General features: G+C 37.3%; 6 protein-coding genes across 19 annotated transcripts in view; 3 read left to right on the top strand and 3 right to left on the bottom strand.

Annotated features, from left to right (window-relative positions):
• The first annotated feature begins 610 nt into the window (after positions 1-610).
• On the top strand, positions 611-11,424 carry LOC113066731 (cyclic nucleotide-gated cation channel beta-1). 4 transcript variants are annotated; one of them, XM_026238724.1, is made up of 22 exons: positions 611-807; positions 1,064-1,338; positions 1,502-1,535; positions 2,212-3,026; positions 3,283-3,448; positions 4,082-4,114; positions 4,307-4,405; positions 4,877-5,031; positions 5,317-5,508; positions 5,984-6,192; positions 6,281-6,331; positions 6,457-6,543; positions 6,637-6,701; positions 6,812-6,934; positions 7,312-7,453; positions 8,139-8,298; positions 8,410-8,507; positions 8,817-8,900; positions 9,095-9,213; positions 9,296-9,442; positions 9,597-9,789; positions 10,014-11,424. In XM_026238724.1, the coding sequence occupies exons 4-22, from the start codon at positions 2,792-2,794 to the stop codon at positions 10,191-10,193; spliced, it is 2,538 nt and encodes an 845-aa protein (XP_026094509.1). In that variant the 5' UTR covers positions 611-807; positions 1,064-1,338; positions 1,502-1,535; positions 2,212-2,791; the 3' UTR covers positions 10,194-11,424. The 4 variants fall into 4 exon arrangements, with proteins under 4 accessions (XP_026094509.1, XP_026094510.1, XP_026094508.1 ...); XM_026238725.1 differs by lacking the exon at positions 1,502-1,535 and having other exon boundaries at positions 10,051-11,424; XM_026238723.1 differs by lacking the exon at positions 1,502-1,535.
• Positions 11,425-14,344: 2,920 nt separating this feature from the next.
• Positions 14,345-19,698, top strand: LOC113066730 (F-box/LRR-repeat protein 3). Its single transcript, XM_026238722.1, has 8 exons — positions 14,345-14,712; positions 15,396-15,497; positions 15,612-15,926; positions 16,953-17,624; positions 18,093-18,311; positions 18,398-18,610; positions 18,729-18,946; positions 19,026-19,698. Exons 1-8 carry the CDS (start codon positions 14,686-14,688, stop codon positions 19,192-19,194), a joined length of 1,935 nt encoding a protein of 644 aa, XP_026094507.1. The 5' UTR covers positions 14,345-14,685; the 3' UTR covers positions 19,195-19,698.
• Positions 19,699-19,770: 72 nt separating this feature from the next.
• elmo3 (engulfment and cell motility 3) lies at positions 19,771-35,024 on the bottom strand. Of its 2 annotated transcripts, XM_026238720.1 has the most exons (21): positions 34,835-35,024; positions 33,055-33,156; positions 31,094-31,134; positions 30,921-30,993; positions 30,135-30,185; positions 29,785-29,954; positions 29,584-29,683; positions 29,284-29,435; positions 28,663-28,741; positions 27,468-27,518; positions 26,966-27,088; positions 26,759-26,881; positions 26,552-26,656; positions 26,337-26,445; positions 25,726-25,862; positions 22,898-23,061; positions 22,340-22,452; positions 22,132-22,236; positions 21,953-22,032; positions 21,469-21,549; positions 19,771-21,312 (listed from the first exon to the last, which is right to left on the bottom strand). In XM_026238720.1, exons 2-21 carry the CDS (start codon positions 33,130-33,132, stop codon positions 21,100-21,102), a joined length of 2,148 nt encoding a protein of 715 aa, XP_026094505.1. In that variant the 5' UTR covers positions 33,133-33,156; positions 34,835-35,024; the 3' UTR covers positions 19,771-21,099. The 2 variants fall into 2 exon arrangements, with proteins under 2 accessions (XP_026094505.1, XP_026094506.1); XM_026238721.1 differs by lacking the exons at positions 25,726-25,862; positions 26,337-26,445; positions 26,552-26,656; ... (10 more) ...; positions 33,055-33,156; positions 34,835-35,024 and adding an exon at positions 24,309-25,241.
• Positions 35,025-35,826: 802 nt separating this feature from the next.
• On the bottom strand, positions 35,827-43,457 carry e2f4 (E2F transcription factor 4). Its single transcript, XM_026238719.1, has 10 exons — positions 42,960-43,457; positions 41,798-41,907; positions 40,957-41,118; positions 40,742-40,785; positions 40,538-40,602; positions 40,141-40,441; positions 39,024-39,176; positions 38,767-38,811; positions 38,012-38,056; positions 35,827-37,752 (listed from the first exon to the last, which is right to left on the bottom strand). The coding sequence occupies exons 1-10, from the start codon at positions 43,113-43,115 to the stop codon at positions 37,637-37,639; spliced, it is 1,197 nt and encodes a 398-aa protein (XP_026094504.1). The 5' UTR covers positions 43,116-43,457; the 3' UTR covers positions 35,827-37,636.
• Positions 43,458-44,012: 555 nt separating this feature from the next.
• On the top strand, positions 44,013-52,855 carry LOC113066727 (cytochrome P450 2F2-like). The gene is made up of 10 exons (XM_026238718.1): positions 44,013-44,260; positions 44,427-44,589; positions 44,759-44,911; positions 45,019-45,179; positions 45,386-45,559; positions 46,152-46,290; positions 46,371-46,558; positions 46,632-46,773; positions 46,860-47,023; positions 52,507-52,855. The coding sequence occupies exons 1-10, from the start codon at positions 44,099-44,101 to the stop codon at positions 52,534-52,536; spliced, it is 1,476 nt and encodes a 491-aa protein (XP_026094503.1). The 5' UTR covers positions 44,013-44,098; the 3' UTR covers positions 52,537-52,855.
• A 1,521-nt stretch (positions 52,856-54,376) lies between these two features.
• LOC113066724 (CCR4-NOT transcription complex subunit 1) overlaps positions 54,377-60,948 on the bottom strand; it is a 17,428-nt gene continuing 10,856 nt past the window's right edge. For 5 of the 10 annotated variants that reach the window (XM_026238706.1, XM_026238709.1, XM_026238712.1 and 2 more), the window contains exons 31-49: positions 60,648-60,944; positions 60,425-60,565; positions 60,192-60,296; positions 59,958-60,077; positions 59,678-59,872; positions 59,328-59,470; positions 59,131-59,239; positions 58,887-59,056; positions 58,559-58,799; positions 58,200-58,463; positions 57,914-58,077; positions 57,505-57,622; positions 57,167-57,268; positions 56,906-57,079; positions 56,661-56,810; positions 56,298-56,478; positions 56,088-56,220; positions 55,325-55,459; positions 54,377-55,241 (exon numbers count right to left, since the gene is read on the bottom strand). In XM_026238706.1, the coding sequence (XP_026094491.1) occupies positions 55,163-55,241; positions 55,325-55,459; positions 56,088-56,220; positions 56,298-56,478; positions 56,661-56,810; positions 56,906-57,079; positions 57,167-57,268; positions 57,505-57,622; positions 57,914-58,077; positions 58,200-58,463; positions 58,559-58,799; positions 58,887-59,056; positions 59,131-59,239; positions 59,328-59,470; positions 59,678-59,872; positions 59,958-60,077; positions 60,192-60,296; positions 60,425-60,565; positions 60,648-60,944 (3,021 nt within the window). In that variant the 3' untranslated portion in view covers positions 54,377-55,162. The remainder of the gene's footprint in view (positions 55,242-55,324; positions 55,460-56,087; positions 56,221-56,297; positions 56,479-56,660; positions 56,811-56,905; positions 57,080-57,166; positions 57,269-57,504; positions 57,623-57,913; positions 58,078-58,199; positions 58,464-58,558; positions 58,800-58,886; positions 59,057-59,130; positions 59,240-59,327; positions 59,471-59,677; positions 59,873-59,957; positions 60,078-60,191; positions 60,297-60,424; positions 60,566-60,647; positions 60,945-60,948) is intronic. The other 5 variants (XM_026238713.1, XM_026238714.1, XM_026238715.1 and 2 more) reach the window with 3 other exon arrangements.

The raw sequence follows: 60,948 nt of genomic DNA, 5'->3' as shown, positions 1-60,948 counted from the left end.
CAATACCAAAACCTTAATAACTTTAATATTTCTGTGTGACAGATTACAAGTGCTGCAGGAAGAGGAAAGTGATGTAGAAGTCATATGGAATCAAATTGCAGAGTAAGACATATGAAGAATTATAATAAACATGATAGTTGATGAACAAGTAAATCAGGAATAACAAGCATATTTGTTAGTTCATGCTGGGAAGACTAACATCATAATTTCTTTAAAAAAAAAGAAAAAAGAAAAAGAAAAAAAGAAAATAAATATATATATATATATATATATATATATATATATATATATATATATATATATATATATATATATTATTATTATTATTATTATTATTATTATTATTATTATTTTATTTCTTTTAATGATTTCCTTTTAGAAAACATGTTTTAGTGCTTTAGTCTTTGTTTGCAAAACAAAATGAATTTAAGTAGGGTTTCTGTATTTTTAGATCTGTGTTTTTTAAAATAATTCCACGCATAATTACAGCTCATGCATTTCCGGCGCACTGCTTAAAGATTATGTCGTGTCCTAGCAACCGCATCGCATCCCATAGAGGCACGCGATGACCCATCTGCTGTTGCTATAGTTACTGATCGCGCCTCTGATGCTTGTATTCTGCGTCGTCTCAAGTAAAGAATGGCGCAGTTTCTCCACTTCCAAAATGAACATATTTATCTTTCTAGTTAATCGCGTCAACATATCATAAAACTTCTATCGCGTTAATGTATAAACAAACGGCACAAAAATATATGGATATGGACACTGCATCACCTGATGCGCTCAGAAACCGCGTCTGATTTCAGAGTATGTTCGTTATAATAACAGGATTATGACGCATTTACGTATATATAAAACGTATTGTTTTATAATATTTTGGAAATGTTTAAACTTAACAAGAAAATTGAGATTTTTGGAAATCAATACAGGCACATCTCAGTCTAAACTGAGGTTATGTAGGTTTATACATAGCAGAGACAGATGTGTTAGTTGCTTATTAATGTGATTAGCCTGTTGTTTATATAATAGCGGATGTCTGCCATCATGTCTTGTGTTTCCACAGGTGTCAAGCACATTTAGTTAAGGAGTTTGTTCCAGAAAGACAAGGCAGAGGCTATAGACACTGCGGTGACTGTTGAAACCCCAGTGGAGGAGTTTAAGTCCTCTTCACCTCTACAGAAAGAACCAGAGCCTAAATCTGAATCTGAACCTGAGCCTGAGGAGCTTCATGAGGAGGAGGATCCCAGGAACTCCAGTGAAGCTGAAGAAGAATCTGAGCCGATCACCCAGCAACCTCAGTCCATTACCAGCACCTCTGTTTCACGAACTGATTCACCGGTAATTCATGTCTACACTCTGGAGTTAGACTGAATAAAGTACACTGTACTCACAAGCACCCTGCTGCAGTGACCATCTTTTTCTTGGTACTAGTGCAGATTTTTGCCTCTCTGTGTTACCATGTTTAAAATAAAAATCTCCTACTTCTTTTATTTTGCTTTAGGTGGAGAGTACAGCTCCTGAAGAGGAAAGCAGTGGTGAGTGTTTATCTCAGTCATTCAGAATAGATCATGCAAACACACTGATGCTAACATGATTAAAAAGCCACAGAATGTCATCCCAACTGACATACATTACCTCCATATTTTTGTTTCTCACATACAGCGGCCCTAAAAATGATTTGGACATGTTTAGAAATTTAAGACAAACCTTTATTTATTAATGTCATTGCACTGTAGTTCATGTTAACTATGGACATGTTCCCCCAACTTCTGACAACCAGAAAGTGTAATGTGTATATATATTATAATAAAAAAAAAACAGCCTATAAAATCATAAATTCATACTTTTTAGTCCTGTGTCTGTGAAAATGTTGGCAGGGAAAGTAGAAAACTGAACTGATAGCCCAACTGGGTAAGCAGAAAAAAAATCTGTACCATTGAGTTCTGGCATTTCTATAGATTTATTATTTTGTTAACCCAACAAATTTATTTGTTGAATATTTTTGCTTGAAAAGTGTTCTTGTGTTATATTTCTTTAAAATAACTGTCACATGGTTTGATATTTTATCTAATTCAATACATTTTGGGTCCACTGTAATTGGCATTTCCAGATATTATTCTCAGAATTTTCTGTATAACAGAGCATCAAATATTGGATGCCTTTCATGTAACATAGAATAATATTATTGACAATATGCTGCTGTCCCCACAGTCCCTTCCAGATGTGATGTTCTGAAGAGATGTTTCATGCATGTACCATATGCTCCACAGGCCCTTGACAACTTCAACCAGTTCTTAAAAGACATCGATGTCACTTTGCCCAGAGTGCCTTCCATGCCCAATCCGCCTCCTGCTCTCTCTCAAATCACCCAACAGCTGCCGTCGCTTCCTTCTCAACTGGCACATCTCCCTCAACGAATTTCCCAGCGATTCTCCAAAATCACCCCACAATTCCCAAACCAGACGCTTTTCAGTGCTCCTCATTTTCCCAGCTTCCCCGTGCAGTTATCCAGCCTCCCACAACAGCTGTCCAAAATTCCACAACAAATAATCCAACCTCCCGCAAAAGGTATCCATTTTTCCACAAAGGCTGACCAGCATTCCACGGTTTTCCATCCTTCCACAACAGGTCTCCAACATTCCGCAACAACTCTCCAGCGTTCCACAACAAATATCCAGCATCCCACAAAAGATAGCCAGCATTCCATAGAAGATCTCCAGCATTCCACAGTGTGCCCAGGAGTGATATTCTAACATTAAGAGCCATCTCAACAAACTTAAGCCGGAACAGGATGGCCAAGGAGCAATTGCAGGAGACTAGGGATTTGGAGTTGAACCGTCTTGTTCACCAGTCCCCACTCCATTCCCCTTGTATCCCTTCACCCTCTTCCCCAAGCTCTGTCCTAGACCTGCCCAATGTGCCCTCTTACCCCCGTCTTCCACCCATCACCCCTTCCAAGCAGTTGTCAGGCGTCTCCAACCCTGTCTTCCACATTGAGGATGACCCCACCTCTGCTAGACCCTCAGGTGATCCACATTGTTGCCTTTTTTGTTAGACTAATCTGTGCTATGTTTTGCTTATGCCTTGATGCCAAATGTGAGTTAGGGAAAACTAGGTTGTGTGTGCCTGTAGTGACCAAAGTGACCTCTTTATATTCCAACCACTGACCTCAAGCTCTAAGGTCCATTTTACCTTAAGGTAGGTCAAAAAGAGGATGCTACTGAAGGTGCCAGTGTCAAGGTTTCTTGTATGTTTCTTTATTGAGCATCGTCTAATCTCCAGTGAGCTCCAGACTGAGGGTGCACCCAGCCGTGAATGTGGAAGATGTCGACTCCGACCGAGGGAAAGTAGGAAGAAGATCTCATCCCATAGCACCAATAATAAACCCACAGGACCCCAACCTCAAAACCCTCACTGTCCCTGGTGCCCGTAAAGCTAATCGGACAAGGTAAATCTGCCTTGTTTCATTAAACAATGAATGTAGGAAACCATTGTTACATTAATAAAAAAAGAAAAAAGTAATGTGTGAAGCACAGCTCACACTGAAGTCACTTTCAAATCAAGTAGCTTTCTGTTGATCAATGTGGTGAATTCATATGACCAAATTTCGAACGATGGTAAATGTAACCACACTTGAAGTGTAAATATTTAGGACATTTGTACTGCACTTAACATGTGCTTACATGAAGTCCTTCAGTTCTGAGTTTCTGATGCGAACGCTAGTCTGTGTTACAGAAACTTCCACTTAATGTGTGGTTTTAGTGTCTGAGGGAAACTATTAAAGTCACAAGTGCTTTACTCATTCGATGTTATCAATGTTCCTAAAAATATGCAAATCATAATGTTAATCCAGGGATTGCAAATGTAGAGTGGGAAAATCTGGAAACCTGACTACTCAGCATCATGAAGTGCAGAATTAGCAGAAACATTGAATAAAGAAAGTTAACTGTGAAAAGCCCAACTGGTACACAAATATTGATTTGAGTTTTGTTTCTTTTCTGTTCTGTTGTCTGTACACACAATCTCATGCACTCACGCACATACTTACACATATTGCACATACATTTTGCACTGGATGAAGAGAGAGAAAACCACAGACAGTTTGGACCAAGATGTAAGATGCTTTAAATAAGTCTGTCAAAATAATCCACTCCATATTCTCCACTTCATTTTGTGCATTTGTGTGCAAGACTTTCTCATTACCTTATCATATACAAGATTTTTTTTTTCAGTGCATTTAATGTAACTTGTCCAATTAAACTTGTAGAGCCCCATCATAACTTGTCATCTTGTGCTCTTCTTACAGCAAGAGACTTTACTCACAAGATGATGAGGAAGAGGAGAAGTTAGAAACTGCAGTCCAAGTCTTGCGAAACCAGAGTACCATCTCAAGTGCAGATGATGGGTAATTAATAAATACTAAATACTCTTTTAGAATGTGAAATTAACATGAATGCATGGAATTGAAATATTCTATATTTATACAATGTGGCACAAAACAAATTACAGATAGAGGCAAGTTGGGCACATTATAGATATAAGCTAAATATAGTATAATGTGCTTTTAGAATGCCAAGAGCAAATTATTTTTTTATTTCAATTTAAATTATGCATTTAGCATACACTTTTCTCCAAAGCGACTTACATTGCATTCAGAATAACAATTTTCTCTTAACATGTGTGTGTGTGTGTGTGTGTGTGTATGTGTGTATATATATATATATATATATATATATATATATATATATATATATATATATATATATATATATATATATATATATATATATATATATATTTAATTTATATATATGGGATTTTGTTTTTTTAATTTATTTATTTTGGTGGTAAATGCTGTAATATCTTCTGTCTTCAGGCTAAATCAACGAGCATCCTCTTCAGCCAGCCAAACTGGTACTGTAGTAAATGAGAGGTTACAGGAGCTGGTCAAGCTGTTCAAAGAGAGAACAGAGCGAGTTAAAGAGAAGCTGACTGATCCAGATAACTCTGATGATGAAACACCACCCGACTGTGAGTTACCAAGTGGCATTTAGTTTAAAGAACATCAGCAGATGCACACTTTTCTAGCAAATTGTTTCTCATTATTGAGTTTGTTTACAAAACAGTACATTTAAAGTTCTTAAGACAAAAGTTACAGATTTTAGACAATGGCTGTGAAAAATTACTTGAACTTAGTTCATAGTTAATATGGGACTAGTTGATTGAAAAAAAAATGTTGAGAATTGTTTGACTTTATTGCATCGTGAAAAGCACTATACAAAAGAAAATATGGTTAATGTGGTCTTTTATGAACAGCCCCAGCTAAGCAAGCTCCAGCTCCTCCTCCTGAACCTCCTGCAGAGCAGACAACAGAGCAGGAGGAATCTGAAGCCCCTGGTGAGAAAGAAGAGGAGAAAACAAAGCTCCTGTGGTGTAAAGTGAAACCTCAATCCAGGACTAGTCGGCTTCTGCAGTACCGTTTTCCATCCAGCATCGACCCCTTCACTAGTGAGCACTCCTCCCATCTCCTGCTCGACCTCTATTCTCTTTGTAATCCTGAAGATTTGCCTATCATTTTCTACATTTTAGCTGTCTTGGCATTCCACACTTAAACATTAATGCCATAAATCCCATAAATCTCAAGCCCTTTCTCTCCTGAACTTCAAATCCTTTCTTATTATTAATTTAAGCCTTTGATATCTAGGCATTAGGTTCATAAATTATAAAAGAAAAGAAAAAAACAAATGCTTTTGTATAAAGGGATATATTTGGTGTACATTGGTGATTTAATTAAATTTATTTAATGATCATAATATTTGTTAATTCATTAATAATAATATAAGAAAAAAATTAAAAAACATTGCAACTCCAAAAATTTGTTTGGTTTAAAATAAACATTTTGGTGCACCACAATAATTATTTTCCATAAATCATCTGAGTAACATAAACACTGAAATCTTCCATTGCTCTGTATTCTCTGTAGATCTGATCTACGTACTCTGGCTGTTTTGCGTGTCTTTGGCGTTTAACTGGAACGCGTGGATGATTCCTGTGCGTTGGGCATTTCCATATCAAACACCAGATAACATCCATGTGTGGCTGTTGATTGATTACTTATGTGATGCCATCTATATACTGGACATCCTGACCTTTCAACCCAGACTGCAGTTTGTGCTTCATGGAGACATTGTGGTAAATATAGGCAAGGGCAAAATATTAGAATATGTAAACTGAAATTAATGTTTTGTTTTACCCCGGTGTTTTAAAAATATGTTTTTAGACCAGCAAGAAAGAGATGAGAAATAATTACATTAAAGCTGTACGATTCAAGGTAAGGAGACATTTATGCGATTTACTGTTAAATTAAATACAAAGTTTTGGACTTTTCTAGACTCACTAAATTTGAAGCTGCCGGACACATTCTGTAGTCTAAGGGTCTCATTTCCTGTGTCGCAGCTGGATGTGGTCAGTCTGCTTCCTCTGGAGCTTTTTTACTTCAAAACAGGGATTAATCCACTTCTCCGCTTGCCCAGGATCCTGAAGGCAAGCTTCTACTCTGACCTTAGAACTGGGCTTTATAAAGATCAGTCAGTGATGAATTTTGTTAATTCTTTAATGTCTCCTTTCTTTTTGCAGTTTATGTCTTTCTTTGAGTTTAACAAGCGTCTGGAATCTATACTGACCAACGCTTACGTTTACAGGTTAGCTGTTGGCTTCAATGAACCTGTGTATTGGGTATTTATTTAATATTTGATTTGAAGTGTTTATGCATTTTATATCATTGTTCATTTTCTCTCATTTCATTTATCAGAGTTATTCGAACCACCACCTACCTACTGTATGCGGTCCACTGCAATGCCTGTCTGTACTACTGGGGCTCTTCATTTGAAGGTCTGGGTTTCTCAGAATGGACCTATGATGGGAAAGGCAATAAGTATGTGAATCAGTTCTGTTATTAGCTTTCATTTACATCAAATCCAGGTTTTTACACCAAAACAGTTTACATGTTTTTCCTGCTGTAAGAATTATATATTTAAATGACCTCTGTTATGATTGGCAAAGATTGACACACCAATACAATGTTGTTTATCATAGTTGTGTGCATATGCTAATGTAATTGTTTATGAAATTGATGTCATAATCATGGTGATAAAAAAAGGATAAATACATTTAAATACTATTTCTCCCATGATGTGACCCCTTTTAAATTTAATCTTTAAACATAATATTTTCAAATGTCATTTTTTTTTCAGTTTTTAGTTTGTTTAGATTTTATATCATATTTATCTGATCACTTTGTGTCCGTTTCAGTTATTTTCGCTGCTACTACTTTGCTGTGAAGACTTTGCTTACCATTGGTGGCCTGCCAGAACCCACAACACTTTTTGAGATTGTGTTTCAGCTCATCAATTACTTTATTGGAGTGTTTGTGTTCTCCATCATGATTGGTCAGGTAAGGCCATTATCATGGTGTGAAAGGCATTAACTGATTGGTTTTCTGTACCATTTAAAGAGGTAGTTCACCCAAAAATGAAAATTCTGTCACTATTTGCTTACCCTCGTGACTTCTCAAACCCGTAAGACCTTTAATCATCTTCGTTCATCAAATTCATCCAACAATTCTTCTCTTCCCTGTCAGTGTCCACCGCCATTCGCGAGAGTACCACGACACGTGTGTGGTGCTGCTGATGCAGGAGTCAACATTCTGACGTTGAACCCAGATGTGCTGCTCCTTGTTTACAAGCAGAGGAATGCACTCACATACATCATGATACTCTTGTTAATGGCAGCAGACATTGACAGGAAAGAGAAAAATTGTTGAATAATTGAATAAAGTCTTTATATTTGTCTTCTTTGTGCACAAAAAATATTCCCATAGGTTCATAAAATTAGGATTGAAACACTGGTGTCACATGGACAATTTTAATGATGTCCTTTCTATTCCTTAAACTTTAAGTTACTTAGCTGTCTATGGAGGGTCAGAAAGCTCTCGGATTTCATCAAAAATATCTTAATTTCTGTTCCAAAGATGAATGGCGGTCTTATGGGTTTGAAACAACATGAGTAATTAATGACAGAATTTAGATTTTTGGGGGAACTATCCCTTTAATATCATTGATCGAGGCTTGCGTTGTCAGATGAGAGATGTTGTTGGTGCAGCGACTGCGGCTCAGACAAACTATCGTGCCTGTGTGGATAACACAGTGAAGTACATGGCTTCCTACCGCATCCCTAAAGATGTGCAGAACAGAGTGAAAACCTGGTACAGCTACACCTGGCAGTCCCAAGGCATGCTGGGTAAGACTGTAAAACACACATCACTGCCAAAATGCATTAAAGATATTCATCCATAATGGCCATTCGTTAACTTAAGATAACAATGGACAATGTGTGGTTTAAATAATGCAGATGAACAAGAACTGCTAGATCAACTACCTGACAAGATGAGGCTGGATATAGCAGTGGACGTCAGCTACAACATTATTAGTAAAGTGCCACTCTTCCAGGCAAGTGCTAAGACTTCAAATTCTATATATATATATATATATATATATATATATATATTTTGTGTGTGTGTATTTATGTATGTATGTATGTATAATGTAAATTATATTTTAGAAGAAATATAAAAATTAGAAGAACAAATAAACAATTGGATGGATGAATAGATAGGCCTCTTTTTTTTTTTTTACAATTGAAAGTGTCTTAGGTTAACCACTTTTTTTTCTTTTTTTTCATTATTTAACCTGCCTTGGCTTTTTTGCTGTATTCCTTACCTAAAACTCTTTTTCCCTGCATCATTGTGTCTTTCTCAGGGCTGTGATAGACAGATGATCTTTGACATGCTGAAGAGTCTCAAATCAGTGGTGTACCTTCCAGGAGACTATGTCTGCAAGAAGGCAAGGAGCACAAAGATGTTTAGCCTGCATAACAGACCTTCAGACGTACTTGTGTTTGTGCAGACAAATCAATTATAATTAAACATAACAAATTACTATAGCAGTAATGGTAGAGATATACATTTCTCACGTAAACATATATATATATATATATATATATATATATATATATATATATATATATATATACACAGGATGAAGTGGGCCGTGAGATGTACATCATAAAGGCAGGGGAAGTCCAGGTAGTCGGTGGTCCTGATGGAAAGACAGTTTTTGTGACCCTGAAAGCAGGAGCTGTGTTTGGAGAGGTCAGGTAAGGGCTGCTATTTTTAGTTTTTGTCAAATCTGTCAAATTTGCTCTTATTTGGTCTTAAATATATTTTTCTCCAATAAAGCTTGCTTGCTGTGGGCGGAGGAAACCGGCGGACAGCTAATGTCGTAGCACGTGGTTTTGCTAACCTTCTTATCTTGACCAAAAGGGACCTGAATGAAATCATGGTGCACTATCCACAGTCCCAGAAACTGCTGTGCAAGAAAGCAAAGTGAGTGCAACTGCTGGAAGGAAAATAACAAGCCATGAAGCATTTCCTATTTTTCCTTTCATTTTCCTCTATGATGATTTAATGATATTTCACTAGATAATTTCCAGCCCTAGCTTTTGTTCAAATAGTATGTAACCTGCTGTTTGCCCTTAAGGAAAATGTTGATGAAGGATAAAAAGCCTGCTGAGAAGAAAGAGGAAGAAAAGGAGCCCATCCCGATCATTCCTCCTCCTGCCGAGACGCCCAAACTGTTAAAAGCAGCGCTAGAGCTGACAGAGAAATCCGGAATGAAAGGGACATGGTCCAAACTTAAGGGTAGGACCAACAGATCGAGTGTCTCCTCGCAGGTACATATGAATTTGACCCTCCCAAAAAATTATTTAAATTTAAATAATATAATAATTTAGAAGAAAAAAGTATATGCAATAATTACATGTGTGTTAATACAATATATGTAAAATATATCTTGTATAATTTATATCTACATATATAATTATACATATTAGATTGACAAAAAATATAATAATATATTTAATTTATAATATGTATTTATCACTTCTTTCTTATGTAGCACTCCATCTCTTCTTCTGCAGCACCTGACTCACCAGTCCATGAACCGCACTCAGATCAAGACGCAGATACTCTGTCTCAGATATCAGACAGCTCACTGCAAATCCCCACGACCCCCACCAGCGCTGGAGACGGGAATGTATTTGCTGAAGAGGGTTCGGTGGAGGAGGAAACTAAATAGCAAAGAAGGAATCTAGTGGCAAATAAAGCAGCCATGAAATAACCCAGACATCTGAGACCATCAAAATAATTTGCAGGATACTATTGTGCTCAGTGTTTTGCTTCTGAAACGGGTCATGAGGTCAGGTACAGTCAGTGAACTCAGGAATGCACAAAACTGTCTTCTCGCTTAGTTTTCTCATTCAGAATATATACTAATGATACAATAATAAGCAGAATATAACTTCTGATACATCAATAAGCTAACATACTAGCATAAACCATGAGGTGGACCCAGGATGTCCGGTTGCTTTTAGCTTTGGTCTTTGGTTTGATAAGTGCCTTAATAAACCCTAAACTTTGCACTGTACACACCCTCAGTGCTCACTGCTATATGACCTCATATATTTTTAGCATTATGTAGCATTTATTGCCAGTTTTATGCCAGTGTCCTGAGGATTCACTTAATAACACAATGATTTTCAGCTGTCTGGCCTGTTTGAAGCAGAGTAGGTCTAAACTTAAGATGTTATATTAATATGATATGCACAAATACTTTGTAACATTTTCTGTGAATAAACTGCATCTTTTGGAATTATTGTTATTCCTTCAGGTTGGTTAGTTTCTCTGTGCAACATCTGTCTGCTGTGCTGAAGACAATAGTGTCAAAATGTGAAATACAAGTGATTTTATTCTTTTGTTCATGATGTCCAGATGTAGCGGAAAAAGCTTTTTTTGTTGTCGTTTTTTTTTTCACAATGTGGAAAGATTTCGCCGACATTAACGAAACAAAATCAAATAGTTAACAGCTTTTCAGAACCAAGAATAGATGGGCAGAAGGTTTGTAAATTTAAATTGCCTTTATGTAAACTCTCTTTGATTAGTTGTTTTTAATCATTTTCTTGTTTTTATAGCTTCCTTGATACAGAAGTGTGCATCAAAGACTGGGAATTTAGTTGTTCTTATTGGACAATCACATGTAAATGGCATATATACTTTTGAGCTAGCAGCTAGACATGGCATTTTGTACAAGCTTTATGAGTATGTGAAAATGTTAATTGCTGATACTGTTAATTATTTATGTTATATTGCTGTTGCAGAATGTTAAATATGTGTTTAGTTCATTCTTAGTAGCTGAAATGTTTTATGGGCTGAGAGACTCAACTGTAAATAATTCAGATAACTGTAAATAATAATAGTACTCCAAGTCAATGTTGAGTGAGTTGAAATGACTTGGCTAGCGTGAAATTGTGTCACAGAATTAAAATAAACGATTGTATGTCTGTCTGTTTATTCATCTTTGATGCCCTGCTGTACAATGCCTTTTTTTCTCCCTTTTTTATTGCAGAACAATAATTCTTACATGTAATATAAATTAATCTTTTTTTATTTTATTTAACTCATTACTTTACCATAAAAATATATCAAAACTAGTTAACCGAGTTTTCAATATAGTCCAATTCGTGAATGAATCATTCAGACGACTTCTGTGAACAGGTCGAATTGACTCGTTGAAAACATTTGACTCTTATGAATCAGTCGATCGCCGTTCATTCATCGCTTCAGAGTGTAGCCACTTCATTCGTCAGAAGTATCAAAAGTGCGCGCAGAAAATGTGTATGATTTCTTGAGAATGTGACGAAGATTTGAGTAAATTGGATATGGATCATGAAGATGTCGAACATTTTAATGATGTTAGGTCCAATTTTGAATACTTAATATTCTAATGAACAAGTGGAATGTCATCATTTTAGTGAGTTCTTAGATCAAACTTAAACTCTTGAGGGAAAACATGGAGCTCATGAAGCAAGCTGATTTTAAATGTAAAAAGTTTTGTAAAAGTTTTACAAACTATTTACAAATGCTTAAAAGTAACTTTTTTTTACATTGTCAAAACTTTTATGATGGAATTAAATTAGTAAAAAATCATAATGAACTTGAACCTATTGAAAAATTTAATGGGGAAATATTAATCTTTAATATAGTCAATTTAGTACATTGCAATTGTTAATGCTTACTCTACAGCAGTGGTTCCCAACCTTTTTCAACTCGCGGCCCACACAACCACACACATATGTTTGCGCGGCCCACTTAAAAAAATGTTAACTGACCCCGCTATTATTGGGTTAATATTAATAGCAATAGATGTTAATAAACATTCATTGAATACATTAAAATGAATTGATAAATTGTCAATCATAAATGTAACAAGGCAATCAACAGTTTTAGTTTAGACAAAGCGAATGGCACCAGCAGATGAAGATGGAGGGAGGCATCTAAAGTATGTACTGATAAAAAATACTGAACTTTATGCAATGTATTATTGCAGACATACTGTACATTGATGCAAAAAGCAACATTATGTTATTATATAATAGTTATATTATATATAATGTATACAAGCAGTGCCGACCCATCCAACAGGTAGTACAGGCGGTCGACTAAGGCCCTGCCCCTAAGGAGAGGACCCCGTAGCAGTAAGGTTGTCCATTGAATTTTTAGAGATTCACTACACCTCCCCCTGCATCTGTGTATCTTTTATCATGTACAATGTTTTTTCTATTTTACCATAAGTGCCCTGCGAAGTGGACATCACCGGATATTCCACCATGATTCTAGTTCAAAACGAATGTATATGTTCCATTCAAAGTGCATTAAAGTGTGCAAGATATAAATTTCAATTGTATTTATTTACAGAGGTATATGATGTCTACTCATCTGTGTGTGAATACGTTGCAAGCGGTGGCATAGCTCAAATCCATGAATGAATGTTCAGAAGTGAAGTTAACATCTATGGATTTCCCCTGCTCAGGGAGCAATGAACACGGTGAAGGGATCATACCAATCACAGTTCAGTGCTTAGAAAAGCGCTATATAAATGTTAGAATTAATTAATTAATGCTGCAGGGTTCTGTAAATATATTGATAATAATCAATCATTTTCAATATTTATTGTTTTGTTTAATGTTTTTATGTAGTTATAACAATAATCTAGTCATATTGATATATAAAAACAACCACATTTTTGTCCAAATTGTGCAGCCCTAAAAAAGGCACAAAAAATTCTGTGTTCTTTACCATCTTTGGTAAATAAAGAAAAAGTTTGAAAAACATTTCTTGTTAAAGTTCAGATTTTGGAATTGACTTAATCTTACCTCTGAGGATATTCTCTCATAACATCTTGAAATCTTGTTACACACTGATGCTATTTTTAATTTATTTGAAATGAAAGAATGATAGAGAGATTAAAGTGAAGTCAGAATCCAAACTGTATCTTTCCAGTGCCAAAAAAAAAAAAAAAAAAAAAAAAAAACTAATATTTATTAGTACTTGTTTTATGAATGCAATGCTGCCCCATGATCACAGACCGACTTGTCATATTAGCCAAGTTTAGTATGGTGCATTAAATGTGACCCTGACCACAAAAGCAATCATAAGAACAAAAGTCGTTGTATGGATCAAAATTATAAATTTTTCTTTCATGCCAAAAATAATTAGAATTTTAAGTAAAGATTATGTTCCATGAAGATGATATGTAAATTTCCTCCCATAAATATATCAAAACTTAATTTTTGAAGGACTTTAAATTTTAAATTTTTTTGCACCCTCAGATTCCAGATTTTCAAATAGATGTATCTCGGCCAAATATTGTCCGATCCTAACAAACAATACATCAATGGAAAGCTTAAATTGACCCTTATGACCCTTTCAGTTTTGTTGTACATGGTCACAAATAATTACAAACCCGGATCCAATGTCTAATGCAATGTTTTTTTTTTTGTTTTTTTTTGGGGGGGGGGGGGTTGTGATCATCAATTAGGCCTTATTTCTTGTCATTTAGGAATATTAGTATGTTTATTTTGTTTATGCTTAAATTTTTACATGTGCTTCTTGAATGTGTTATAATTAATACATATTAGATACTTCAATATTGAAATTTTATGTGCTTTCTCTTCACTCATCAAATTCCTATGACTAGTGGGGCCCATTTTCATTGTCTTGCCTAGGCCCCCACAACCCTTCAGGCCGGACACCGGCACTGTATACAAGTTATTCGTGTATATGTATGTGTATGGCTCATTTATGTGCTCATATTACGTTTAAATGTAATACTGCGCCATCTGTCGACCCAAATCCTAAGTCAGAGTCCGTCTTTCATTAAACTACGTTTCCCAGAAAGCTTTGCGCGCTTCTTGCGCGTGATGTCCACCCGTCTTCCTGTGTCCGTTATTATTTTATTTTTAAAAATGTTTGGGAATGGGAAGTGGCGGAATTTGGTGTGGATATTCTTGGGATTTGGTGCGTCGCTTAATACGGTGTAAGGAGGAACAAAAGGAGAATGTTATCAGATGGTCCCATGCTAACGAATGTTGACAGTCTGCGACCTGCCAGACTCTGAGGCGATTAACGTTAAATGATACACAACTTTAATCTCTGTCAGCGATTTAATATTGATATTAAACTAATATCAATGACAATAAATAAGACCAGATGACTGAGGAGAGCTCATAGTTATGGAGAGTCCACATCTACCTGCTGAGGTGAGTCAAGCTAACATGGGTCCCTATTAACAACTAAGTTACGTGTTTCCAAAACATTGTGGTTTAATCGTAGGACAGCATGTATTTGACACTGTTCCATATAAATAGCATTAAATAGATATGAAGAATGACATTGTTACACGTTTTACCCCAGTCAATATTTATCAGTATAGGTTCTTTCTTTCATAAGTCACAATATCAGTATATGGGGCAAGTTATCATAATGAAACCTGTCTTTAAACAGCCTATTATAGGATAAAATAAATAAATAAAACGACTATTTGTATGTTTGTGTGTGTTGGCCTAAATATAATAATATAAAATAATATAAAAAATTATATTAAATATATTTTTATGATATTTACTAAGAAACATACATTTATAAAAATATTTATTCAAGAGGTATTTAAAAAAAAATTGTCAAAATGTGTATATGTATACAAATGACTTTTGTCAGTTACATATCATGTCCTCTATCGATACATCTTCTTACTGTTGTTATTTTACCGTCCTGAGATGACTCCTTGGAATTTTTTCAGTCAGTTTAATAAAAAAAAAACAAACACATCAAATTTAAAACCATGAAAGTGACAACCTGCCCCAATCTTTGTTATATAGTTGTCACTAGTCTTAATATTTACCAGAGAGAGTGCAACTTGTGACTTTTCTCCCTTCTGTTCCAGATTATTTCCTATATAATGAGTTTCCTTCATGTGACGGATCGAAAGGAGGCGTCTCTAGTCTGTAAGAGTTGGTACGATGCATGCCAAGACCACCAGTTTCAGGTTTTTTTTTCATTTTCCTTTGAACATCTAGATAATCTAAAACATGATTAATTGTTTTTGTGGTTAGCCCACTTCCATAATTGTTTAAATTGTCATTTTGGTTCCTTTCTGCAGAAAAATGTCACCTTCAAGTTCCCTGTTTCCACATCTTCACTGGACTTCATCCGTGCAGTTGCAAGGCGCCCTCGCTGTGGCCTAGTCATTAGCCATCTTGATGGATCCAGACTGTCAAGACAAGTACTCTTGGAGGTGGGGCTTCACCTCGGCCCTCGCTTGGACAGGTTGGCTCTACCTGGCAGCAGCATCACAGAGGCCTCACTGCTGGGCCTCCTACCACATCTGACCGGCCTCCGCACGCTGGACCTTCAGGGGCTGGACAGCCTCTTCATGTCTGGAGCTTTTCTATCTAGAGAGGAGCACCGTCGACAGGTTACACCTTTAAAAATTAATCTCCAAATATAATGTCCATTTTTTTATACTGTAAATGATGAAGTTGTGAAACCTAGATTGCATTTACATTTTTATCCAGAGTGACTTACAAATGAGGAACAAAGCAATTCTTCAAAGAGTGAACATTAATATTCATAATACACAATTCCAGGTAAATTAGACAACTAGATTAGGAAGCAAGCTAGAGGAGAGAAATGCAGAGAAGAAAACACTAAAAACTAAAATCATTAGTTATAACTGTGAATTAAGGCATCATAGCATTATAATTTACAAACAAATAAAAAAATTATAATAGTGGCAATTGACAAGTAAAACAAGAACGTTTTTCTGTTTTATTTGTCATTTATTCATTAACAAACTATGTATAATATTTTATTTAATATTTTTTTGTCATTTAAATATAATTATAATAAAATTATATAAATATTATAATGTTGTAATGCTTAGAGTGACATTTAAAACAATAACTTCTTTTTGTGCCGGATTTTAAATTTATTTATTAACAAATATTTGTATAATTTTTTTATTTGGATTAATTTATAACTTAGAATTTAATTATTTTATGTGTATATATATCTATATATATATACACATATATATATATATATATATATATACAAAAAAATTATACTATTGTAATCATTTTATATAAATGGTTTCTCCGTTTCTGTCATTGATAGGGTTTTGGTTTCTTGCCACTATGGCCTTTGGCTTGCTTATTTGGGGACACAATTTCTGGCAACATAGTTGACTTGACTGCACAGACACTATTGGACGAGAAATGAACTGAACTTGATGATGACATCACTGAATCAACAATGAACTGACTTTAACTGATAAACTGACTTTTCTATTTTCCTCTTGCATTATCAGTACACACGTTTTCCCTGTTTAACACTGTAAAGCTGCTTCGGCACTCTATCTCTATTGTATTAAATGCTATATAAATAAAGGTGTTTATCATATAATATCATCTAATATCATTGAATCTTTGTGCAATAATAGGTCCAGAACGCTTTGAGAAACCTGGAGGAACTGGACCTGTCTGATCTGCGCTACCTCTCAGACCTCTCTTTCAACCGCCTGACGAGTTGCACGCCCAGGTTATGCAGTCTGTCCCTGGCTGGATGTCACATTGCTTTCGAGTTCGACCCATACCGAGGTTGCCCGGTTGGGTTTGGCTCTTCCGCTCTAGTTTCCCTCCGTAACCTCCTGAGTCTCTTGCAGAAGCAGGCCTCCACGCTCCACAGCCTGGACCTGAGTCGCACCAGCATCACTCCAGAGTCGCTCCGCTCCATAGCTCAGGTGCCCGGTCTGCGTCTGGAGGAACTGAGTCTACGCGGCTGTAAAGAGCTGACGGACTACTCCATGGAAATCCTCTGCAAGCACCAGAACGGTCTGAAGAGGCTGGACCTCAGCGCGTGTACTGAGTTAACCAGTAGGACGGTGCTGGCTGTGGCCACTGAGCTGAAGGAACTGCGGTCGCTGTCACTCTCACAGGACTGGAAGATTACAGATAAAGGCCTGGCCAAGCTGATGATGCTGCCATACTTGAGGAGTCTGGATTTGTCGGAGTGCCTGCATGTCAGTGGTGCAGACCTGGTGAAGGGATTGTCCTCTCCACAGCCCAGGGCACAGCTGGAGACCCTGAGCCTTAGAAGCTGCGCTTACATAAGGGTGAGGCAAAAGTGCTCAATGGCACATAAAAGAACATTTGAATCATATCAATTATCGGCCAGTATTAGTGATTTAAATGTTCTTGCATCTGGATTACTTTCGCCATCAACTAACTCTCACTCTCACTTCTTTAAAAACATTAAGAATTTAATAGCTGTAAAATGTAATCAACAAATCTCAAAAATGTATATCCATTTTTCATACTTTAAAGGTGTAACATGATGCCTTAATCAACAAAAACTGTTTAGCTTTTAGTGTTTTATTTTCATGTATTTATTAACAAAAGTATTTATAACATTTTCATATAATTGATAATAAAATACTATCAAAGTGTAATAGTAATTAATAGATTATTCAAGGTTATAAAAAATATAATTCTCGGTTGGCATAATTGAATTTTTTTAATTCTTGCAAGCTTTTTTTTTTTTATTGCCGGCTGCCTTGCTAACACTCAGTGTTCTCAAACAGGATGCAGTCATGTTCTCCCTGACGCAGCTGCTCAGCCGTAACCTGAGAGAGCTGGATCTCACATCCTGCGTCTGTCTCACTGACCTGAGCGTTCATGCAATCGCAACGTACCTGCCTGCGCTGGTGGTGCTGCGGCTCGGCTGGTGCAAAGAGATCTCTGATTGGGGGCTGCTGGGGATGGTGGAACCCACCAAAGTTTGTGATCCAAGAGACAAAGAGGTGGGATTGCCCCTTTTTTTTCTTGACTAATGTAACATTTCATAGTTACTGCACACAATTTGCTCATATGTGCCCCAAATGTGAAGGAGGATAAAGGCCCAAGCTTTACTAGGACGTTTGGGAACATGGGCTTTTTCCAGCCTCCCAGCCTGCCTTTCCAGGAGAAGCCACGTCTTGTGACTGAAGAGGACCTCGGGGCCTTTAGGGATCAGGAGGGAGCATCGCTTTTGGCCCTCAGGGGTCTTCAGGAACTGGACCTGTCGGCCTGCTCCAGGTTAACGGACACCAGTATCACACAGGTCGATACTTCAATGATTAAAGCATGCACTTTCAAATATTGGTAACATGATGTCACACATACAGCTTCCTTTTGTAGTCAGTGCCAAATAGTAGCTAAAATGTTCCTGGCTGCCTCAGGTTCTCCGTTTCCCAGACCTGCAACGCCTCTCGCTTTCTATGCTGCCTGAGATCAGCGATGACAGCTTGGTGTCCATAGCCCATCACTGCCGCAGCCTCACCAGCCTGGCGCTCAGCCACTGTCCCCAGATCAGTGACCAGGGCATGGCACGGGCCCTTCCGCTCCTCCACAGACTGCAGCATCTGTTCCTGGCTGGCTGTGACATGGTTACTAACGAGTAAGTGATGTCATACAGTCATCCATGTTTTATTCTGAACAAATGAGCTCTGCTTAACGTGCTTAATGTGTTCCTGTAGAACTCTTACCATAATTGCACTGCACTGTGACCGACTCCGGACCCTCGATGTGTCCATGTGCAAAGACATAACAGTGCACCAGGTGGACCTCCTCCAGTTCCGACTGCCTTTCCTCGAGAAAGTTCAGTGTCGCATTGCAAGTGGCGCAGATTTTACTATGGTACTATGAATCTGTAATAGAGTACATTAGTGCCCATCCTCTTTTTTTTTAGCAGTGTTCCTTCCAGAAGTAATTCAATTCATTTCTTCTGTAGAGATTTAAAGACAGACAAAAAGACTTAAAGGCGAAATTGAAGGAAATAACTACATGAATAGAGCTTTTACCTCTGGAGCTTTTACTTCTGGAGCCCAACTGTTGCACTCGTATAGTGAAAATGCATCACATGAAATATATTTAAAGCACTTTTAACTCGGGTATGAAAGCGTAATCAATTACTAAATGCTGTATTGTTTTTGCATAGGACTGTAATTGTAATATTAATATTGTGAATCACTGTTTGAATGATACTGAGGACCCAAACATTTCAAAGTACGATACTCCAGTAGTACTGTAAACATGATCTGCTATTGATTAGTAGATAATAAATACAGATAATAAATACGACATTTTTATTTTTTATCTATTCATTAAATTATTTTACAACTGTGTTTTGTCTCCTCACGGGCTCCACATGCAAACAGCGCAACCAGTGACAGATTTATAATGAACGAATATACACAATAAAAGACATTAAGACTATTATAATAATATATATTCTTTTATTCCAAACAAAAGGATAAACAAATCTTCAATTAATATCACGTACCACTGTCAGCTGGTAAAATGGCTACATCATTATCAAAACCAGAAGTTTAACAAGTAAAGCTATATACAAATCAGCAAATACAGTACATGGATTGTTTTTTTGTTTTCTGCTAAATCAATGTTGTCATTAGATTTGTGAAAACCACAAAAGAACACAAGTGGATCAGTGGATTACACAAGTGTTTACAGCAAATCCTGCGTATTTTCTACACATTAAAGTTGTCAGCTACATTAATGCATTTTACAACGGCACCCCAGAAAATTGTAATTATATATTTTTGATCTTGATACAATTGTATGCATTATAAATCAACATAATATATGAAGTGCTTGTTATGTAGCGATAAAACCACATTTAGATCTTTAGCCAAAACAATAAGTGGATAAAATCCGATTCTTGATAAAATGCCACTAGATCTTTTTAAAACAGAAACATGATTATCTCCCATACAAGATACTGATGTAAAATCCTACACAGCTAGTTGTTTTAAAGAGAAACTGGCTATATCAAAACCGATTAGTTGGACCAAAAAAAGTGAAATTATGTAGATCAAGTGTGATTGTGACAAAGCTGAAAGTATCAAATCACCAATATATTAGTAGAGCGTCTCCGAACCACTTGGCCAAACTAGTCCTCTGATAACATGTAAAACATATTAAATCATCAAAACACGTTCCATATGGAGATTACTCCCACTTCAGTACCAAATTTTTTGATCACCCATGTAATCCAGCACAGACCTTTTAAGTGCACCTAATAATGCAACATCCATGCATCAGTATGAGTTTCATACTGAAACAGAAACATGAAATGCTCCAGGCACATAAATGGTCTTTCAAATCCAACTATTAATAAGCAATTGTTTTAAATGTTAAACTGTATAATATCGAACCAGATGAGTACAATTTGAGTCTCAAACACTGAAGGGAATCAATAGGGATGCCAACATTATGCATTAATGTTTATAACACATCCAAATCTTTTATTCCCTCCCAAATAAGCTGCTTGATGCCATTTAATGCCTTTCAGTACAATTTTGGTAGACGTTAAATAAGTAAAAAGGGGAAAAGTACCACAAAAAGTGTGCATTTAGACCTGAGAATTTCAGACAGGTCTATTATATGAGTTTCAAGGAAGAAAAAAATAATAATACTATCAAATGTCTCGCATTCAGGAAACGTGCATTTCTGCTCCCACTGAGTGGCCATTTCCAGTTGTTACCTGTCTTAGTAATGCAGTAGCTACCGCAGACCACCATGGGTCTTGTGTTATTGTTCAGCTTGGCTGAAGTCGTAGCAGAAGTTGAAGTTGCTGGGTGGTTTGGGGATTGGCGGTGCCGTGTCTGGGATCGGGACGTTTTCCAGATCAAGGAGGCGGAGCTTGATTTCCATAGAGAGGAGAATCTCTAGTTCGCTGCGCATGCTCTCGCTGCTCATCTCTTTACCCAAAAGCACATTGAGCCCATCCGTCCACAGACAGAACTAGAAGACAAGAACCAAAAGATGAAATTGGAGCTACTGGAACAAGGACTAATAATAGAGAATACTTGTTTTTCTCCAAGCCACTTGAACTGAGTTAACAGTACAATAACAAACGGCTCCCAGATGTTCAGTAGTGGAAAAATACATTAAACTCACATCTGTTCTGGAAGAGGCGATGAAATTCAAGCTATACTCTTCAACATCGTATGTGATGCTGAAAGCCAAGTCCAACACCTCCTGCGAAACCAACCACAAGTGTTGCGTTTTGTCATTTTGCTCAGTGTAAATAAGTAAACATGCAAAATTTGAATACTTTTTTTCTTTAATAGTTATTCCTTGCACTTAAATTAAATTATAGTAATTTACACATTATACACATTATAGTAATTTATAGTAATATTTTGATATTGCTCAGTTTCAATTTTGATGAATGCAACCTTTAAAAAAAAAAATCTTTAAATTAGTGTTTATAATGCGATACCTAAATTTACTTATAGAATTTAAAATAAATGATTTTAGTTTTTAGTGTTTTATTTTTCATTTAGATAATCATTAAATTTAAAAACACATACATGCAACTAGTAAATGTTGATTTTGAATCGTATGAACAGAAATCATTAAAAGAACATTGGCGTCATACCTTGGTCTGTTTTCCCTTGTTCTCCTTCATGTGAGGACAGTCTTTCCCAGTTACCACATTTTTGATGTCTGCGACAGGAACTGAGGGGAAATCAAAATGACATCATTTCTTTGACTAAGGTCAAGGGTTACCTACTCAACAACGTTCATTCTGCTCATTCTATTAGCAGTCAGACTGACTCTTTTCCTGAAGAGCCTCGATGGAAGGCGTTTCGGTCTCCTCTTCCACATCTCCATAGTGCAGGACTTTGTGATTAGGAGAGAGTCGACAATACCACAGCTTATCTGAAAAATAATACAAAAAAAACAAACACAAATGAATAGTACTCTCCAGACAGAAGATCATGATAAAAAATTTCTGGAGTCTAAGAGGATTTTGCCGTCTCACCTTGTCTCCGTCGGCTGCTGATTTTCCGGAAGAGCGTTCCGTGACAAAGGCGGTTCAGTCTCTGCTGTCGGATGAGCTCCAGAAGCTCCGGCTTCAGACGTTCCTTCAGCTCGCTAGACGCAAAGACAGTAAGAAAATGCATGTGATGGAGCAATATCAGAGCCACCGAGCCAGACACATCAAGTTAATGATCAGTGCCTTTGAAACACTGCCTTGTATAGCTTTGAAACCTTTCTTCGAATCATTTGTTTCAGATCAGGGATCAAACAGCAAAAAACAAACATTACTTCAGTAAAAAAAAAAAATTCAATGATTTGCCACTAGGAGGCGATGATCTCTTTCAAACTCAATCACTATGAGTTTAGATGAGACAAGTATAGATGAGAGTTGAAATATTTTCACAAAGCTTCTGAGAAGGAAACTAGCAAGTAGCTTTTAGCCAAGATGAATTAAACAAGTTCAAACTAGCAACAATATTACAGTACTAATTTTGAGAAACATGAACCATTTCGAAGCAATTAGCTCATTTGATTCAAATATTTAAAGTACAGTACTTACAGCACAGGTGGAGCAAGCGTCTCCTCCTGGTGGAGTCTTTCCGTCTGTCTCAGTTTGAGAATCTCGCTGTAGTTCAGTGCATTCACCTTATTCTTGAAGAGCTCCAGAGACGTGGGTTTGCTGGACAGAGTCCTGGTGATCTGTTCCCGGACGACCTGCATCACCTTTAGAGAAAGCACGAGATCAGATCTTGTGATTGTCTGAAAAAGTCCCACAGCGTGTCCGTCTCACTGATGACTATTCATACGGAGACCGCTTGACCTCGCTCACCCCTCAATAACATGTCTCTGGGGTTCAAGTCAAGAGAAATGGAGGCGAATTTAAAAGGGGAGATGGGGAAACCTGAATAAAACAGCGGGGGGAGGAGAAACGAACAATGAAATGATGGGTCTCTCCTGCAGTGAGCGTCCAGCGGTGACACAGACAGAACTGCACGCTCACTCAACTGGAAGAGAGTAACGGTAAACGGCTGAACACTGAAGTTAACTTTTACATGTTTTGGTCCAGAGAGATACAAAACCATATTATATAAAAGAACATTATAAAACAACATTTAAGTGTTACTCAACTCCCAACATTTTTGAAAATAGAATATTATATATATAGATAGATAGATAGATAGATAGATAGATAGATAGATAGATAGATGTATGCAATATATATTCAGTGCTCAAAAAGCATTTCTTATCATTGTTGAAAATGTGCTGCTTCATATTTTTGTGGAAACCACGATAACATTTTTGATTACCAAAACCTTTAAAAGAGCAATTTATTTGAAATAGAAACAGTTACGTCACTTTTGATCAATTGGTCCCTAGCGTATATTCGACAGACAGATATATATCGGTCAGGTTAAGTAATCAGTGATTTTCAGATTAATTCATTGTCAAAAAACACTGGACACTTGGTCAGTTAACATTTGATTGTAACTCCTTCGTCACTCGCACATTAAGAAAATATTACGTAGTAAGTATTTATTTAATTTCAGCCTTTTTGCACATGTTAACATTTAAGAAATTCCACAAAACACAATTTGCATGACTTCCAAACATTTTCTTTTTGAACTTTATTCTAGAAATATGCAATTTTAATGCCATTTTTGTTAGATTTTCTGAGATACGCACGATGTCAGAAAAAGCTTTAAAACTATTTTTAAGACTTTTAAGTTTTCCCATCACTATTATTAACCACTTCATTTTTTAAATATGCATAACATGTTCATCAACATCATGCAAAGGACAGTTCAATTAAATAAATGACAAAACTAATCCAAAATAAATGACAATACTACTACATATATACAGCCACATGACATCATCTACATCTTCCTCCATATCTTGCCTATTAAAATAAAACTAAAATATTTATTCTGTCCCATATCCTATAACACAAAGACAAACTCTCATCCTACCTCAGCTGTAGTGAAAGCAGCAGCTGCGGCCCCCTCACAACCACAGCGACACTAACTGTGTGTGTGTTTTGGTGTTTGGGTGTGTGTATGTGTTAGAGAGAGTGTATGGTCCCTCCCTCTAGTTGCCCACCAATAAACTCTCACACACATGCACATATACACACTTCACATCACAAAGGCCTCAGCAATATGATAGCAACTATAACAGTCGTTAAAGAGAAACAGCACAGTCAGGGTTCAAAGAAAGAGAGGAAAAAAGCGGTGAAGTAAGTTATTAGAAAACACACACAGTGTGACTGACTAATTTCCCTTCAGAGGCAAAACAAGAGCTCAACTTTGACTACTTTTCTCAAGTTTGACGTCAAAAAAAAATGTTGAATCGTTAAATACGTGCCAGTTTCTTAACACATTCATGTTTCCAAAAGCCACTGCAGAACAAAGACAAAAAGAGCAGGTTATACAGTAAAATTGCGAAGCTATTTTTGGGATGTGGCTTACTGCTGATGTGTATTTCTGCTAGGGAGCGGGATTCCTTTTGTTCTTCTAATACCCCTTTATAAAGTCCCTGGCCACGAGGTTGGTGTGGTGGGGTGGGGGGTAATCAGCCAAAACAAAAGACAGGCTGGTCAGCTGGACACTCGCTCCATCCCAAAGGTCACAAAGGTCACGAGGTTTACGGCCTGAAAGCGTTTATTAAGCAGAGGTCTGTTTTGTTCCACTGCTGAATAGTTTCGGCTGCAGTAAGGACGCTTTCTTTATCATCAGAAACGGAGAATGTTGATCTGCACAAAAGCACTTAAAGAAGCCGTCTGTCTCTTTTGTCGAGGAGCAGCATGCTTGTCATTCCACTAGCTTGACGTTTCTCAGACACATCCAGATGAACCGATCAATATCCATTTGTTCTAGAAACTCTAAATCACTGCTGCAGCTGGACACTTCTCAGATACGTCTGGGGTGTGATTCAATTGATAAGTAAAGCTTTCAAGAAATGAGAAATACACTTTCTAAATAATAGGCAATAAAACGTGACGGGTTCCTCATGACTTATTTGAGTCTTTAAAACCAACATGAAACAGCATTCACAGCGCATTTTATGTTCATAATGTCATTGATTTTATTTCAGAATTTGCTCCTTTGTAAAGCTTTACTTCAGTCATGATAATCTGACAAATCATCCAACACAGCTGCCTTTAATAAGAATATCACGTATCTAATTCAGTCAATATTTCTGATAAATACTTTTTCGTGTGTCTAATATTTGTATTTGGTTTTATTTCAATTAACACGATTAATGATTGATTGCAATCATTTTAGTCGGCAGTAACACTGGTCAGAACTTGGAAATCCTGACCAACACGATGAAAGGAAAGAGGATGTGAATAAGTCCCTATCAGAGATGGTGGAGGTGATGAGCTACCTTATCAAAGTCTTCCTGCGTGGCTCTCATCTCCTTCCATGTCTTGTTGAGGAGCTGAATGCAGATGCAGAAAAGCTCGTCCAGCAGTCGGTCCTGAGCAAAGAAGATGGGATGATAGTCCGAGCCGGTCTCGGAGGCTGAGGAAAAGACACGGGTGAAATGAGTATATGAAAACATAAATGTATGTGTAGATATTAGATTAGATTCAAATTTATTGTCATTATGCAGAGTACAAGTACAGAGCTAATGAAATGCAGTTTTTTATATATATATAATTACATAGGGACATAAGTGAGAACAGTATGATAAGTTAATAAATAAATAATATTATCCACCTATAAATCAATAGGTTTTTCACATTTGGAAATACTCAGGATGAGCCTTAATAGACATCTTTAAATTGAAGCAAACCAAAGTACTGTGAGGAATAGAAGTATAATGTATCTGAATGTTGATCTGAAAACTTGCTTTTACAAAACAATTCCATTGTGCACCATTTTAAGTGATGAAAAGTCATATCAAGACAACATTTTCCCCCATCAGGACATAACCTAAGCTATAAAATCGTCTGATCATAGCCACCATCTCCAGTGCTGTGTCAGTTCACTCACGGGGTTCTCCGATGCGCAAGATCTCGCACAAGATGAGAGTGAGCTGAATGCTGCTGCGGGCAAACGGACACTCGTGTTTGTCCTCTCTGCTGCTGTTCTCCAGCACAAACTGAGACAGTGAGACTAAGACTTATGGGCTGATACACACTTATACAGTGGCAACAAAAAGGATTTTTCTGCATTACATAACAACAAATCCATGTGGGCTGACTCACCCTGCTGTATGCGTCAGGGTAACGAGAAGCAAAATACGCCATAGTGTCCAACGCCAGGAGACCCGGAGGACACCGGCACAGGTCCAGACCAGGATTACTGTTATTCTGACCCACACAAACACAGGAAACACCTTTAAATTGAAGCTTTGAGGTTTGTCGTGGTGCAGTATTCACATTTTCACTCTAAAACATTTTTGTAGCACTCACCGAGAAGCCTAGTTTCTTAAACTCTTTAGCGCAGAGGGAACGTCTACGGTCGTTACTCAGACCGCTCTCACTTTCCGTCTCAAACGCGGCCTGTCTGAGCCCGTGAAGCATGTCCCTCTGCTCCTGAAGGACACCAGAGAAATGTGTGTGAGAAATAAAGGTGCGCGAAGCAAATCAATTGAAGATGTAGAATGAAACTTAGTAAACCTGGTTGTAGGAGTCCAGAGGCGTCCTCATACGGGCCTCCAGGTGGTTCAGACGGACCGTCTGCAGCACATAGAGGTAGTGGGCCATCTCATCTCCAACCGAACTAGAACTGTGGATGATGTTCTGCAAAAAGCATCAGTTATGTTAATACATTTAATGTTAATCGTGATTGTGATGCAATGGGAAATGTTCTCTGTATCAGAATAAAGCATCAGAATCAGAAAGAGCTTTATTACCAAGTGTGCTTACACACACACACACACACAGAAGGAATTTTTGATTTCAGGAGCTTCCAGTACAGAAAGTACAAACATATTGCAGACATACATATCATTTAAGGTATTAAAACACTAATAATAAAGAGAATAGACAATGAATTATAAATATAGTAATAAAATATGGAGAAAAAGAAAAAATTGTGAATGTTGATATGTGCTTTTTACAATGTACAGTGTTATGTGAAGTATTGTATAAATAACCGAGAGGTTCAAAACCTTCTCACCTTGTGAATATACTGGCGCAGGTTCCTTTTCTCTAAAAATTCGAAGAGCTCCTGAAACGATTTCAAGTTTAAAATCAGAAACAATTAAAATAAGGTTTTTTTTCCTGAGTCAAAGAATCAATGACCTGCACATGGAGAACAAACTGAAAAAATATTTTCCAACTATAAATGCTTACACAAAAATATACACTACTGTTCAATAGGGGTGTAACGGTACGTGTATTCGTACCGGACCGTTTCGGTACAGGGCTTTGCGTAACATAGGTACATTTTTGTGTTTCCAAACGAACATATTAAGTGGCGGAAGTCTCCGCGTTCAGCACAAATCCTGCCCTGCAGGTGATTAAAAAAAAAAAAAAAATGTAATTTTAAAGGCATCACGCGAGTGTGAACATCACTACAACTAGGAAAAAAACGACCATGATTCAAATGCAGCTCCCGTCGGCATTTAAACAGACCTTTGCTCTTAATTCTGATCAGGCCAACGCTATAACGAAATCTGAGCAGGCCTAAAAACTGAAACTGTTCATGCTGCACTTTACACTTTGGAAAAGTTATATATATATATTTTTTTATGAGCAGGCCTTCAAGCTGGGATTGGTAATGCTGCACTGTAATCATAGTTATTTATTTATATTTTTCATTATATTTTATTATGTGATATTGGTTTGAGACAGAGTATTTTATTTAGTGTAGAACTTAACAGCAGTATTTTATTTCTTATACTTTTTTATTATATATATATATATATATATATATATATATATATATATATTTATTTATTTTTTTTCTTTTTTTTAAAGTGTTTAAAAGTGTAAACAAATTGTAAAAAAAAAAAAAAGTTTATAGTAATAAACAACCTGCAGTTCATTGTTTGCATTTCTTTCCCTTACTGTACCGAAAATGAACCGAACCGTGATTTTTGCGTACCGTTACACCCCTACGGTTCAAACATTTGTGGTCTGTAAGATACTTTATTATTAAGATTTAAACCAACTATTATCTATTTTAATATCTTTACAAATGTAATTTATTTCGGTGATGGCGAAATTGAATCATCTAATATTAATTGTGCACTAGGAAAATAGTTCTCAATCACCAATATTTAGCCTTTAACTAAAAGGAACTTATTTTGCTTGCACTATTGATATCCCAAAAGACAGAAATACAAAACAAAAACCTCTCATCCTCTCACCTGTCTGTCTGCCTCACCGCCAGCCTGCAGCATCGCCATCAGCAGAGCCATGGCCTTAGTCTGCAGCTGCTGGTTCGTTCTACACTCCATTCAGACGATCGAAAAAAGCAGGGAAAATTAAAAGCATAAAAATCCAACACATTCTTATCTTAAGCATGATTAATATCTACGTGATGAGTTCAACCAAAAGGTATTTTCAGAAAGAGGAAGAAACGTTCACTTGCATGACAAGGGAAGTAACATTTTTGTTTGTGTCTAAAGCCGAAAAGAGGACAATGACGCCCTCTAGAAACAAATCTCTTAAAATGCACTTTGAATTTAATGTAGCTGCTAAGTAATATGAATGTAATGATAATAATACATACATAGCAGTTGATATTCAAATTACCTCTAAAAATGTACCATTATTACGGTTGTATTAAGCAATGAGAACCAGTATTAAACATCTACCTTTGAAACTGTTAGTCAGTGTTTTCAGTATAAATGAACCTCAATATAGAATCATTATCGTCTCTATTGTTATCTATGTGGAGTCTTTCACAGCTTCGATTATCGTAGCTCTTCTCTCACACCCATCAAGTAAACAAACAGCCGATTGATCAAGAACCCTTCTGTACTTACACCTGCAGATGGGAAATGAGCCTCTCGAGGGTGATTTCTTGTTTGACCACATGAAACAGACTATTGCTGCTGAGCACCATGCTCTCCAGGATCGCCAGGGACACCTGCTGGATAGACGCGTCCAGAACCTTTGCATTCACAAAACTGGCGATCTGTAAAAATTGAATAGATTAAAAAAAATTTAATAAATGATACTAGGATTTTATTGAGGTAGTTAATGGTCTCTTATTAGCGAGAATTGTTTACTGATAGCCGGATGAATTGTTGCAGTGTTCGTACTGTATTATGGCGCTTTAGTACCTTTTTGATAAAGACACTGGACAGATTCTCCCAGGACACAATCCCATGATCCATGAGCTCCATGAAAGCACTGAGAGTGTGTGTCATTATCAGAGGAGCCCTGGAGAAAAAAATAAAAATAAAAATCATACTTTCACTGGTTTAATCTCAACTTTGGACAGCAATGAAACACTGGAAGACAGAGAAAAGACAGAAACTGACTCGTGAGCGTCCTCCACTATTTTGACGAGCAGGGAATGCCCATCGCGGCTGATGAACTCTTGAGCGAATGTGATGTCGGTGGAAACATCGGCCAGCAGCTTCAGAGAGTCACAGCGCACGCCCGAGTCTGAGCTCTGAATGCCTTTATACAGATCTTCAGCACAACGGCCCTGACAAACACACTCTTTTAAATCACCGAGCAAGAAAACATGACCATTACATGGTTCTGTGGTTGACTAAGACTGAATGATCGGATGTGTTTAGATACACTACACATGTTAAATACAGTCGCTGTCAAACTCCGGAAGCAAAATGACCATTTTGTGCACATGGGGTTGCGTGACACTCACTGGTGCTTTGGTTAAACGCAGGATGCTGCCATTTTTGATGTCTAGGCGGTTCTGAAACAAAAGTCATTAGGCCAACAGTCAGTATAAAGGAAGTGATATTAATCATATCCGACATCATTATCACTGACACAAATGTGTGTAATAAAAAGACAGACAGACAGCAGGAAACCAAAAAACCTCAGAAAGACATAGAGAGATAGATACAGATAAGGGCAGAATGGCCAAAAAAATACATGAAGAAGAGAAAGAAAACAGTCAAGACAGTCACAGTCTTAAGTACAGTGTTGATTAAATATGGAAGAGGATTCACGTTGTGTTGTTTTTGTCTGTAGTAATGCGTCATTATTCTAGTTTATTTTTAAACTTTCAGAGTGAGCGTCTGGAAATCTGCTACAGACGCTGCTCGATGATGCTGGCACTCGAAGGGGTCTATTTAGGGTGCCCAAAAGCCCATTTGGAGCACAGCCCAAGGTTTGGTGGTTTGTGTGCACAACCGTAATTCAAGACTTTGCCTCTACTCATCTGGGAACTCACAATCTCCACACTCTCACTTCATTCACACACACATCTGATGATACAGATGAATGATATTACACACTTTCATCAGCTCTCACAGACACACCCCCAGGATGCAGAAGGACAGAAACAGACAAACACAACCACAACATAAAGTCCATGTCTGACCTCTCCCAAGATCAACAACAAATAAAGTGAAGCACACAGTACTGGATTAAAATCTCCACACACACACATATTTATACTCTCAAGATGATGGAAATGACCTACGGATTCAGTGATGTACGTCTGGATCCCATCTGCATACTGCAAAGCATAGTTGTCAGGACCCGGAAGATTCCACCTTCAAAAATAATACAACAGGTATTTTACATCATGGAAAAATATACATGGACATTTGAGCAATGGAAAAACACACAAACACCTCAAAAATACACACTCACTTGTCGCAAACCTCTTTTATGACAGCGGTGAGGGGCTTTTTCTGAAATAAGAGAAAATTAAGAAATGTATTCAGTGTACACTAGCTAACATGACAAAAAGGTGATGCTTTTTCTTTGTCTATCTATTCATCTATTCAAAAACACATAAAAAATGCAGTTCACATATCCTTGATGATGAGCATATTTTTAATTTCTGGGGGAAAAATTTTTTTTGTCACTATTTATTAAAATTCTTATTCAAATGACAAAACAGGAGATGACATCGGGATGAAGGTATGCGGGTCAATAAGTCTTTTAAAATGTTTTTAATCCAAGGTGTAAATGTGTCATGTGTGGTGTGGCTCCCTGAACCCTAATGATATTTATGTATTATTAATAAATTTCACATTACCGGAATTATTCATTCAAATGCATTTTACTGTTAAACTTTAGAAAATAACAACGAAGACGTGAATGCTCACTATTTCGTCTCAAAGCATTACAAACATAACAAAACAAGTGACAATTTAAGAAGGGAAAAGCTTCTACCAAGTCAACATCTGAAATATCTCATAATTTGTGGCAGTTCCTGTGGCTCATCGATCAGACATTTCGGTGTTCCGCGGTAGACCAATCAGTGGCCTATAATTTGTGGTCCAGGAAATGCAGAAGGATAGGTTACTGGGGGTTTGAGGTTTTTCTAACTAATCCTTATGTACCAATCAGAGTCGAGCAACAGGTTCATTCATATTTCAACCTAGTTGTCTCATGGTTTAGAAAACCCAAAGGAGAGCTTCTTTGACATTGGCGGGTCTTTAAGACAATAACTTATTCTGTTAGGACGTCCCAAACAATGAGATCAAAGCCTCTGAAGATAGCGAATGTATTCGGCATTTCTCCTTTTGTTTCAAGAAGGTAGACACCATATGAGCCTTTTCAAAACAACTGAGAATAAACTAACTGGTTATGATTTGTAAGAAGCAGAAAGTCTTTGATATTACAGACAAAATAAATTTTAATTACAAATATGTAATAATACAATCGTTTTTTTTCTTCCATTTTGCTAATTAGAATTAAATAATAAGGAAGTTTAGTAAATACAGTAACCATTTTGTATTTCCCAATGTTTTCCCAAAAACAACTTTAAAACAAAATCTTAAAATAAGACAAAACGTTTTTTTGACAGACCATTTAAAAATAATTATGCTACTAAAAATGGCAATTCAAACAAAATGAAAGACTATTCATAATTTAGCGCCATGGCTATTTTCATAGCAAAAATAGAAGAAAAAAAAATAGAAGAAAAAAAATAAATTAATAAATATAGTACATTAAACAATATATAAAAAGGAAATATAAAATAAGTAATAAAAATATAAAATAAAATATAAAATTTGGTCTGTAAAACTAAAATTTTAAACTAAATCTCGCTTCATTTAAAACGGAATCCTGGAGTTCAAGACATCTCAGTCCAAATAAAAATTATTAATAAATAATAATAATAATATAATTATATATTTATATATATTATATTCATTTCAGAAATTATTTTATCTATAGCCTAAATATATACTTATTACTTCAGAACATAGTAATGCTCTTTTAAAAGATACATGTTTATATTTATCTATCTATATCTATGTTTTTCTCAAGTTTAATATATAATTTATTACTAATTACTGAGGACAGGTTATTAAAGGAGTATGAATTGGAATATGGTGTCATAATTCTCATACAATACAGAGAAAATCAAACGAAATGATCACTATTATTCTTGGACACAATTGTATCTCTGATTTCAAATATCACAGTGAAAGCGGTTATAACAAAACTTATCCCTTGCTATTTACACTTTCCACATGTTTTGCACTTGTAAGCTAGAATGAATAACCCAAGTTTCTCGTAACTCAAAGTTTCGCTCTGTTGCATGCACACTGGTCAACATCCCTTTTATGACAGGAAGTGCACAGCGAAGGCCTCACCTGGTCTAGCTGGATGAGCTGTGGGTATGCCCCTGGCATCTGAATGGCAATCTTTACTATATCCTTTTGCTGAGGCATGTTGAAAAATGTACGTCTACAACCCTGAAAGAGAAGGGGGGGGGGGGATAAGGAAATAAACACTAAAAGCAAGTATTCAAACAATGGATACAAACACATACTATCCAGGGTTTAATAGTGTATCCATTTCATTTCAAAGTGTATGAGCAACTATGCCAAATACAAGTACTCAGATATATTTCAAAGCATACTGAAATGTCACCAAGGTGAAGAGTGGACAAGCGCTAGGACGATAAATGCGTCACTGATTCTATTTCCAGGGTGACTGTGGGTAACTGTGGGTGTTGTGTGTTTACAGTCTTCCTCTTTTAAAAGAGAACTTGTGCATCTCTCGCAGGTTGTGCTTTAAGTTACATTAAGTCAGCGTGCTGGGATTAATAGTAGTGAGTGCTAATGGTGAGTGCGAATTGTTCATTTTTGGGTGAACGTACCACAGTTAATTTGTACACTTTCATATAGTAAACAGTGGTAAACAAAATTGTAAAGTGCTTAAAATTGAAGTGTGTCATTTCAGTGTGTGATTGCATGCAATATGCATCAGATAGCCAGTGTACAGACTGTGGGCGGCCCATGAGTGTGCCATCTGTGGCTGAAACTATAGGTTCTACTTCTATATGCACATCTACACAGCTGCTGCTATATCAAGAAGCCTCAGCCCAATTGTTTAACAGACTCGACTACTTTCATGTGTGTCCTCCTCGGAAGACTTTGCATTGGAAAGAGTTTTTTTTTTTTTTTTTTTACCTTGGACAATAAAAGACACAAAATGGACCCATAACCAAATTTCAGCTAAAACTTCAATCATAACTCTGTGAGTTATACCGATTATTCTCAGAAAGTTAACTAATCTAAACCACGTGATTAAAGACCTCCACATATCACTGAGCTTTTCAAGCGGATTAAATGACTCGTAAGACAGCCTTCCATAAGGCTTTGGGTAAGAGCTCCTGACACAGACTGAATGTTTGTGTTTCCCAGACTCCATTCCCAGCATGCCTCAGCACGCTCAGAGAGAAGTTGTGACAGCCTTCCTGCAAGTGCATTTTTTTATTTCATTTTTTTTATTTTTTTGAGGGGTTGAGAAATAGCTACAACAAGAAAGAAACTGTCAAAAAGAGTTAAACCAACTACTTTAGAGCCCACTGACAGCATTCCCAACTGATCCCTGGCCTTTGAGTCTGATCTTCAGTGGGAGTGAATGAAGAAATCAGGCTGCCTGGAATTTCATCTGTACCACCCTCTGACAGACCAGCAGCCTCCAAAGCAGACATCACACACTCTTTCTGCAAAGTTTCACTGGATTTCTCAATCAAATCCTCCTTTGGCAAATCCAAAAATGCTAGAAAGATTATTAGTTCCATGTCTGAAGATTATTTATTTAATTCACTCATAACTGACGTCAGATACAAAAGATTTAAAGGGGGAAAAAAAGTCAATTAAGAATTATTTGCAAATAAACCCGACAGAGCATTTAGATAGAAACGATATGGAACGCAGTGTTTTACAGCCTAAAGTACCAACCGAAACAAACTTGCGTTTGAAGCTTCGTTGTTCTATTCATAACAGTTCAATGAGTTTCCAATACAAAAAGATTAGGTGAATGTAAACATGTACACGTTTAAATCGGTTTTGACCTTTTTTCACGTTTGAGAGAACTAACAGCTAAAGTGTTTCGAACAAAAGTTATTTCCTTTCGTCTTACCTGTGGGAAAACAGGAACGAAATCACATTCTTTGAGATCGCGCGGCGGCGGAGCGGATTAACATTCGCTTTGTTCGCGCGAAACGGCGACAGTGATTTGATTCTTTTCGAACGATCGGCTGTTACATTTCGTCCAAAGTTTTCGGAGAGTTCTAATTGACCACATTCACAGTTCCGGGTTGACTATGTCCCTCCCGCCCCCTGGAGGAGGGAGCGATGACCCGATTCTCTCCAAAAGTTTATGGGAATTTTTTTTTGAGGGACCCAGAGGGAGAGGGGAGTCAGTGTATTTTCATAGATTAATATCCTTTAGTATACACAACAGTATCTAATAATTTATGTAAAATGGTTTATTGATCATTTAATTATTATATAATTATATATTGATGCAGTTTTATTCGTTTTTTTAATCACCAATACAAACTATTAAAAACAGTATCTTCAATAGTAAATTTAAATGGCACCTTAAGTAAATGTAAAACAAAACTTACGTTTTTGCAATATTTAAATCTACAATGAAGTATACAAATATATTTGTTGATGTATATAAATAATTATCCTGACCCAAACAAACAATGCTGCTATTATTATTCAATGCAATTTCTGTTGGTGTGACGGTTTACTGAAAGATAAAATAAATTGCTTTAACAGCTGTGATAACTGAAATTTTTTTGACTTCCTTATATAATAGCTAAACAATGCTATTTATACTTAATTGACTACATTTAAGTAAGCAACCAAAAACCCAAGGTTGGTGCCTTAAAGCAGAATGGTAATATTTCAGAACAATCTTGAGGCGTGCAAAAACTCACGATGTTAAGTTTTTAACCACTACACTACAACTGTAAGTAGAACTAGAACAGAAATGCCTGGATCTGCAGGTTATGACTCAAGCCCTTGAAGCAGTATGACAAAATCCTTAGGAATTAGGTGAAGGAGGAAAAAAAAACTAATGGAAGCATGCCTTGAAATCAAACAAAGATTAGCGCATCACAATTACAAAAACATTCTTTATTTCATGGGGATGACAATTCCAGTAAAGAACAACAATTCTGGTATTTTGCAATGACAGTGAAAATCTGAAAACTGCTTATTCCCTGCATACTGTAAAACTGACTCGGCCAACCCAATCAATGCCTAGGGCTGGAAGTTACCTGCGTGATAAACTGTTTTAAAGTGCAATGTGGAGATAAACTAGCCAGAAGAAACTGCAGACTAAACCAGAGAAGTTGGAGGTCTATCAAATACAAAAATAAATGGCAAATGCTTACTGTGTACAAGCATAAAAATATCATTTAGCAGACATGAACATTAAGAAAACAAGAAATGATTTTAATGGGGCCAACCATTAGTACCGACACAGTCAGGAGCCCACATTATGACATTCTGTTTGGACAGCGCTCAATACACAGCACACTGATACTCTATTTCTTGTCATATTGTGACTTCTCTTTAATCCCCCCCAAACCCACATCCTTCTTTAGACAGTTTGTCTCATATACAGACATAATGAAGAGGTCACTTATTTTCAAAATAATCTATACACATATATAAACGGGACAAGGGCAGATGTACTTTATGGACTGAAAACATAGGGAGGGACTAGGTTTAAAATACAAAAATAGTAACTGGCATCTAATTTTACATTTATACAGGACCTTACTTGTGACATTTCCACTGCAGTTATTACATTAAATGAGGTTAAAGGAGTAGTTCACACTGTAAGCTAACCATTTTATATGAAAACCAGGTAAAAAAGGGTAACACACTTTTTCTTTCACAAATCTTTCTTGTAATTTAGTGTTTATCTAGCAATTCTGATATTTTTCTCTGAATTCTCTTAACTTTATATCTCACAATTCTTTTAGTTTCAAACAGAATCAAGCAATTTTTTCCTACAGTTCTGATTTCTTCTTGCAATTTCAGTTTTCTCAATTAATGAGATAAAAAGTTGCAATTACCTTTATATTTTAATTCCATGGTGAAAACTAGCTTACATAATTTTGCGAGTGAGGCACATAGGATTTAAAAAAAGCACACTCAAAATAGACAAAATAGGAATGGTTCATCAATATCTTAAAGTATGTTTTTTTTCTGAGGATCAACGCTCTTATAAATAGATGTTGCTATGTAGCACCAAATCCACACAGGGCAGGCTATTCTGCAATGCAATCTTCTCCACTAAGTTATTAGTGTAACTTAATTACTTGAGAACAAACTTCTTCCTACAGCCAGAATACCCACAAAATGTACCATATGCATTAGAGGCATGCTTTCTTCAAAAGCATAATCACACAAGTAAAACACGGTTTCATTAACAATCTGTATAGGAGTTGTGTCCAGATCAGTAAATACACTGAATGAGAGGGATGAAAAGATGCTACTTTAAAAGAGGAAGACCATTAAGAAAGACACATCTAGCTGGTAATTTCATGGAACCATTAACAATTGCTGGTGAATTTAGTCTATTATGTGATTGAAATTCCATTGATGTCTATACAAAAGTAGTATAAAAACAATTAGAATGGGACTTATTAACAAAAATGGTTTGTATGGATGTCTAATGTCTTCATCAGACTGGATAACTTGAATTTAGAAGGAAAGTTCATTTTCAGTCAGCCGCTTTGGGGTTGAAGTAAATATACACATATAAAAAAGCTTTATATACACACAGATTCAGCTTATCATACATGTGGATCTGACACAGAGCCACGCTTTCTTTTTTTTCCCCTCCTTTCAAAAGGATAAATAAAAAAGAAGTTCTTTTAAGTACGCTACTCTCATTGTACGTTGTGTTCGGAGGTCAAAGGTTGGCAATGGGAACGTCAAAGAGGTCACAAAGGCCCTCCGTCTCATCCAGGTTATAGATGTAGTCATGATCACCCGGAGGAGGAGATAGACGGAGGAGCGGAGAGAAAACTATGAAAGAGAAAGAGAGAAGATGTTTGTGTAACAATAAGAACAATTTCTCGTTTGATTTTTCATCACACTCATTATGATATCATTGAGCATTTTTTTCTAAAATGGATCATATTTCAGTTGACAGTCCAATTTTAACTACTTTTATTGATTATATACACATGAACACTGGATTTCTTATATAAATAAACATCCAAACTCCCATTTGATTTTTAGTAATAGACTATAAACAGGTGGCCTGACTCATGATCGCCTTTACCTTCTGATGACATCAGCTCTTCAAGCAAATCTGTGCTCATCATTTCTGTATGGAGAAAGGAAATATGACACATATGAAAACAATTCTTATGTCTGCTACATAAATCGCAGATTCTCTGGTTCAGTTAAGCATATCAGTAATGTTCCGCACATACGCAGCAGTGCACTTCTCATGTCACAACCGCGCAGAAGAAATAATATGCCATGCACAGCAGAGACACAAAAATGAGTTGGGAAAGCCATTTTATTGAATTCTTGTAGATGTGAAATAATTGCAATGCTAGGGCAAACCACTATAGAGTTGATGTCGCTATATAAGCAGTGAACGTGTTTTACAGGTTTCACAGAAAGATCAGTCACTGTAGAAATCGAATACTAACTTTCATTGTTGTGGACAAAACAGCTCAACAAGAGAGCCAACAAAAACAATGACGTGAAATAAAATGTCATCATATTAACGTACAAACTCTACTACATGGGATGTCTTAGATAACTGTAAAAGAATTCACTTTATTATAAGCGTAATAAATCATTGATCTGAAAAAGGGAATTTATGGGCAATAACTGCTTAATTTTTTCAGATTATAATTAAATAAATTATGATTTTTAATATAATTTCTTAGTAACAGCACTGTTTAAATGTTTTCTCAGGTAACCTAAAATGTGTATCATTTAGTTACATCAAGAGTCAAATCAAACATAAATAGTTTCACACTTATCTAGCACGTATGTCTAGTATGTTATATGGGTCCTCACCTTTAGGGTCAAACATTTCTGAAAGTTCTTTGGGGAGATCCAGCACTGAGAAAAAGAGAAAACCGAGTCAGAGTTGCTTAAACAAGCCAATTGGCTGCAACTGACTCTCAATGTTAAAGCATTAAAGGAATTTTAATCAATCACTGTTATGCTACTGTCACAAGACAGACTCAACTCTCCACATTTCAGATGAGAATATTCTTTCAGTAAAGATTAATGACAGAATAATGCTCTTTTTCAAAAGCATGGGCACTTACGATCTGAAGGGTCTGTTTTGATTGGTTCAAAAAGGGCTGAGGAATCAGGAAGTGAAGAGCTGCTGTCCAGTGACGCAGAAGACTGCAGCTGCTGCGTGTCGGTTGAAGATGTGGGATTGGCTGTTGTATTTGAAGTGGAGGTGCTTGAAATATCTAATAACAAAAATATATAGCCTAGCATTAGAAATTATATATTTCATTATATATAACAGTTACATAATAACATTAAATGTTATGTAATTAATAAAAATGCATACAAATATATACACCACTGGTTCAAGATTTAGATTATGATTTTTTTTATATTCACCAAGGCTGCGTTTATTTTATTATGAATTAACAGAAATATTGTAAAATATAGAATATTTCAATTTTAAATTTTTTTTTTAAATGCAGAATTTTCAGCAGTCAGTCCTAAGTGTCACTTGATCCTTCAGAAATCATTCTAATATTCTGATTAATAATTACTTAATTATCACTAATGGTTCTTATTATCATCGGTGTTGGAAAGTGTTTCTTTTCAGGACTTTCTGATCAATAAAAAGTTCATAAGAACAGCATCTATTTGAAATTGAAATCTAATGTCACTTTAGAAACATTTGATCAATTGATCGATTTAAGGTGTGAATAAATTTAGTTTTTTTTACCTTTATTTCCACAAATAAATTTCCATAAAAACATTAAGCCGCATAACTTTTTTCAACACTGATCAATGTTTCTCTAGCAGCAAATCAGCATATATGAATGATGTTTGAAGAATCATGTGACACTGAAATAAATCTAATTTTTCAATTAGACAAAAACATTCAAACTAAAAAAAAATATTTTATCTGTAACATTTCACAGTATTATTGGTTTTAAGCTGTTTTTGATTAAATAAATGCAGCCTTGGAGAACAAGAGAAAAAATATCTTATTTCAATCATTTGAATATATAGGCCTAATTGCTAATTTATTTATATATATATATATATATATATATATATATATATATATATATATAAAAAACAAAAACAATATATAACCCTTTATTACATAACCAACTTTGCCAATGTGTAAATCATAGTACATTTAGCATTTTCAGACTTAATTTAATTAAAATATGGGCAGCATCCAACCTGTAGCTGCCCCAGCAGCAGAGGCAGTGGTTGTTTTGGGAGGGACGGTGGTGGCGGCTGCGGAGGGACTCTGGCAGGTGGAGGTGGAGGATGGCACACTGTTGGCTGCTGGTTTGGTGGGAACAGCAGCAGCAGAGGTAGTTGAAGCAGGGGTGGACAGGCTCTGAAGCATGTCGTCAGGCGGGGGCACAGGCAGCACCACAGGAGAAGAACTAGAAGGGTCCTTATTCACCAACAGGACCTCGATGGGGCCTGCAGAGCTCTTCAGATGAATCTGGTACTTCTTTTGTCCATTGACATGCTACAAAAATTATAATAGTAAACAAGTGTACTTATTTTTATATAAATATATAAACTCTCCACAATACTTTTTAATAGAAATACAAGCAGGACTTACAGATTCAGGCACAGGAACCTCCAACTGTGTTCCTGAAGGAGCTCTTATTGCTAGAAGAGTGTCACCTAGTGGCAGAGAAACATATGTAGAGTTAACGTTAATAAGGAATCACAAATACAAGTAGGCATTTGCAGCTTTGACTGGCAATACTTCTTATTGCATTAACACTGGTGTTGTGTTGGGTGTCTGATGGGAAAAACCAACCTTTGAAGCAATTGCAGAGGTCTTGATGTGTTACATACGCCAGAGTGTGTCAAGTTAAGGAAAGTGACAGTGAAAGTGATGTGACATACAGCCAAGTATGGTGACCCATACTCAGAATTTGAGGATCCATTTAAAGTGTCACAGGAGCATCTAGAGCTAAAACAACCTAGACTTTGTGGTTACAGCACAACCTAAAGATGTAGCTAGAAGGATATGGGCTATTTAGCGAGTCGTCTGTCACATTTTTGATGCTCTGCTGAACCCAAACTCTCTGCTGGTCCAGTTCATGTTCCCTCCTGTCAAGATCCTCTAATTCCAACTTGAGATCGATGAGCTTGTCTGCAATTTCACGCGTGTTGCAACCCGGACCAACACCCCTACAGAAAAACAAAAATTGTTGTAAAAGACATGTAGATCAAGTGAATTAGTTAACCTTCAAACAAATATCTCTTTAAGAATATAAACAGCTATAGCTTAATTAGCTATAGACATTCATTTTAAACAGATGTTTCAGAAGAGCAATTTTTCATGTTTGGATTGGGTTATTTCTTAAACCTTGTTCATTGTCACTTACCGCATATTACTTGAAATTGTAATACATCAATACAGTTGTATATTACACTACTGTTCAAAGTTTGGTGTCTGTAAGATTTTAAAGAAAGTGCTCACTGCTCATCGAGGCTGTATTTATTTGATCAAAAATGCAGTAAAAAATAATTTATAATTGGCAATTTATTCCCGAGATGCAAAGCTGAATTTTCAGCATCACTACTTCAGTTTTCAGTGTCACATGATCCTTCAGAAATCATTGTAATATACTGATCTGCTGCATTTCTTATAATCAGCATTGAAAACAATCGAGCTTCTTTATGTTTTTTGTAGAAACTGATACCTTGCTTCAGTATTCTCACTGAATAGATAATAAAAAAAAATTTTATTATAAAATCTGTAATGTGTGATGTAAAACACTTTAATAACGCAGTGAGCAACTATAGAAGAATAAGGAGTATGTTTCAACACTGAAGTCATCAGAAAGCATCTGCACGTCTGTCTTACTTCCACTGGATGCTGTTTTTGGATTTCTTCTCGATGAGTCCAATGCCTTCCAAAACATTGGTGATGTCATAGATGCGCCGTTTCTGCCTTACAGCCAAAGTATCTGCAGCCTAAATCATATTCAAACAAACAGAGCAAATCAGATTATTGATTCTTCTCATCAACCGTAAATGGACTGACTACACAACACACATAAGTGTTTTGCACAGAGTAGATGTTTCACATTTGAAGCCATTAAAAAAAACTTACTTTTTATGACTTATTAAAAGAATTGGGCACAGAGACAGACAGTGTTGGTCACCATTCACTTGCACTGAAGCTTTTTTTTCCAAGAAATGAAAGTGAATGGTGACTGAGGCTGTCATTCAGCCTTGCATCTTTTGTGATCCCACTTAAAAAATCAAGTCATATTTACTTGAAACGAAATGAGGGTTTGTAAATCGATAGCATTTTATTTTTTTCCGTGAACTATCCTTTCAAGATTTACTGACTTAAAAAAAAGAAGACAAAAACAGCCCAGAAAAGTTGACAGGCAAGCAACTTGATGCAATCAGGTTCCTGCAGCAGCTGCGCATTTCTAAACGAATTCTTCGAATACACAATCTGAGATCGCTCAAAATCACCAAAGTATACTTTTAACACACTTAAGACGTGAAATATTATGTTTAAACCCCGAGAATGCAAAGAAACGCCTCCCCTGGTCGCCCAGGCCTAAACTTTCCCAAACTCTAGAGCACGTGTTTGTTTTGAAGGCTTTTGTTTGAGTTCTCAGCCCGGATGGAATCTGCTTCTCAACCGCGGGAAAACCCCTCCGGCATTCAACAACAAACACCCGAGCTGATTTGCTTTGCCGACAGGAGTGACATAACAACTGCAACCTGTTAGCTAGCTCTCCTGTTTTAGCTGAGGAACTACGTTAGGTTCATTTGAGTCGAGCTGTCGGGGGAGTTGAGAGAGGGGGCTGTGCGTGCACGTGACCTCCTCTTCCCTTACCAAAGCAACTTTTTAAGTAACTTTCCCGTGCTGTTATAAGACCTAAAGTGTATCGGTTTGCATGCAAATATAAAAACTGGCGCTGCGCATCTCGTGCGATACTGAAAGCATATAGCTGCTGCTGATGATGATGGTGGTGATGATGAAGATGAGATCGTGTCATGCTTACAGCTTTGAGATCCAGCACTCCGTCCTTCGCTTCCTGCAGAAGAGTCACAAATTTAGTCGTGAGCAGTCCGAGACTTTTCTCGTGGCGACTGGGGGTCTGCGGCTGCTGCGACTCTCCCATTGCTCCCAGTTCGTTTCTTCCGGTCTCTAAATCCATCAAGTTGCCTTTAAAGTTTGATAAGATTCCCACAGTTCTCTTTCCGGTTGGTTTACGTCTGTATATTAAACGCTTTCTGCTGTTATATCGCTGACAGCACCGCTTCTGCCGCCCAAACGCTCGCTTCCCGTCAACGGCCGGTGTTTACTGAAGCATGTACGACAGAGTTCGCCTCGAATTGAGAGAGTAGAGACCCCCGTTCAGGGACCGGTCCAGTTCAGGACACAGGTTACCCGAACCCAGTTGGCCTAACAGAACAGCAGACGCTCTCGAACACCAGTACTAAGCTGCTTGAATGACTGAAGCCGTTGAGTCGCGGTGCATCATGGGATGACCTGATAAAAAAAATAGAAGGCTCCTGCACTCTGTTAAACGGCCTGTAGGGGGCGATATGAACGGCACGTTGAACTAAGGCAGCCATGTGGGGGCCACAGATAACGTTTTTTTCTTTGTCATAATAAATTGAAAAATGCATTTTTTTTTATTTGCAACTTTTGATGTGATTGAATTTATTAACCCTTTAAAGCAGTAAGGCACCCGTGGTTTTGCTTGATTTCTTCGTTTTTTTTTTCTACTTCTTTCCGTCATAATTTTTTTTATATATTTTAGGCATTGGTTAATTTATTTATTTTTTTACTTTCTGACTTGACTGGCAGATAGATAGATAGATAGATAGATAGATAGATAGATAGATAGATAGATAGATAGATAGATAGATAGATAGATAGATAGATAGATAGATAGATACAAAGATAGATATATCGACATAGAAACATGATATATATATATATATATAAACTCTATCATTGATACATTGTGCTGGAAAAGAGTTAAGCTCTGTCATCATTATAAACATATTCATTCCGAGCCTTCAGGCAAGGTGCACCGTGGGAATGTTCAGTGTTTGAAGTGGGAGGGCTTGTGTGTTGCTATCTGATTTTATACGGGAAAGGAGAGCAGTTAACAGCTGGACATCAGTCAGCATGCTGGGCTTTCTGATACTGATGTGGATATGCATCTTCCTCCTGTTCCTCTTCATCCAAATCCCGAGGCCTAAGAACTTTCCTCCTGGACCTCGTCCTCTGCCATTATTTGGGAATCTGCTGGAGCTCAACATCAACAATCCTTTGAAAGACTTTGAGAGGGTACAGTATAACATTCTTTGAACACTTCATCGATCACTGATTTGAATCCTGAAGAAATACATTAAGAATATCCAGGCAACATTCCAAAAATGCTTATTGCATTGTAAAATATATGGAAGCGTATTGAACTGCAAGCAGTCTAATGTCTTAATGCTAAACCTTTCAGCTCGCAGATCACTATGGGAAAGTTTACAGCTTGTATCTGGGATCAAAACCTTGGGTGGTTCTTAATGGTTTTGCGGTTTTGAAGGAAGCTCTTGTTACTAAGGCTGTGGACTTTGCAGGACGCCCGCAGGATCTCATGGTCAACCAACTTACAAAAGGAAGCGGTAAATCTACTTGCAATTTAACCTTCACACTTATACAGACTATGGTTAATCAGTAGCCTATCCTTTTTGAGGTTGTTCACATTATAGTCCAAAGAGCAATTTTCTACTTTATCTGATATTACACTTAGTATCATTGAGGCCAATAAATGATATTTACATATTATTGCAGGTGTAATTTTGTCCGACTATGGCCCCAGTTGGAAAGAACACAGACGCTTTGCTCTGATGACCCTGAGGAACTTTGGCCTGGGGAAGCAGTCAATGGAGGAGAGAATTCTGGGAGAGGTTTCTCACGTTATTGCCAAATTGGAAAAAAGAGTTGGTAATAATGTGCTAATTTTTGTTACATAGCTATATATTGAAGGTACAGTTCACTCAATGTAAAAATATGACTTAACAATCAGATCAATGTATATTGTGTCTGTGCAGGAAGCTCCTTTGACCCTAAGACTATGTTCCACAATGCTGCATCAAATATCATCTGCATTGTTCTGTTTGGATCCCGCTATGATTATGACGATGAATTCCTCAAGCTTTTCATTCACCTCTATACAGAGAATGCAAAGATTGCCAATGGACCATGGGCCATGGTATAATCATTTTTAAATGATTATATTCATAGCTTTTAAAATACATATTCAGAGAAGTGCAAAAGTCTAAAACATATTTTATTATTATTTACTTGTTATTGTTCCAATAAAAGTTTCAGGAGTATATTGTATGGCACTTAAAAATATTTAAAATTAACAGCATTATCACTAGTGATATTTTGGAAATTTTGTCTGTTTTATTGCAGATATACGATACATTTCCTATGCTGAGAAGTCTGCCTCTGCCTTTTAAAAAGGCCTTCAGAAATGCCAGCAAGGCCAGAGAAATGTCTGCAAAACTGGTCAACGAGCACAAAAAGACAAGAGTCCCAGGGGAACCCAGAGACTTCATTGACTGTTATTTGGATGAGCTTGATAAGGTGCATTTGGACATCTGTGATGGTATTTTTTAGGAATTCAGACATGTTGTTACCGTATCTGTTATCCTCAATATTATAGCTTTTTTTATTTATTTGTATTGGTTAATTATTGGTTATTAAATTGTGCACTTCTTCTAGTTTTACATTTATATGACTTTTGTCATCATCTAATGCCCACTTAAAGTTAATATTCAAAACACTAATTAAATAAGGTTAAAATAACTACATTTTTGTTCAAATGAATCTTTAGCAAATGTTAAAATAAATATAAATTGTCCATACTATACATTATAAATCTTTCCAAACAAATTACTTGTGGCATTTAAAATGAGTATATATTATTTATTATTTATTTTATTGTTTGTCATTTAAAACTATAGAATTTCAATGTCCATCTATATCTATATTTATACAATATTCCATTTATTTAAACAAGAGTATACATTTTCTAATATTTAATGGCCATAATATAAAAATATTTACTGGTTCATTAGTAGCCCTTTTTAATTTCAATGCATCTCTAGGACTTTTTTAACTGATTTCGAATGTGGTACTTCTTCTCTCTAATCATTGGTTATTTTAACTTCATCAGAGAGGGGACGATGGTTCCTCATTTTCAGAAGCTCAGCTTATCCTGTACGTTCTGGATTTGCACTTTGCTGGGACTGATACCACATCCAACACCCTTCTCACTGCATTTCTGTATCTCATGACCCACCCAGAGATTCAAGGTTTGTGTTTCAGGTTTTTCAGAAAATTCTATTAAATTGATCAATGCTTTTACCTTAAACACAACATTTTATTTCACTAGAGAAATGTCAAACAGAGATCGATGAGGTTCTGGAAGGTAAAGATCATGCATCGTATGAAGACAGACACGATATGCCGTACACACTGGCTGTGATTCATGAAGTTCAGCGTGTTGCTAACACTGTACCACTAAGTGTGTTTCACTGCACCACCAAAGACACGGAGCTGATGGGCTACAACATCCCCAAGGTGAGGACACTTCCATATAAAGACACTTTTACCCTTTTTGAAAATATAATATTCTCTCTATTTGTTTCTGTAGGGAACTTTTGTTATTCCTAACCTCACTTCTGTACTAAAAGAAGAAGGCCAGTGGAAGTTTCCTCATGAATTTAACCCAGACAACTTCCTGAATGAGCAGGGCCAGTTTGACAAGCCTGAAGCCTTTATGCCTTTTTCTGCAGGTATCTGTTCAGAATCGGATTTATATGTAGGTTTAGCTTGCTTGAGGGCATTTTGTAAATTATATATCCACATGTGTCTCGTACAGGTCCTCGTGTGTGTCTCGGTGAGGGTCTTGCACGTATGGAGCTCTTCCTGATCATGGTGACTCTTCTGCGCCGTTTCCAGTTTGTGTGGCCCGATGATGCAGGGGAACCGGATTACACCCCAGTATTTGGGGTCACCCTCACCCCCAAACCCTACAGAATGCACATCAGATGCAGAGAGACAGTCAGATTATGATGGTTATGACGGATTTATGTTGCAATGATGTTATGATGTATTTTAATAACAGTATGTATTATTACAGGTTATAAAAATGCCATAAAAACAATCAAAAGTCAGTTCTTTATTAAAGACTTGTTACAAAATTATTTTCTTCCTGTTTTTTGTCTGAATGTATGCCAGTGAAATAAAAAAAATATAAATAGATATTGAAAAGGCTTCAAATATTACAACCACCTGAACGTTTAAAAATTGAGCGTAATGTCGATTATGCACACAAGCGCTGCATTTATTAGATGAAAATACAGTAAGAGTGGTAATATTGTGAAATATTTGTACAATTTAAAATACCTTCTTAACATTTCACTATATTTTGAAATGTAATTTATTCCTGTGATGGCAAAGTTTCATCTTTTGTCTTCAGTGTCACATGATCCTTCAGAAATCATTCTAATATGCTGATTTGCCGCTCAAGACACATTTCTTATTATTAATGTTGACGTTTTGTGGAAACCATGATACATGTAAATAACAAGAATCTTACTGTCTCCCAACTTTTCAATACTGTACCTTCATTAAACATTCCACTAGATAGCACTAATTACAAAACACTGAGAAAAAAAATGCTAAAACAAAAAGTATAAAGTGAAAATAAACATTTTGTTAAATTCCTAACTACATAACCTTGTAGTCTGTTTGCCTGGGTTCATTTTATCTTTCTTGGAACATGGCCATAATATTTGTTCAGATGGACTAAGAGACAGTGATTTGAGTTCATACGCTTCTTTTGCTTGAGGGACAACAGCTGGACATCTAGTCAGCATGATGGGCTCTTTGATTCTTGTGTGGACACTTTGATTCTTGTGTGGACATGCATCTTCTTCGTCTTCCTCCTCATCCGGATCCAGAGGCCAAGAAATTTTCCTCCCGGACCTCCTCCTCTCCCTTTATTTGGGAATCTGCTTCATGTGAATATGGCCAATCCTTTGAAGGATTTTGAAAGAGTATGGCTTTCTTTTGGTCATCTAAAGCATTAACATTTCAATTGATCTAGTTTGTAAAGTAATTTCCCAATATTTTAAGTTTGCAGAACGATATGGGAAAATCTTCAGCCTGTACACTGGATCAAGACCAGTCGTTTTTCTAAATAGTTTTGAGGTTATTAAGGAAGCTTTGGTTACGAAGGCTCAAGACTTTTCAGGACGCCCTCAAGACTTCATGATCAATAATCTCTCAGAAAATAAAGGTAACTCATATTACAAACGGTCCTCTCAGCGAAGTCATAAAATCACAGTCTAGAGAGTGAAATATTGCTTTTATACAACAGTTCAATTACATCAACAGACTTACAATTAGACACAATATTGTATTATACTTTAAAATGATTTCTGCAAATCCAGTGGTCAAATGCTGTATGACCTCTCAATTTTCTCTGTAATTATAGCCACCTGACTAGGGATTGTTCTTTGAGACTTGAGAGATGTATATGATTGGTAGGCCATTTTAAAAGGTAATTTAAAGGATGAAAAATTAGGCAGAGTCAATAAATTATGAATACATTGTTTATAATGTGTGAGTAATATGTAATCATGTAATCAGTAAAAAATAACTAATGTAGCCTAATATAATTTAATTACATTCTAATTAATAAGAATCTTATTACTTTTGCCTACTGTTTTTTTAATACTATGAATGTGAACATATTACTCGCCTCACATAGGCTGCATCGGAAATCACATACTCTCTTAATTAGGTCATTTTTACTTGCGCTGTTTCGTCATACTTTTGGTGTGTTTGGCTTCCCATACATGGGGGAACACGTGAGAGTCGAAAGCACATTCACTATCTGACAGCAGATGGCGCTAAACTGCAGAAAATGCAGCCTTTGCCCTGGAAATCTCAGAAATATAGCAGCTGCACTACTTTCTAAAGCATATTTAAATAATGTTTAATGTTAGTGTTCATCACAGCGCCAAATAGTTAAATATTTAGGCATAATAGGCTATTTATTTTCATTCTTTTTTTTAAACCTGGGCTACAACATGACAGATATTTCTTAAGGGTTTTGATAATTTATTGTTCATTCACACTTTACATTTAGGGCTTCATTAATTAACATTAGTTAACTCAATAGTTAACATAAATTGCCAATGAAAAATTATTCTGAACTTTCATAAATCCTAGGTATTCCAATATTTAATAACGCTTTGTTAAAATCAAAACTTGCAACTTGTATTTAATGAGCTAACATGAACTAAGACTTGTATTGTTTTAACAAAGATTAATAACTCTGCTAGCAAATGTAGTTATTGCTCATTGTGAATGGTAATGGTTTAACTAATGAGGTCTTATTGTAAAGTGATGCCTATTGGTGTTTTTAGCACTTTAATCTATGTTAAATGTTTAACTTAGTTATTAAACTTAAGTTGTTAAACCTGTTATACTGGATTATTATAACTTTTTTCTTTTACTAAATTTCAATACCGTGATTAGCAATTAATTGCAACATGAAAATTTTATCCTGGCATATCCCTAATTCAGATATTATTATTATTTTTTTCCGCATACTGTTTTTCTCCTACTATCTAGAAGCGAAGTATACAATTCCAGATGCAGCCCTACTGTTTTTAGCAAACTATAGTAGGGAAGTATTAGATTTCGGATGCAGCGAGTGGTCCACTAGGTATTGTGCATGATCCTGGGGGTCCCTAATCAAACACACCTGATTAAACTCTTTAGCTCATTAGTAGAGACCTAAAATGGTTGTTTCACATCCAAAATGTGTACTGTTTGGGGACCTACGACCAAGTTTGGGAACTGCTGCATTTGATGATGCATTTACAAAAATGAGGTTGACTGGGCCTTAACGATGTAAAATACCTTTAACGAGTCACTGAAAATCCCACCTATACACAGACTAACAGTCTATCTCAATTGTGCAATCAAAAAACAAGCAGAGTAATAAAAGAGTAAAAACCAATTATCAATATTCTTGGAATGCTGCTTCTCAACCAATCAAATTTGAGGATGGTACTGTTGTAGTATTTAACTGAGTAAGAAATATGGCTCATATCAGGTACTTGTTATAGGTGTTATGCTGCTGATTATAAGCTTTTGGAACATGTAACAAAACAGAATCCCCACAACTAACATCTTAACTTAACTATAGGCATTGTATTGGCCGATTATGGCCCCCGTTGGAAGGATCATCGACGCTTTGCTCTGATGACCCTGAGGAACTTTGGCCTGGGGAAGAAGTCTATGGAAGAGAGAATTCTGGAAGAAATCTCACGTTTAGTTGCTGACTTGGACAAAAATGCTGGTATTTAAATGTAAAAACTATTTCTGTTGGTTTAAATCTCAACTGGCAAGGAAGGTCATAATGTTTTTAACGGATATACTGTACATTTGTACAGGAGGAACAGTGAATCCTCAGAATATGTTTCACAATGTTGCATCAAACATTATCAGCTTGGTTCTGTACGGATCCCGTTTTGATTACAATGACAAATTCCTTCAGCAGTACATCCGGTTAATTACAGAGATTTCAAAGATCATCAATGGACCATGGAATATGGTGAGAATTTAGATCAAAACTCCTTTTCTCTCCTTTTTTTTTAATAGCCAGTGATTAAAGTGTGATTTAGCTAATCAGAGGAATACAGTAGGTTAATAGGGGAGGGACATTCTCATTCGAGAGAGCTTCTAATTGGACAAAAATCTGTGTAGTGCAAGATGAGTCTTCAATATGTCTGTAAAATTTAAACCCACATCTGCAAAGTGTTTTTTGACAATATTTAGAGGTATCTCAAAGCTACTAAAAAAAAAATCAACTTAAAAAAAATAATAGTAACCATGAGTGATTTAATAGAAAGCCTTATTAAATTTAATTCGAACTAAATTATTTTTATTATATTTCGCTTTTGCTGAATGTCACTACATTCCAATCTGTGAAAAAAACCTTGCATTTTAATGTAACTGTTTGTGGAAATGTCAAACATGTATTTTCTCAACAGATATATGACACACTTCCTTTACTGAGAATCTTGCCCCTGCCATTTAAAAAGGCATTTGATCATGCAAAGAAGTTAAAAAACATGAATTTGAGTCTGATCAACGAACACCAGAGCACAAGAGTCCCAGGAGAGCCGAGAGACTTCATCGACTGCTATCTGGATGAGCTTGATAAGGTGCGCGCTCCTTCCAAAACACAGTGGGGTCCAAATGTTTCAAACCACATTGGAAATCTGAGGTTCGAAATCTGATACAAGCCTAAAAATACATTTCATGCAAATCGTTATACTGATTATATAAAAAACATTGTGATTCATTTGAAAATTAGAAGCATTTGCATTGGACTCTTTGTATTCTTGAACAGCTTCACCACCATTTGAATCTTGAATGATATCTCACATTCCCCAGAGAAAAAACGATGGTTCCTTTTCTGAAGAACAGCTCATCATGTACATTTTGGATTTGCACTTTGCTGGGACTGATACCACATCCAACACTCTGCTCACTGCTTTTCTTTACCCCATGACCCACCCAGAGATTCAAGGTTTGTTTAAAACGCACACATTGATTTTGGTTTAATTTAAACCGGGTTTAGGTTAAATTAGAGGCAGCGGAGCAGGAAGAATCAGATTACTCATAGAAAATTAAATGCAAAAAATCTTGTATATTACATTTTTTTATTAGCTACTGTAAGCTAGCTCCTTTAAACTTAAACAAGCATGGCCTTGTTTTCTCACCAGCAAAATGTCAAACAGAGATCGATGAGGTTCTGGAAGGTAAAGATCATGCAACATATGAAGAAAGAGACGATATGCCGTACACACTGGCTGTGACTCATGAGGTTAAGCGTGTCGCTAACACTGCACCGCTAGGAGTGTTTCACTGCACCACCAAAGACACGGAGCTGAAGGGCTACAACATCCCCAAGGTGAGGACACCTGCATAGAAACCAGAGTTTTTAATACTTCAGAACAAATTTGAACTGTTTCTGCTTGGTCAGGGAACTGTAATCATTACCAACCTCACTTCTGTACTAAAAGAAGAAGGCCAGTGGAAGTTTCCTCATGAATTTAACCCAGACAACTTCCTAAATGAGCAGGGCCAGTTTGAGAAGCCTGAGGCCTTCATACCCTTCTCTACAGGTAACTATTTAAAAATATATGACATATGTGACCCATACAATGTCTTTTTGGCTATTGTTAAAAATATACCCCAGAGACTTAGGACTGGTTTTGTGGTCCAGGGTCATATTTTTTTATCAATGAGCATCATTCTACTGTATGTGTTTTACAGGTCCTCGTGTGTGTCTTGGTGAGGGTCTTGCACGCATGGAGCTCTTCCTGATCATGGTGACTCTTCTGCGCCGTTTCCAGTTTGTGTGGCCCGAGGATGTAGGGGAACCGGATTACACCCCAGTATATGGGGTCACCCTCACCCCCAAACCCTACAGAATGCACATCAGACGCAGAGAGACAGTTAAACAGTAAATCATAATGCCAAATACTTTTCCTCCCTACTCTATACAGAAAATAATTTGAGAAACAGATTAAATTTGACTAATAATAATTATGTAAAATTCTGTCAATTTTCTTTTAATTCAAACCTGCCTTGAGTTTCACGGTGGTTGAAGTGATGATGTATGATGTAAATCTGCCTTGTTTTTAATATCTGAATTTCTGGAGAACTAGATTACCCATAATCCCAAAAGTGAGCTCTGTCAATCGAAAGCTTATTTTATTTTTAGAAATTTGTTTATTTTTTATGCATTTTGCTTCAGAAGAAAGTTTGTCGACGACGAGAGAACTTAATAAAGGTCTAGCCAGGTTAATAAATGTGGCCTTCTTGTCTGTTTTTAAGACATTCCTAGCAAATATACCAGTTCTGTGAAATAAACCTAACAATAATCATATAAATAATATCTAAATATAAGTTATTTTTGCATAAATCTTCCCTTTGGACTGCAAAGTAGTTCACTTTGAGATGTATATCTGAAGAGTTCAATTCTAAATGAATGCAATAAGGCAATCGTCTTAAATTAAAAATGCTTTAGCTAACTAAATAACAATGATCAGAATAATTAGTGAAAATTTAATGCCGAGTGTCCCGCAACCAGGGGCGGACTAGAGGAAGACCATGTGACCTGTAGCCTAATCTACCACATCACACATGAAAAAGCATGTAGAATCAGTATTTAAGTGATTATACAATATGTATGCTTTTAAAAACCTAACTGAATTCTAATGAAGAATAACTGGAAAATTACAGAGAGCTCTCATCTTTCCCGACCTCTCTCTGTGCTGCTGGAGAATCCCAAGTGAAAGTTTCCTCATGAGTTTAACCCAGCCAGCTTCCTGAATGAGCAGGCCTGGCCCGAGAAGCCATTCTCTGTCGGTAAGATAACATTGTCTTTATTTATATGCTTTATTTTATTCTTTCTGCAGATATAATTGAAGAAGTTTTTTTTCACCTTTTTATTTTAAACATCATTTTAGTACATATATTTAGTTATAAAGGAGACATTTGTAATTTCGTTTTTTTTTTATGATTGTTTTTCATCTGTATTTATAATTTATTTAAAAATGCATAATATGGAGTTACCCACCACAGTGTACATTCATTTATTCAGGTGTACTGAAGTAAAGAGGGTACAGTAGCAGAATATGACATGCTTGCCAAAGAGGACATAGAAGAGGGTCACACCTTGTTCTCCATACCCAGAGAGGTTCTTCTGCATCAGGCCATCACTAAAGTCATAAAGGTTCTTGAGGAAGGTATAAGAACATTCAGGTTTATTGAAATTCTGCCTTCTATAGCAGGCTTGTAACCATAACCATATGTTGTCTAGGGAAGAAGTCTTTGGAGAGCGCATCAGGCTGTGTTCCTCTTCTTCTGGGTCTCCTATAGGAGTACACGTCCACAATTTGTCTCTCTGGCCAGACTTTAAGACACTGGATTAACCCATGTTCTGATAGGCCATGCTGTGAATATTTGCTGACCTTTAAGATACTCTTCAAGAGTCCTTCAGTTCTTTATGGTCACAGATTGTTTTTGTGAGTGCGATAAACTCCTGAAAGGCACAGGAATTCCAGAGGCTGTCAAAATGGATCTGAAAAAACTTCCTGTAACATAGTCCTCCCTTTTCTTGAAGTCCCATCTTGACCTGTGGGACCCTGAGAAGCACACGTTGGAGCTCTAAGAGCCTGGTAGCATTTGTAACGGCCTATAGGATAAAACCTTTGAATGCTTAATGTTTAAAATGGTTAAGAGTGACCATAAATGTATCAAATAATTGGTTTCAGATGCAAATGAAATGACAAGCAGGCGAAGTTGCAGTTCAAGTGTTTAATGCGGTAACTACAGAAAGCATACATACAGGAAATAAGTAGCGGAACTAAAGGCAACTACAAAGTACTACAAAATACAACACGTGGACCAATACATTTACAAAACATTCGAAATCCTTACAAAATGAGCTGTATTGGTCCTTTTTGTTCTGCAAGTTGAATCTTTGTACAAACTCCTAAGATTCAATTTACCAACAAATTTCTGAATATTTCCACAATTGTACAAGTGCCAGGGAGAACCTCCAACCCAAGATGTGTTTCCTCACAGGTGCAAACTAGTGCCCCCCACCCACTGCAGTCCAGGACATCTGTCCGATCCTATCAGCTCACCACACTGATAGCTCTCCCCTTAAAACCATAAAAAAAATTCAAATAAAACAAGACAGCTTCCTTAGCCACTACCAAGCTTCCAAACAAAAGTCAATTCATCTTGAAGGCAAAAATAATTTATGGAGAGTTAGGGGAAGCCAAACAGCAAGGAGTGAAATGTGTTCAAGCGTGTGCCTCACTTTTGACCCAAAAACCAAAAACTCAAAATCCGCTCTTAAAATGTCCCTTTTTAATATTTACATTGAACATTTTATCTTGTTGAGGGAGAAAAAAGAAAACCAAAAAGAAACTCCTCAGGTCAGATGCCGCGCGGTGGAAGGTGAGCGGGAGTCCAGTGCCAGCTGTGTCGATCAGACGTGCAGCAGGGTTTTGGTGGGGCAAATGAAGGGTTGGGGTGAGGGAGAGCTCTCTCTCTGGGCACAGGAGCAGTTCCTGCAGCCTAACTGGCACCAGTTCCCTCCATCACCTGCTGGGCTTGCTTCTGCCCCATGCAGCACTGAGCCACCGACTGGAACAACCTACACACAAAAACATGGACACACTGCAGTTTTTCTGTTGTAAAAAGTGCAGAAAGATGTGTTTGTCATGTTGGCTCCCTTACTTCTCGATTTCTGGCGCACAGTGCACAAAATCATGGCTCCAGAACTTAAAGGCAGGGTTCTTGATCAGCTCAATGAAGGTGATGAGCAGACCCCACGGGTGCGGCCTGTTCACAATCAGCCTCTCCAGCAGGACCCTGCATGACAAGAGTTAGCCAGGGTTATTATAGTCACTTCAAACCAAGTGTTATTTCACACATGAACAGAAATGTATTGCGAAAATTAAACTTTTTCAGCTAGTTGACAGCAACATTTTCATTTTACTAATGATGTACTAAAACAAAATTAAACTATGACAAATTACAAAAATGTATAGTATCTCAATGACAATAAGCAGCCAAATAGAAAATAACCTATAGTTCATTGTAACTTCAGATATATTAAATGTTATATACAGTTCTTATATATATATAAATAAAAACTGTATATAACATTTAACAGACCTGAAGTTACAATGAACAGCTGTATTTATATCAACTAATATTATAAAAGATTAATAATGTAACTAATGAATAGCTCATGGTTAGTTAATTGTAGCATTAACATTGACAAATGGGACATTATTGGAAATTTAGCTATTAAAAAATTACTAAAATAATTAAGGCAGCCTGTTCTGGGTTGGTTTGGCAAAGATTGTAAATGTTAAATCTTCAAAAGGATAGTTATCCATACAAATTATTGTAAATAATTATGTTAAATGGAAGTAAACCCTACTAAGAGTTTAGACAGATATAAGTAATAAATCAAATAAATACACTGCCATACCTGGTGATCTGCTCTTGAATGGCTTCAGCGTTAGCCTCGGCAAACAGATACAGCATGGTACAGCTGAAGTAGTGTGTGTGGCTGTTTGGATAACGCAGCTGATTGGCTATCGCGTTCAGGAACAGATAGCGGCCTGGGAGGAGGAAAACAAGTCTCAATGTCAAGTAAAACTAGAGATATGAATATTAATAAAAAACAAATTCCCCTCACCCTCAGTGTCTAGATCGACTGCGAGGTTCTGGAAGATGTCCATGTGAGCCGAGTGAGTGATGGTGCTCATGGAGGGAGTGCTGCCCTTGTTGTGGATGTGGGCAATGGCCTGGGTTCCAACGTACAGCACCAGAGCATTAATTAGCTGAATGTTGTATCGGTTGCCTGGCTCGTTGGATACCTGTGGAAGAGTGTATTTGTATGAAAACATTCATTAAAATTAAATTTAAAGGTTTAAAATCCATCAACTTCATGTTCAGACTCTAAAAACAAAAAAAACATAAAATTAGCCCCTCTGGATAGTTTTTCTTAAATGAAAAACAAAAAAAAACAAATGTTGCGACTCCGAGTGGCACCCTCTACCTGCAGGTTGCTGCGCAGCTCAGAAAGAAAAGTGACTGGAGAACGGGTCTTGAGGTAAGAGTCAAGATCCTTCTTAAACTGGGACGGCATCACACCGGTGAAGTTTGTGAGGATGCGGGGAGCAATGTTGATCTCACTCAGCATATCCACCTGGTACAATATAACCACAATCGTACTTGGTTACAACAACATACTAAACCACAATGCATCACATCAGATATTAAATATTATGTGTGACTCCCTACCTTCAGATTAGGGGTGAAGGGGTCTGGAAGCCTCATGTTGCGGGGGAAGGCACTCAGGATCAGGTTCCTCAGCTGGATGCAGTTAGGCGGGATGACGTCGCAGAAGCCATAATGGTAGTCGCACAGGAATTCGGGAAAGTCATGAAGCAGGACAAGCAGCACACGAAGTGTTCCCTTGGGGAATAGATAAACCAATGCAAGGTCACAAACTGAGCTGAAGAACCACGAGACAAGCTTTCGGAGGCAAGACTGTGTTATTACCTTGTAGAGAATTTGCATAGGTTTGTTGAGTTCAACATTCCTTAGGAAGGGTGCAAGATATTTGAACAAGTCTATCAGCAGCTGGGCATACATTGGCCAACCCTGCGAGAGAGGAAAGAGATGTATAAGGCACAGAAGGTAGTCAGCAATTGACTGGTATGAATATGGGTATCCAATCCTGTTCCTGGAGGGCCATTTTTAAATCACAAATGCCTGGGAGTTTTAAATGATCCTAAAACTTTTTCAGGCGTTTAATTAGGGTCAGCGAAAATCTGCAGGAAGTTGCACTCCTGGAGAAGAATTGGACACCCGATACATATCGTGCAAAAAAAACAGACCTTCTGTTGTGGGGTATGTGCAAGCATCCTGGCAATGAAGATACGGTGCGAGATGAGCTCCAGCCAAGCATAGACAAAACCAGGTGCTTTAGTTGGCCTCAGGATGTGGAAGGTATTGCTGAAAAGAGACAATGTTCTTGAATACTTCCTCAAAAAACTGATCACCAAAGTAAAAGTGAAGGCACATTAGCAATATTTCTATGAGAGTCAATAGAGTAGTGATGTATGAGGCAGAGATCACACACAAGTCACTTTTTCAAACCAAGCTGGTTTCTATTGGTAAACGTGACAAAGCTGCATGACCAACTTGAACCCACTGCTCTATTAAGACAACTGGATTTCACCTGTGAAAATTACCAAACATTTCTAGATGTGACTGCATATTAAAACTAATTCACAATTGGCTTACCAGAAAGCAGTGAGCGTCTGAAAGTTGATGGTCTCCAGCACATGCTCTGGTGCGTTAAGCTCCAGCAGGAGCATGATGAAGATTCTGTGGTACGGAAGCTGCTGGAACTCTGTCTGCCTCACATCGTGATCCTGGATCAGTACACCCACCACAATGCCGAGAACCTGCACCATGACAAGAAAAGCAGCATTATTTATTTCTTGAGGATTTTGATTAAAGTCAACAATGTAAGCATTCCAAAAAGAAAAGTAACATTATTTTTGTTTGAGATTTTGATTGAAGTCACCATTGTAAGCATTCCAACCTTGTTGAGCAGGTTGATTTTAGTGACTGTGTTGGTGGCCTCTCCGGAGTGTTTGACAAGAAGCGCAATGAGCCGAACAAAAGCATCCAGGTTATGGTAGCACTTGGCCCTGATAATAGCGGGGCTGGTGGTTGGAAGCTGCTGTTCAGCTTGAGCACGGTAACTGATTTCCACACACATTTCGGTGCACAGTCGGAAGAAGCGAGTGATCAGGTCATCGGTCTTCAGGATGCCCTGCTGGTGCATCTGTGAGAGAAAAGGCATGTGTGAAAATGCAGGTCAATTCTAGCCTTAAGAAAAAACAACCTGGGACTAGAATCTTTTGAAGTGTTCTTGCTAACCTGGCCAACAAATGCAGAGAAAGCCTTTGTGCTGTCTCTTCCTGCAGCTGCCGAATGGTACAAGTTGACCCATTCTCGAAGCAGGTACTCTGCCTTCTCTCTAAGGCCTGGTGGGTCATCGTATTCAGAGGCTTGAGAAATCCCAGAGTGCATCATGAAGTTCGGCCCACCATGGTGACGATCGATCATGGCCTCGTAGTTGGAGCGGACAACATCCATCAGCTGGGGCAAACTAGGGGTTCCACACAAGTAATTTCAGGTAACTTAAATTTTCAGTAACAAAACAGACATTCAGTTGCAGGGCCAGCTACATAAGCGGATGTCTTACCCTTCTGGAGCATTGGCTCTGGAGTGAGCGTTGGTCCTCATCAGCGTCTCAATGGTGTGGAAGAGATCTGCTTCAGTGATGTGACTCACGCTGCGTTCGTCAACCAGCAGGATCTTCACCAGCTGCATGGCAAATGCCACGGCCATGTAGTTGATCCCGTTCTCCATGGACTGAAAACACACTAGTGTAAGAATCCGCTCATTTACAACTGTTTCCTTTTAAATCCTAGAGAGACTCTCCTCACCTGAGCCAGGTGTAAGTCATACTGCTGCATGTTGACCAAGTGGTTTCTGATGAGGAGCTCCACGGCCTCAACGTTGTACTTGTATTCATCTCTGCACTCAATCAGGCATCTGCGGCGGGCGTAAAGAGTAAAGGTTAGGACCTGAGACCCATCTATGTTTGTGACAAATAAGTTTACAGCACAGATGTAGTACTGGCCTGGTGATTTGTTTGTTGCACCACTGTGGGCCGTAGGCGCGACCATCCTGTAGGGCTTTTAGCACCAGCAGATGGCACTCCCTGTAGCTCAGCAGCAGATCAGTATCAGCACCACTGGTGGCATCAAGCAGACCCTCCACAGCCTGAGTGGAGCACAAGAGATTTGTTAGATTTAAACTGAGATCATATAGCAGGGATGTGCAATCCTGCACATTTCTAGTGATCCTGAAGAGCCTTATAAGCTTTTTTAGGTGTGTTTAAGATTGAAGCTAAAGTCAGAACAGTGGCACTCCAGGAGCAGATATAAACAAGACTGCCATATAAGGTAATCCTGGATTTTTCGGTCTAACCTTTTGCAAAAGGCCCAGGGCAGCGATGCCATCACGGGAGTTCCTAGCCAAGACAACTGCCTCCAAAAGGCTGCGTATGGCTTGGGTCTGTGGGTTCATAGCCAGCGCAGGTGGAATTGCATGCAGGTGCTGCTCCAGGTCTGAAATGCACTTATCGTAGATGTGAGCCACATCGTCAGTGGGCCATGCCTGTTGCTGCAATACAGAAAAGATCACTTTTGAGTTACTTAACCAATGGGACAACCAAAGACAATCTCTTCAAGGATTTTAGTGTCTCTACCTTCATTGGTTGGGCAAGGAAACCAGTGGGCTGAGACAGGTCATTACTGGGTAGGAAGCCTGGAACATTTCGGGCGAACTCCTCATAAACAGCCAGCTGTTTAGGATCTACTCCTCCAACCTGGAACGAAAAAAAAAAAAAAAAAAAAAAAAAAAATCAGTAAGTCAGAATCAAACATTGTTATACAGAATAGTAAATTATTGACCAAATGAGAAGTTTGCAAAGAGCTCTCACCTTCAGTCTGATCTGCTCTGGCATGCGCTCCGCCTGATAGGTGAGCACCATGGGATCACAGTAGCGACGGCCTTCTTGGCGAGCGTGCTTCCTCAGCTCGAATTCCTGCAATGCAAAAATTGTCAGAATCAGACTTTTTTTTGTGGCTGTATGATATTCCATGACTACGTTACTTAACACAAGCAGCTGTTCCTCATCTGATTTAATAATTAGGACAGTGTGCAGGGACTCACAGTTGCTAGTCTCTTGTCCATCTCAGGTCCAGCTTTCTCCACTGCGGTCTTCTGGATAAAGCAACAAGCAAGCTCACAGTTGTCTTGTGCGAGGCGAGCAGCCGCCTCTTCCATCATCTCTCTCTGCTGAGGTGTGGGAGCCTGAAATGGACATGCTCAATGAGTCGAAATGCTGAAAACGTATTGATTTTGTGTCAGAATTGAGTTGAAAGTTTGTCTTTACCCTTAAAGCTGCAGCAAAGCTGTTCTTCAGGTTGGTGGCGATGCTCATGAGCAGCGGCTCTCTGCAGGTGATCATGGCCATGCCAGCAGTCAGGTTACGCATCATGTGGTGGGCCGCCACCCGCATGTGAGACTCCTCAGAGTCAAGTGCAAAGTCCTTCCTGACTATTTGCTCACAGGTGGTCATAGCGATCTTGATGGATCGGTCCACCACTGGGTGCACCAGTTCCTGTACAGCACGCTCAATTGCTGGTCTTACACACTGTTTCAGCTGAGGGTGGGCCTGCAGTAGTGGGATCTAC

The sequence above is a fragment of the Carassius auratus genome, chromosome 50, assembly GCF_003368295.1.
Source record: "Carassius auratus strain Wakin chromosome 50, ASM336829v1, whole genome shotgun sequence".
Taxonomy (NCBI): Eukaryota; Metazoa; Chordata; class Actinopteri; order Cypriniformes; family Cyprinidae; genus Carassius; species Carassius auratus.
This window is presented reverse-complemented; position numbering and strand designations above follow the sequence as displayed.

Excerpts from the sequence above, each read along its gene's own strand:
- LOC113066731 (XM_026238723.1), top strand. The coding sequence starts at position 2,792 with ATGGCCAAGGAGCAATTGCAGGAGACTAGGGATTTGGAGTTGAACCGT. Across the intron at positions 4,406-4,876 it reads ATCTCAAGTGCAGATGATGG|GCTAAATCAACGAGCATCCT; the intron begins GTAATTAATAAA and ends TTCTGTCTTCAG. Across the intron at positions 8,299-8,409 it reads GCAGTCCCAAGGCATGCTGG|ATGAACAAGAACTGCTAGAT; the intron begins GTAAGACTGTAA and ends TAAATAATGCAG.
- LOC113066730 (XM_026238722.1), top strand. The coding sequence starts at position 14,686 with ATGGAGAGTCCACATCTACCTGCTGAG. Across the intron at positions 14,713-15,395 it reads GTCCACATCTACCTGCTGAG|ATTATTTCCTATATAATGAG; the intron begins GTGAGTCAAGCT and ends CTTCTGTTCCAG. Across the intron at positions 18,611-18,728 it reads CGGACACCAGTATCACACAG|GTTCTCCGTTTCCCAGACCT; the intron begins GTCGATACTTCA and ends TGGCTGCCTCAG.
- elmo3 (XM_026238720.1), bottom strand. The coding sequence starts at position 33,132 with ATGCCTCAGCAAAAGGATATAGTAAAGATTGCCATTCAGATGCCAGGG. Across the intron at positions 30,994-31,093 it reads ATAAAAGAGGTTTGCGACAA|GTGGAATCTTCCGGGTCCTG; the intron begins GTGAGTGTGTAT and ends TTATTTTTGAAG. Across the intron at positions 29,684-29,784 it reads ATAGTGGAGGACGCTCACGA|GGCTCCTCTGATAATGACAC; the intron begins GTCAGTTTCTGT and ends TTTTTTCTCCAG.
- e2f4 (XM_026238719.1), bottom strand. The coding sequence starts at position 43,115 with ATGGATTTAGAGACCGGAAGAAACGAACTGGGAGCAATGGGAGAGTCG. Across the intron at positions 41,908-42,959 it reads GAGTGCTGGATCTCAAAGCT|GCTGCAGATACTTTGGCTGT; the intron begins GTAAGCATGACA and ends AATATGATTTAG. Across the intron at positions 40,442-40,537 it reads AGGTTCCTGTGCCTGAATCT|CATGTCAATGGACAAAAGAA; the intron begins GTAAGTCCTGCT and ends TAATTTTTGTAG.
- LOC113066727 (XM_026238718.1), top strand. The coding sequence starts at position 44,099 with ATGCTGGGCTTTCTGATACTGATGTGGATATGCATCTTCCTCCTGTTC. Across the intron at positions 45,180-45,385 it reads CCAATGGACCATGGGCCATG|ATATACGATACATTTCCTAT; the intron begins GTATAATCATTT and ends GTTTTATTGCAG. Across the intron at positions 47,024-52,506 it reads CCAAACCCTACAGAATGCAC|ATCAGACGCAGAGAGACAGT; the intron begins ATCAGATGCAGA and ends TACAGAATGCAC.